At 39.8% G+C, this 72089-nt stretch overlaps 1 protein-coding gene across 1 annotated transcript; it reads left to right on the plus strand.

Moving 5' to 3' along the window:
* The first annotated feature begins 8832 nt into the window (after window positions 1-8832).
* SLC25A46 (solute carrier family 25 member 46) lies at window positions 8833-23371 on the plus strand. Its single transcript, XM_027880850.1, has 8 exons — window positions 8833-9175; window positions 10811-10853; window positions 13192-13249; window positions 13708-13785; window positions 14442-14542; window positions 17654-17710; window positions 18146-18203; window positions 21119-23371. Exons 1-8 carry the CDS (start codon window positions 8926-8928, stop codon window positions 21695-21697), a joined length of 1224 nt encoding a protein of 407 aa, XP_027736651.1. The 5' UTR covers window positions 8833-8925; the 3' UTR covers window positions 21698-23371.
* The last annotated feature ends 48718 nt before the right edge of the window (window positions 23372-72089 follow it).

Consider the following 72089-nt stretch of genomic DNA (forward strand, 5'->3'; position numbering starts at 1 on the left):
AACTTATTATGGATAATTATAAAGGTACACAATGTCAAGGCAACTCATTACAGTGTCAAGATACCATAAATGCACAGACGTCACCATTTTAAAATTAGAAACAAACAGAAGTAGGTAGCAACATAAATAACCACTATACAAGCTCCTAACACCTTGAAGGTTTTAAGCTACTTAGGCTTACAGGAGTTTTAGCTGTCACACACAAATGAACATTATGGTAAAGCTACTACAGACTCACAGAGCCGTCCTATGTTGACCAGAGGCTGCATATGAATAGCACACTCCAAAAGCCTATTCACTGGCCATGGGGTGGCCACCTGTGGGAAAAAATTATTAGCCATTTACATCACAAGTGGCTGTGATGAGTGTGGCAGGAGAAGAAAATGGGTGATACACACTCCCACTCTATGCAAATACCTCTGCAGTTTGGGCACAAGTGTTTTTCATGATATGGGGAGTGTTTGCAAGCATTCAGTGGTCAGGGATGTACTAAGTACTGTCTGGGCTTGTTTCAGGATTCTGCTCGGTATAATAGGATTCTTTTGGAGGTAAGTGTACAAGAACCCTGTTTAGCTTGGTGCATTTATAGAGCATTGAAAATGATCTGAGAAGACTGAGAAGTTGTCAGTTGAAGTATTAATGGAGAATGAGGTTTATTTCTGAAGTATTTCCACATTACCTAGCAAGTACCTTCCCATGGTGGTTGTGTTACGGTTTGACTTGGTGAGATTAGAAACAACTACCAAAGGAATTTATTTTTTTACATTTCTTACTATGATAATAGCATTTTATACCTATTTAACGCATAAAGTAAATAATTCTTCATCCTAAACTGATTAGAAAAATCACATTATTAATGGTAGGAAAAGCAGAAGTATTGATGTTTAAATGCCTCCCAAAGTCAGAGGCATAACAAGAAGCTACGATTTCAGGTGGGCTTAACACAATACCAGAGGTGGAAGCAAGCATATGAATTAGCTTCTGTGGCTGAACTGAAGCCACCAAAAGGAGACAGCTTGAGAAAGCAGGGGGACTAAGCCTGCCCTGCCTCTATGAAGGAACGGAAAGGGAACTAGCCAAAGACTGACTCAGGAGATATTTGGGGAACGAAGGCAGGAATAGTAAGGGGAGAAAACTTGGATACCAAACTCACCTGTGTTGAAGCAGTTAGTCCTTCCCCATGCTTAGCATAGAGTGGCAGGAGGGTCATGGTCTGGACTTCCCCTCATGGTGCTTTTGGGACACAGACAATCACAGAAGTAGCGAGCAGCACTGAAGCTGGTGGCACAGGTGTTGTGTTGCTCTGTGTTACATCACACTATAGTATATTCCACTAAACCTCTATAAGATGAGGAAGCAAGTGCCTACAGGAGACATCTGGCCACAGCGGGTCCTCTTTCCCCTGCACGTGAGCTATTGGGCTTGCTCCAGCAAGGTTCTGGAAGAAGCAAAACTCACTGTGATGTGTTGGTAACCAGCTGCCAGACTTGAGGCCAGGTGGGCAGGAAATGGTGGGTGGGAAAGTGGGCAACAGTTAAATGTGGTAAGAGAACAAACTGGTGTAGGAAGCGTTTAATCATTGGGGAAAGGCTAGAAAGGTTTAGGCGTCAAGGAGATCTGCATGGAATCCATTCCTGTCCATGCATATTCTGCTTCCTGTGGGTTTTCCTTTTGTGAAGCATCAGGTGTGATGTGTTTCCACAGTGCCTGTAGGAGCAGGAGCCACTTCAGGGACCCAGAGACTGATAAAAACCCAAGGAGAAAGATGACCAGGAATTTGTGAGAAGTTCTGCTACATTCCTTCGCTCCTCTGCATGGGAAGCCACTCTTAGAGAGGGATGAAATAGGTTCATCACTCCATACAGACCTGCTTTCAAATCTCATTATTCAGGACTGTTTTGCTGTGGATTGTGGAAATGTGGAAGGCACTCATAGGAAAAATTAATCTGAAACCATGTGTGAATCAAAGATTCATACAGCATCTCATTCATGTTATGACGAGGTAATGACAGAGGTGCTAGACATGTTAAGCAACTAATTTCACTTTGACTTCAGTGTCCTCATTTAGTCCAGAAAAAGCTGGTCCATACCTACCATTTCAGCAAGGTAACCACCATGGAAGAAGACTGATTATTTTGAAATGGCCAGTAGCCCCTCTACCATTCTCTCTGAGACTGCTATCTGCTCATTTCCTTTCATTTCAGTGTGTTTGCATTTTTTTTTTCTATCTTTTTTCCTAGCTGCAACCTTGGCTGTGACTAATTTAGTAGGAAATAAAGCCAGCAAAAATTTATCCTTTGCTTTCTTCTCTTGATTTAGACAAACAATACCAGTCTGTGAGAGCTTCCGTCATCACATTCGGAATTTTAATTTCTCTTTTTCCTTTTTGGTGACATTTTGTGTCAAACCTCTCACAAATTTACCACAATGTCTTGAAGACAAAACTGCAGTAATGACTTTGGAAGGGCATGACACCCATATAATACTGTTAACTATCTATGACGTTACCAGCTGCATTTGCCCATTGTTGTTGATACTTAACCTTTACTGTCCTTGTACAACTTGAAAGTGCTTTTCAAATATACGTTACAGCATGATCAAACAAATTTAGATAAGGCTGACACTGAGAGTTTCTTTGTTTGGTATTGATTTTTCCCTAGCAGAAATGCTATTAAACTTCAGCAAAAGGCATTTTTCTTGAGTACAATTTTAGCACTCCTGTTGATTGAATTGAAAAGTCTATAGTAATCAGCACATGCCTCACTGTAAATAAACATGAAATATTGTACAGCTTCAGAAAGTTACTTGCCTCAAAAACACTGCAAGCTGGAGAAGATAACAGTGTGCATATCTTTGTCACATAAGTTATCCAGATTTCTTCTCTTTTGGCTGTAAATATGGAGAAACCATTCTTGGTATAAATTACCCAGATTGTGCCCTCATTGCTTCTGTCTTTTGGGAGAACAAGCTGTGGTGGAAGTCACTACCTGACTTTGAATGTGGAAACAATAGCAGGACAATAGAGTAACAGGATAGCTACAAAACCTTCCCAAGATGTTTCATTCATTAAGAGACATCTCATCTCATGCAACAACTATCATTGTGATTTAGAACAAGGCAATCCATAACCTCCTCACTTAAACACATTATATTAGCATAAACAAACATTGTTCAAAGCTTTCTGACTCCTCTGGACCACTCTTCAGAAAGGCTGATGTTTCTGCTACTGAGGACTCATATGACTCCTGCTACTTTCCAGTGAGCCTTAGAAAACAGCTGAAGGAAACAGAATTTCAGAGAAGATGGACTTTCCAAGTGAGTGGATGTAAAGACAAGTTTCTGCATGTTCTTTTACCAAAGTCAAATTTTCGCTTTCCACTTGGTCTTCTCTCCAAGGGTTATTTCTTTTGATAGGGATGCTTCAAATAGTCTTGCATGTATGCAGACTATGCACCAGGAAAGTGTGGGATGCAGTAAATTGCAGAGATCTCAGGAAGAGGAGAGTGGATTTCATGTTGGTTGCTTTATCCCTGTAAGGCAGTCTCACACATCCTTAAGATGAGGGGGGAAGACAAATTTCAATGAAACACACAACTACCCACATGAACCTCCCCTTCCCAGTGACACCTTTCTCCCAGCTGACAGGCCAAACTCCTGCACCCAACAAGTTTGGTTTTCATAGAGCATTTCAGGCGTGCTCATGGTAGGGAACATATTAATGCTTCACCTAGAACCTTATTACAAAAATTGCATAATCTCTTCATCTCAGTTAATAGTTTTTTTGTACTTTGTCATCATAAAATCATAAAATATCTCAAGTTGGAAGGGATCCATAAGGATCACTAAATCCAGAGCCTTGCTCCTTCCAAGACTACCTAAAACTAAGTCATATGACTTAGAATATCACCCAGATGCTTCCTGAACTCGGCCAGGCTCAATGTCATGACCACTTCCCTGGTGAGCCTGTTTCAGTGCCCAACCACACTCTCAGTGAAGAACTTTTTCCTAATGTCCAACCTGAACTTCCACAGCTGCTGCCCTCCTTGAGGAAACAATGGGGTCACCCCTCAAGCTGCTCTTTTCCAAACTGAAAAAGCAAAGTGGTCTCAGCTGCTCCTTATAAGTCTGGCCCTTGAGATCTTTTACCTTCATAATCACCCTCCTCTGGACACACTCACATAGTTTGATACTCTTCTTGTCCTGTATCATCCTTTCAGGATTTTTCTAAATAGACTCAGATTGCCTGAATAAAATTGCTCTGACCAGAGCAGAAGGGTTGCACAGGTGGAAAAGGGCTGGGTTAGAAATTGCAGATGGAGAACTGGAAATTTTGTATAAGATAGCTATGAGCCATCAGCATCCCTTCTGCACAAACCAAAGAAACCAATCCTGTTAATACGGTATGACCCAGATTGCTTTAAATTGTTTTTGGGTTTGGTTTTTTTTTGTTTGTGGTTTGTTTGGTTTTTTTTAGCTCAGATGTTGGCTGTGCTGTGAGAGGACACAATGGCAGGTAGGAAAGGTAGGAACCCTCTCCATGGCAAGAGTAGGGAATGGCTACAGGGAGTGGGATAGGGTTGGGGTTTGGAGAAAGTGTGGGGGCGTGGTAGGTATATGTGGTACAGGAACAATGTGGACTCTGCACCAGGGACATGCAGTGTGCAGGAAGAGTTCAAGGCTGCATACAAAATTATACCAGGCCAAGGTAACCCTTTGGGAAGGGCTTATTTTGAAGAGCAGCCAGTATCCCAGCTCTGGAGCAGCTGGCTGGTATGGAATGCTGAAGAGAAGAAGCAGACAAAATTTTGTGCAATGGCCACCAAAGTTCACAGGGCATGGAGTGATCCTGGGTAGCTGTAGCTGGACAAGAGCAGAATCTGATTTGGTAACTCTGGGCTGTAAAGGAAACGCATACGTAGTTTAAGTAGCTCATTCAATTCTATACTTAAGAAAGTAAAAGCACAAGATAAATAGAGACAGCTACTGCAAAAAGCTGTGCGCATTTTGATCCTGAAAGCAGGCCAGAGAGGAATGAAGTGGGGTTTTTTAACCTTACTGGAAATCTCTTATTGTCTCCTTGTGAGACTTGGAGAAGGCTTAACCTTTCTGCCAGCTTTCAAGTTCCTAACAGGTAGGTGATCACATTTGACAACCTGCAAGGATAGCTTGTTAAGGATAGCTATAGGATAGCTAGCAAGGATAGCTATAAAACACTAAGCACTGCATGAAAACTAAAAGAATTAATATAAAAATTCTGAATAAATTACTTGCATAAATAACATGGAACAGAGGATTTCCTAAGGCACTTCATTCATCTTGGCAACACTGTTGGCATGCTTATTGTCCATCTGTCACTTGTTTTCACAGATTGTGAGCTCCCTGGAAGAGGACCTGTGTCTGTCCTTATCACTGCCACAAGAACATGCTAGCAAGTGGAAATAATGTTGTGAAATATCCCTGCCAGTGCTATTGGAAGCGTACCAACTTCCACACCCTAGTATCTCAGTGATACACCTAGGTTCTAAGTGTTCTCCCTGTACCAGAATCTCTCCTGTTCATTACACACAAGGACCAGTGATGATGAAAACCCAGGAACTGTGTCAGAGCAAGGAAACTTCAGCAGTGCCAAGGACTCAGGTGGCACTTCAGACACCTTTGCATAGGCAAACCACCTACAGGAGCATATGTGACAATAGGCCTACAGCAGTACCTCTGTGCTTCTGAACTGATGGGTCCAGCAGGATGCTCTGGGACAACCAAAGCACACAAACTGTAAGGATTTAACACTACATGCCTATGCTTAGCACTTCATGTCCATGTTTGAGCATTTGTACTATGTCTCACAGTGCCCCCTGGAATTGGTGACAGAAAACATGAGCTTTTGGGGGGTTAATGGTAGCAGGGAGTACTTCAGTAGTCATCTTCATTTTCATCTACTTAGCTGCTAGTGTCAAGCTAAAAAGCCTATAAAACAGGAGGGCTGGCTTTGTTTTGAAAGGAGTAGAAATGCCAAGAAACTGAAAATTATACCAGTCATTTCAGATTGAAACTAAACAGATTCATTACCTTGTCACAGGTAAGTTCAACCCACAGATCTCTGCCCTTCGATCTGTCATCAACCACAGACTCCTTCCTGTCACACTGCTATTTTCTTGCATTACTTGCTGTTATCACTATTATTTACTATTCATGAAGAGTTGATGGCATACTGCAAGTAGACAGATGTGCAGGAGACTGTACAAACCAACTAAAATGAGCACATCTTCAGCCTCATTCCCAGCAACTCCCTGGACTGGTGCTCTGGGGGCCAACTGACAGCTGGATTTGTGTTTCAGTTAAGTGGAAATGAAACGAGGTGACGCTGAAGTAACTGCAAACACAGTGATTTGGGTTGGGGTCAGTGGCTCACTTGGCCAGTACAAACCCCAGAAGCTGCGTCTCCTCTTGGCAAGCACAGTGTTAATATACAGGTGTGTGACACCACAGAGTGTTTCATAGGTGTGTCACACGGTGGTGCTGCTCAGATGAAGTGAAACCTGAGCCAACATTGGCAACAACAGATACCTACTGCTGTGCCTATGTATTGATTCATGTGTGTGTGTGTGTAGGCATGTCTGCAAACGCAAGGGGCATTCTGATATGTTGATGACAAAATGTAGGTATGCTACCCTAAGCATCACTTAAGCGATAGCTTAAGTTAAACAATTTAACTAAAGATTCATACAGAATTTACTGTGGCACAACAGTATTTCATTTGCAGGCCTAGATTATGAATCTAAAGTACTAGCAATTTGGGTCAGTAACTTTCTTTGCAATTTTGATAACAAAAATGCTATTCTGCTTGGGTTTTTATTCAGGCGAGAAAAATAAGTTTCCAAGGCTGTTCATTAAAAAGCAGGAGCTTATTAGACAGCACTAGTCCTTGGGAGCAGGCAGTGTTTCTGATAATCCCAAGTGGAGCTTAGCCCTGGAGCTGTTCATCAGACAGGCCTAATAAGCATTTCTCAGATCACAGGGAGGCCCAAGGAGGAGCACAGGAGGATGCACACCCCATGTACATATATGCACATCTCTGTTGTTGTGTTGGTGAATTAAAATGAATTTAAATCCAAATCTTGATCAGAGACATTCTTTGAGTTCTTTAATGCACTTTTCTCACCACAAGCCCCCCAGGATAATACCACTTAGTAGTAGGTAGTCTTACCTCTGTAACCACTTAAACAAAAAAGAATCTTTTCATTGCTTTGGGTCTGATTCCCATTTCCCACACGTTTCTTCAACTCAGCTGAAGAACAGATTCTGAACTTTTTTTATCCATGGCTTTGTATTTATTAACCCTTTAACAAGCAATTACAGAATTTGGTACTCTGTCGTCAAAACCATTAAAACTGCACTAATGCATTGTACAAGATATCATATATCGGCTTTTTCTTTTTTCCTGATTTTGATACAATTTGGTGTCATTCTCATGGTTTGGAGGTATATCTAATTTTCCAGGTATTCTGCCTTGGATTTTCAGAGACCAGAGAAAATAAGCATCTCTTAGTCTCCAAAGGCTGTGCCAAGAACAACCCTGAATGTGCCAAGGAGCAGCTGATCCCACGGAGGAGGGAAACACTCCCAGTTACTCCTCTCCTGAATCCACAGCACCCAACTGCAAGGCTACCTGCTGGGCTTGGGAGCAATGTTGGTGAGTATTTTGTCTTCTCATGCAAGTTCACAGAAAAAAACAGCTCAATGTGTTCATAAGCACTCAGTTACCCAGGAGGAATGAAACCAACAGATGAGTTTTGGTGACTGCCTGAGTGACACATCATGGAAAACAGAAGGCTGAAGTGGAGCTGTTATTGCATGGGCAGCAAAGTATTATCCAGCCACCCCACCTTAGAGTCAACTGTGTGGAGAAACAAACCCTGAAAGACCCACTTCCAAACTTGTCTCTTTTGCCCAGATCGCCTTGATGGGCACTGGTGACCAAGCACCAGCCAGAGACAGCAGAGACATGCCAGATGTCAGCTCTCAGTGTGAAGGAGAGACCCAGGAGTCTGGGGCACCTCCCAGCCTCCTTTGGGTGATTCAAGGAGTTGTGGAGATGGACAGCAGAAGGATGTTACAGATCCAAGTCCAGACTGCCAGCAGACACTGGAAATCCCAAGCTGCCTTTTTTTGACTTCTGCCTCAGGGTTTACCTATGTGCCTGATAAAATCCAGCTGTTTTGGTCTGAACGATGGCATACCCAGAGTCCTGCTTGGTGGATACCTTCTCTTGTATGTTTTCCCACCACAAAGAAGGGTTCTTTGCTTTCCATGCAAACCACTTATCATGAGCAGGTTGCTCTTTCAAACCTTTCTGAAAATGGGTCACAGGGCTTCAGGATAGTCTTTTCCCTTTTCCAGTCCATGCTCACTTCTCCACCTCATTCCTGTGCTTCCACCGTACCGTGTTGTGTGCATCCCCAGGGATGGCAAAGAGGATGTTTTTCCCGGGAAAGAGCTGCCCTATCTTGTGGCACGGCCCCCCCTTCTGCAGCTACATTCTGTTCGTTCTCACAGGTTCTACATGGAAAGCGCTCGGCAGGGGGAAGGCCGGGAACGGCGCTGGCACAGGACTCTCCAATGCTGGCACAGGATTCCCCACATCCTCGGAGGGTCCGCCACACCGCCGGGGGGCGCCTTCGCCCACCCTCCCACCGGGAGGGACGCCCCGCCCAGAGACGGGCACGCGGAGCGTCGCTATTGGCACAGCGCCGCAAGCCCCACCCCCTAGAGGTCACGCGCTCGGCCTCAGCGCGGCCGGAAGTGCCAGTCGGGGCGGTGGGTCCGGGTCCGGTGCCGGCCCCAAGCGCGGCCCCCGCCCGCTCCCTTCCCGGTTTCCTCGTCGTTGCCTCCCGGTCCCTCCTCGGCCCCCTCAGCCAGCCCCCAGCCATGCACCCGCGGCGCCCCGACGGCTTCGATGGCCTGGGCTACCGCGGGGGCGGCCGCGAGGAGCCAGGCCCGGGCGCCAGGCCCTTCGTGGGGTCGGAGCTGGGCCACTGGGTGACCACCCCGCCCGATATCCCCGGCAGCCGCAACCTGCACTGGGGCGAGAAGACGCCGCCGTATGGGGCTGGGACCCCCCTGGGCGGCGCCGGCCCCAACGAGGAGCCCAACCTCGGGGCGGGCGGCCCCGGCGCCGGTAAGGCGGGGCCCGGCCCCCCGTGAGCCGGGCGAGGGTGGGCGGTCGGAAGCTACGTGCTGGCGGTGCACAAGGGAAAAAAAGTCCTTCAGAGGAAGGAGAACTGCACCACGATCTCTTGTTGCGCCCTAGTACCGCGTAGTTCCCGTGCCAATGGTGGTTTTGGGGAGTGGCAGGACGCCCCTCCCCCCCCCCTTCCCCCTTGCAGCTCCCCGTTGAGCCCATGTAAACAAATCCTGCAGGAATACTCCGCCTTCTGTGATGGCAGGAAGTGCCTCCGGGCCTCGAGTCTTTCTCTTAGGCAGTGTTGGTGTTTCAGGCTGTGTTTCTGCAGATTGTTAGGCTGAGAACGAGCTGATGACAAACCACCCTGCACCCTTGATAGCGAAGGAACTGTGGGACTGGCTCTGAGGAAGTAACTGCGTTCAAGTCTCTTCCAGCAGAAGCCCTTAGAACTGAAGTGTCGTTTTAGGTCTTAGTGAAATGGAGATGAATTAAGAAAAACTGTATCAAGGCTACTGAACGTCGTCCCCTTTAATTAAAAGGATACTTGAGTATCAGAGTTTAATGAAATTCTAATTTATCTCAAATTGAGTTACATTAGTAGGCAAGTGGGGTTTTTTTTAACCTGTAGTGCATTTTATTCAGGTCTTACAATGAGTACAACCCTTAGGTGGAGTTTTCATCCGTGCAAGCAGTGCTTAAAGCACTGTTTTAAGTATTCCGATGTACTTGGATGCTACCTTTTTTTTCCTTCTATGTCATGAAGAGTACGTTCATTCTGTGTTTTGGGGAACCCATAAGGAGTGGCTGTAGTCACTAAATTCAGCTGCTGCAGATGGAGAGAGTCTTAACCATTCTACTTGGGAGGGCTGCCACATCTCTGCGGAGTTCCACTGAAGTTACTGGCTTTATCCATGATCTCATGCTGCTTGCACCCTGAAAATTGTAGGGCTGAACATCAATTTTCAGTTGCTTTATGCTCTTTTTAAAATCTCTTGTGGTAATTCCCAATGAGCAAATGTCTGCCTGGTAGCAGACAACAGAGCTGAACTCATTGCTCTTGTTACAGTTTTAACAGTTCTCTGGTAAATAGATTTTTGCAAAGGACAAAATTACTGGTGGAGATAAACAGCTGGCTGGAAAATGTGCTTTGTGTTGATGTTTGTTACTTCATCCATGGCTTTTTTGTGTTACTTTTAGCAAATTGTCTCCTTTTTACTCTTTTGTCGTTAGCATTATTTTCACCACAGATATCTAAATCTATATGTGAGAATTACTGTAAAACTGCCAGGTATGTTAACTTTTTCAGTAGTTGGTTTTAGTTAGATTTTTTTTTTAAATATCTTCTGTTTTACTGCTTACTTTCTCTTTTTTCCCTGTGAGACAAACATAATTTTATGTATAAAAGCATGTACAAACTCAAATGCGGTCCAAAGTGCAAGCATCCCTGGGGAAATAATTTTTTTATATTCTCTGTTGCTGAGCTGTCATAAATATGTTGGTTTAGTGCTTGTAATTTTCTGAATCAAGTACAGAATAAAATTATTTTTTCAGATCCTGTGCTTGGCATTTTCTCCTGTTTTATGATTATTACAGCTGTATAATCTCTTTATTTTAATTTTTTTTTTCCAGAGCAGTTGAACAGATTTGCAGGCTTTGGAATTGGCCTTGCAAGGTAAGAGTTGTATTCACTGACAGTGAAGTAGTAAAACTCTTATTTGTCTTCCAAATCCTACAAACACTTTTGTGTTGTGTTTTTGTGCCAATAGACTTGAAGTTGAAATACCTTTAGAAACCTACTACCCAGAATCCATTTAGTTTTCTGTTCTCTTTAACAGTTCCTAAAAAATACTAAATCATCAATGAATGCGAGAAACAGTTTTTCATAAGTTGTGCCCAGGATACATGTGCCCTGTCTGAGCAATCTGAAAATAAAATCAGAGAACTTTTTTCACATCTGCCACTTTAATTACTGTTTTTAGGTAATGCAAATATTTCCTAAGAAGGTGAAAATGTCTTCAAGTATGTTGTCAAAGTATCACAGGATCATCACGTTCATCTAGCCAAGTGATCTGATAACCATTTTATTCTTTATTATGGTAACAGTGATCACTGGTAGTGTCTTTGAGAAAATGGTGGACTTTAAGGTATTTAACAACATTTTCAGAGGTTAAATTTTCAGGCGTAGGGATGATGATAAGCTGAGGGTTTTTTGTAGGATGCCTGATGAGTCATACTCACCTGATTAAGTTTTCCTTGGTCAAAGTACTAATGCAATTTGTGAAAGGGTAGGAGTTGTTTTCTTTTTTTGTCTTGGAAAATTAGAATTAAAAAAGGTTTAACTGCTTGTTGACCTGAATGTGATACTTCTCAGACAGAATTGTGTCTCTCTTCAGAATATGAAAATACTTCTTCCACTTACTTCTGGACCAGCATGGGAATCTATGTCGATTCAGGTTCATGTAGTGTACTTTTACTTGAAGAAGAGGACCTTTTTTTTTTTTCACTTGACCTCTAGCCTGTCCTGCTCCTGTCCCTTAGTTATGACCCTTGATGCCAATCAGAACCTCTTTAACCAGTTTGACTCACTAAAGGAGATTAAGTGAAGGGGCTGGATTATTTTTTTTATTTCAGTTAGGTTGACATACCTGGGAGTTGACTAGCTGTGAAAACCAGCAGAAACCAGCTGATGGGACCAGAGAGGGAAGGGATAAAGAGGAAGGACTAGGAATGACCATTTTTGGCAAGTAATAAGTTGCTTAAATTGGATCATCTCCTTTCATGAAACTGTTTATCCTTCTTCTCCCATTGCTTTCCTTGCACTACCTCAGCTTACTCGTTCAGGCCTCTTGATGAGCCTTTCATTTTTTAAAACAGAGATGATGGAGTGGAAGAGGAAGAACTAATCCTTCTGAACATGTAAAGAGGAGTTTTATTTCTTTCCAGCCTTACCTAGCAGGAGACCTCAGAATGCTACCAGCACGGGAATGGAGCCATAGGGCAGGAACGCATTGATGTCATTCAGGAGCAGAGATATGTTGTGAACTGTAGGTTTTGATTTAATTAAGCATGACAGTTTTCCACATTTTGAGCACCATGCCCACTAGGACTAAAATGAACGTGCAGTTTTTTATGGGGTTAGTTGAGTTGGCTGCATGGAAGGCTGAGTAGATACCCAGCTGAAGTACAGGGAAGGTTTCACCTCTTTTGGTGTAAGCAAACTATTAAGTAGCTTAATAGTTATGAAAGTGCAGGGTCCGTGTTTTTCTTTGCCAATTAGTACTTGTTTGTTTGGAGTTAAGAAACTTATCCCACATGATCTCGTAGCTGTTACTTGGGATATTTAGAAAAATCCTGGATGTTTTGCTTTCCTAATCTATATCCCAGGTTTGAACAACATACAAGTAAGTACTCTGATCACTCAGGCAATCTGAGACTGAATGAATAGTTTCTCTTCATGGCTGGAACCAGGAATCCTACTTTGAAAGTGAGAGAACTTTTCTATGAAGTTGTAATAGAAGTACAGCTCCTGGGAGCCGTGGAAGAGTTGGTTTTGGGCATTACTGTTTTCAATTTTAAAAAAGGCCACTGTTATTACCTGTCTTCTAACCCTGGTAAGGAGATTCTTGATTAAAATGTGGTAAGTAGAATGAACATAAAACTAGCAGCTAATCCTATTATAATTGTGGCTCTGGCCTGTTTTGTTCTCTGATGCTTTGAGGAGGGAGAGCTTAAGAAATTTGGTTTGGTATCTTGTCTTTAAAAATATATTCATACTACATATATATGGAGCTTTTTGATAGTGAACGCGAATGTCAGATCTTTTTGTGACTTGTTCCTTTTGTAGTATTGGCAGGATATCAGGCAGCCATCAAAAATTCCCATTAGTTCAATAGATAATACACAGATTTTCCAAGTACTGATCCGGTGTTGTTAGAGAAAAATAACAAGCGTTTTCTTTCTAAGAAATTTGTAGTGGCTTCTCATGCATTAAATACAATTTTCTTTGAAAGCCTATTTACAGAAAATGTGTTGGCACATCCCTGCATTGTTCTACGTCGTCAGTGTCAGGTATGTCTTTTATGTTACCTCTTCCAGTCAGAGCTCCTTTGTACTGTGGTATAGCCCTTATACTGCATACTTTCATACAGTTATGAAAGTAGAGAAATAAGCATCACAATTGTTGGGGAGTCACTGCTTCATTAACATGTTTTTACTTATAGAATACATGTTTTCCATTCTGAGATTTAGCTCATCTTGAAAATCCTTAGTCATTTTTTGGGCAATGGAAAGTGAATTACACTAAGTGTTTTGGAGTCTGTAGAGCAACTTCCAGATCCCCCAATTACAAGCAGAATACTTTCTTTAATAGTTTCTGCCTGTTACCCTAAATTTCAGTGAGAATTTATTCATATTTTTAGCTGACCTTTATAGAGGTAAAGTTCTTACACTGGAAATGCTTTTATTCTTCAGAATTGTACCATCTACATGTGTGTTACTAAAATTGCTACTGTTTATATTTTTAACAGGTTAATTATCATGCTCGGAATTACCATCTCACTCCATTTACTATTGTCAATATTATGTACTGCATCAATAAGACACAGGTCGGTATTTGTTGACAGGCTGTATCTGAGCAGTATACATTGAAATCTATAACTTTTTAGGTATTTGTTGTTTAAAACCGTGGCCATTATAAGGGTTTGTTATTTGGAGAAGTGTTTCAAGAAGATCATTGTAAGTCATGTTTTTAAGAAGTACAGTACTTAGTGGGGAAGATTTGTAGATGTTAGAAAACCAAAGGTCCCTGAAATTTAATTTTTTTTCATTAGTATTCTAAAAGATCATTAATCTTTATGTGGTGATAATAATAATATCTAAGCAACTACTTTCAATGATAATATGGAATTAATTTCCAATTCTGCATGGGAATGACAATCCTGAAACTTAGATCAGAAGGCAGTAAGAAAAGTTTTTCTGGATTTCTTATGGATTTTTAAGATCTCAAGGTCATTGTTGTCCATAGGAAATGGTATTTATAGTACCAAGTATTAACAGTGAGAGAGACACCTCCAGAATTGCTGAGAACTTGTTGAAATTACTGGCAAATGAACGTTTCTCTAGAGTTGAAAAGTATTTTATCACCTGAATTTGGTGATAAAGTTGAGCGGTATAATTGTAGCCTTGCATGGTATGAATTTGCTGAAATTTTATAATAATTAGTAAGATTTTTGAGCTTTATGTTACATATTTCAAAACACAGGGTCCAAGAGCTCTCTGGAAAGGAATGGGCAGCACTTTCATTGTTCAGGGTATAACCCTGGGAACAGAAGGCATCATCAGTGAATTTACACCTTTGCCAAGGTATTTCATGGGATTTTTACTGCTTCACAAATTTATTATCAGTTATTGACCTGTATTTAAATTTTTAGAAATATAAGACTGTCTGAAACATGTTACTTCATGAGAACAATTCGGCATTGAATAGGTATTTCCAAGCACAGTGTGATTGTCTTGGCAAAGGCAACTTTGTAATCCATAAATAGTGGGAGGCTCTTTCTGGAGTCTTTGCATGTTTGGTGTGTCTGCTTACTGGTCTGAGTGTAGAAACACTGTAGCAAATAAGTCTTTGATGTTATTTGACTGTAGTAAAAGAATTAGTAAGTTCCTTGTTGTATTTTGGTTTGTATTTTGTGGTACTAGCGAGTACCATACCTAAGGTAAAAATTCCTGGTCTCATTAATCTAAATACAGACAACTTGCACAGCTAAAAAGCCAGCACTGGCACTTTGCTGGACATTTGCACTGTTTTTGGTAGGTGAGAGAACAGAATTGCCTGTATTAGTAAATGAGAAGACATGGTAATAAGAGCCCATGTGACTGGCAACTTTGTGTTCTGTCCTCCTTTACCAACAAATACATGTTCAGCGTTCTCATAATGAAGGAGCTACAACTAAAAATGACTGACCTAATTTATAGAGATATTCACCATTCTACATCCCTGTGTCCATCTGCTGCTCTAGGAGTTTAGTAATATCTTTTATTTTGATTTGTGACTCTGTCTAATTTATGCTTTACTATAACTCCAGAATTGTGGCAAAGTATTGTGATTCCTTCTGCTTTGAAATACAAAGCTGATAAAGAATTTTTGTTTGAAGACTTTTTATTTTGTTTTGTAATTCTTCAGAGCTAACAGTAAGGGCTGACAACTATAATAATATCTACTTGTCAGTTTTGTTGCAGATATGTTAAGAGTAAGCACTTTGTGTGTTCGTTATATAAAGTAATGTAAGTAAAACAGTGTAATGCAAGGAGACTGAGTTCATCAAAAGTTAGAAAAAGGTACTTTACTTAAGTTGCAGGGCACAAATGGAAGCCAGTAGAATGGTGAAGACCTGTCCTGGAAAATGTATTGGGAGGCAGGCAAGTAGTTGGGTTTATGGTTTAATTTTGAATGGAGCAGTGAGCTCCATTCATGTTAGGTTTCAGAAGAGACATGTGCCAATTGTGAATGTGTGGACAGAGACCAAGCATTTAAGGGACATGGAAACTGACCCAGTTTTAAAGACAAGAACTGTAGGTAGGCTGAATCGAAGTACTCTTAGGATGAATACATCCATATTAATAAAAGCAAGTCTTTGCAGGCTCAAAAGCATTAATAAAAGCATTTCCTTCTTAAATTGGGGGGAGTGTGTATTTAAGGTTTTTGGTCAGCTCTGTCTTGTATGTAACTGAAATTCCCAGGCATACACTTCCCTCCAAATGTGGCTTGTTCAGGTTTTTAAATACAGCTGTAGGGTATGCTTAAGTTCATGAGATGCGATAGATTGTTTATATTTTCATAGTTATGATTTTTGCTAAATGAAAGTTGCAATATTCTTGTGGGCCAGTTGTTCAGCAGTTTGAAAAGTAAGCCGATGGTGCTGTCAAAAAAAGCAAATCTTCCTTCTGGAACCAGCTACTCCCATCTTTGTGCCAACACAGGATGTGAACAGCAGGAAATGAACTGCACTGGGGAAGTGATCTGGCTAAAATGGTTGTCTCATTCATGCACCACCCCACACTAATTTTCTACTGAATGCTCTCTCTTCCTTTTTAGTGGTGGCATGTTTGGGCTGTCACGTGGAGGTGAAGGTTATTGCTTACAGCAGCGGTGCCAGCAAATCTGATTTAAAATGTTATTTAACCACATTTTCAGGCTCCAAAGGACACAGGGAAGTGAAATGTCACTTCCAATTTTATATCATGGTGTCATAAAAGAATACCCCTGTTTTATGAGAGGGGTCCAGACATGGATGTGAACATTTGAATGTGGTTCTGTACTAGACAAACTCATTCTGTAATTGTTCTTCCACTGCAGGGACAGTTGTACTGAGCGGGTTGACAGGTTAAGCTTTCACTCCTTAGTTTGGGTGGTTTAATTTTCCTCGTCATTTAAGTATTATGGGTCAGTGGATATGATCCAAGTGTCTGAAATATGTAATGACAAAGATAATCTTCTGTTACTATTTAGTGACTGACCTCTGTGTTTAGGAAAGTGATAGCTACTGTAGCACAGAATTCTTGAGAAAGAATAAGGAGTTACCTTTCTTGGATTAGAGTTGTTGTGACTACAGGCAGTGGCTGAGTGCAACTCCTGGACAAGAATGGAAGATGAATACTTTATACCTTGTTATTAAAAATGCAAAGTCTAGTGTGCCCAGCACTTCACACAGAAGTATCTTTATCTCATAGCTGGAGTATTTACCATATGCATGATAAGTACATGTAATATTTGAGTGTTTTCTTGAACTAAGTGGGTTTACATTTTCTGTCAAGTGGAATATAAACATTTGCTGTTTGTATTTTGAAGTATGTAAAGATACTACTTTTAAGGAAATGGTTTTCATGTCACCTTTGTGTTGAGTTTTATTTTATCAGGATGTGCTATAAATTGGTCATAAGTAGAAAAGCTTGAGTGACATCAGCACAGAATTATTATGCAGCTTCTAGCTTGATCTCTTGTACTTGATTTGTTCTTGTCTATGTCAGAATGTGATTTAAATTTTCAGGAAAGAAACAACAGGGTAAACATAACCTCAAAGAACAGAAAGACAAAACATAATAAAAATTGTATGTTGATAAAGGAAAAGTATTGAGATTTTAAAATCCAGTATTCCTTGAAAATTGCTTTAGGAGTTAGTGTATAAGAATGCCAAATAAATGCAAAAGACTAAAGTTGCTGTGAGAGCTAGATACACCTTAATAATTAATAGCTGAAACCTTTTTTGATCAAATATCTGACAGGCCTGAATAACTTCTGGAAGTAAAGCGTGATTTATTAAATGTTTTGCTCTGTCTTCCTGATACGAGAAATCCTGCAACATAAACTAATAGTAGAACGCCATTATGAAAACTGGATATTGACATCCATGGCAGAAATGCTTGAGAATTACATGTTCTTATTCATATTGTGGTAAATACTTTTCTTTTTAGGGAGCTTTCACATAAATGGAACTTCAAGCAGATAGGTGGACACCTTTTACTCAAAGGGTAAGTATAGCAGATGTTACTACCTTATGTTTAATTATCTAAACATTAATAAAACCACTAAACATATATTAGTTTAGTCTGCAGCTATGGTTACTTGACAGGGTGATAATGTAATTTTCAAATTGCTTTTTTGAACAATCTGGGTTGCATACACCACTTTCACAGATCCCTGTGTCTGTCTGGAACTCAACTTATTTAAAAGATTAGATTCATCTAGACCTGAATCAGTCTGGTCACGTGGAAACAGAATTTAGCAGAACTTCTGACTGAAGTTTATCTCAACTTACTGATATGTGTTTTAGTAATTGAGTCATGCTTTATTAACTTTCTGTTAGGAATCATTGGGTTGCTAATTTTATCAACTTTCATGTACCTGTTTGGCTGAATTTAGAGTAATTGTCGTGACCTTAATTGTTATCTTGTTAATTTCTACAGTTTAACACATGTGATAGCAATGCCTTTTTATTCTGCGAGCCTGATTGAAACTGTTCAGGTAATTTACGTATATTTACAATAATTAACAAGATACTGTTTTTATAGATTAGATTATGCAGAGAAGTAAATCTTTGCCTTTGAATTCAAGTTTGTTGCAGTAATTGCATTTGTTTTGCTTGAGGCTATTATGACTTAGTAACTGAGATGAAATAGGTTTACTGTGAAGGGCATGTTAGGGTACTGTCTTAACTCTCAACATAGAAGTAGAAAGGACGTTTAATATCGATAGTTGGAATATATGAAATAAGAACATGTTACACCTGTATGTTCTAGGAGTTTTTCTCTCAAATTTAAAAGACTTCATAAGCAAGTTGTTACAGTGACCTCCTATCCCCCTCCACCACTCTATAACAACTATAAAGTTTTTCTAGTAATTCAGTGGGATTTTTTGATGAAATACTGAACACTACTCTTTCAGGACCACTTTTATTTAATCTACTTTTAAGTGTTCATCTAGTTCTTCCTTAGCCATGAAAATTAGTATCTGGATCTATCACTTAGGATACGACTTACCTTGTTCTGTAGCTGTATACAGAGTAACCTATAGCAGTGTATTGCAGACTGCCTTTTAGGGAGGTGTTGCAGCTCTTTCTGAAGAAGAGGCAGGGTTTAGCTGTGCACAAGTGGTCCAGGGTAATTCTACCAGAGATCTATGTATAATGAGTTGCTTTTAATTAACATGAAGATGTCTTTGTGCAGCCAGTGAAACTCTCTGTAAAGTGAGCTCTTGTGCAGAGGGTGCAGGACAGTCACTCTTGTATTATTGAGTCATCAAAATAATTTTCATTCATGACATGAACAAGTTGTAAGTACTCTCAAGACTGATTTGCTGGGGTATGTCTCCAAAATGGTGCTTTTTCTGTGGAGAAGGCTGACTTATACAGTTTCTTAGTTTCAGCATGTGCTTTACAGGCATGGACCCTTAAGGGGCAGGATTCTGCTCTGTGCAGAGGATCCAAGCTTAAATGAGCCAGAAGGTACTAGGAAAGCTGTTCTGTGTGACTTGGCTACGTTATGGATTAACAGGACAGGTGAGATTAAATATCTATGCAGGGAGAGGCATGGACAGACACCCAGCAACAAACTTGCTTTCTCTAAAGTTACTCTGTATTTAGGAAACCCTGCGTCCTCTTGAATTATTTTAAAAATACAGCCTGAGGGGATCTCTGAGCTTGTGGAAGACTTAGGATACTTAGCCGGTCTCATAACGGAAACCTGGTTGGACCTCAGACTCCCTTAATTACTGGAGAATGGCTCTACCCTGAACATGCCATAATTCTGGAACTAGAAACAGTGGTAGAACACTATCAGTGTTCCTTGAGTTCATAGCAGGCCACAAAATGGAATGTTACATATCTTACTGCTTGTATTTTTGTCTGAAAGGATGTTACTTTGCCTGTGTTGTTGGACATGGGTAAATATTTACCAATAAATGATAAAAGAGAACATGATTTAGAGCCTGTTTTCTGTTTGCGAAGTAAGTATAAAGTTTCTTTGCTAGAAAGCAGCTTAATAGGAAATCAATCAAAAAGCCAAAACAGTGTCTCTTCCAGCCTTTTAGACAGGTGATCATCTCTGTAAAGGATTGGTTATGAAAATTCCACTGACATCTGAGGTAATTACAGCATTTGTGGAGATTTTATTTAAGCTGTAGTAATTAGTGAAGGGGAGGAACTCGGCTGGCCAGTTTTACCTTATATCCCTGTACTGCAACAGGATAATGACTAGTAAAAAAAAAACAGAAAAGATTGTGGGATTTGCTACTAACAGGTTTATATTGATTTTGATTGTCTTAATTCTGATAAGCCATACTGTTTAACAGTATTTGACACTTCTCCAAGTAAATACATTTTATCACAATAGCTGTAAATGGTAGGTATTCAGGGCTGCTACATGACTACTTTTGTCATTAACACCTCTAACCTCACGGTGGCGTTATTTGACTAAAGCAAGAACGTTTTGAAGTGCAATGTCAGGAAGGAAAGGAGTAAGGAGAGGCTGTGATGCTTAATTTGTATTTAGAATCTGAAACAATGGTATGTTCTCAGGTTTATGAATTAGTTTCTCTCTTGTGCATTAGTGACGTGAAGGCTTTGCAGGCTGCTTAGTCCTTCCTCAGAATGCTGAGGAATATTCTGGTGGTCTGTCCTAGCATGAGGTCAGGACACAGCCCACATGGACTCAAGAGACTTGGGCACTCAGGAGAGCACCCAAATCTTGAATTTCGGATGTAAACAATGTGATAAAATACTGGAGTTTGCATAAGCATTACCAGGGGAAACAATGTTTATAGCTTAATCCTACACTCATAGGTGGAATGTAACAGAGTAAATAATTATTAAGTTTTTATTTTAGCTGCATGAACAAAATATTTATCTCTTTACTAACAGACAGCATGGTTAAAGAATACTGTTTTCAATGCATATAATGCAATGAAAACATGCAAAGCTGACGCTTTTAAGTTCATATTAAAAAAGACCTTTCAACTCTAGTTATAGTAGTCTTTACTATGTACATTCAAGTTTAAAGATTGTAGTCATAGTCCTTAAAGTAAAGAAATTTTGAATTAGATAAATACTTTCTTGCATTTTGTTCCAGAAGTAGACATTCTAAGTTCACCTTTTTGCAGACTGATGCTTTCAACAGTTGGCTGAAGGTTGAGTTTCTTTGATAGAAACACACCTGCAGTATATATTAGAAAAGGCTCTTCAAGATGGTTTCATTTTAAAAGGATGAATTAATTGAATGCTCTCAAGAGTGTTATAGCAAAGGACTTTTATTTATACAGCTATGTGGACATGTAGGATGCAAATGTTTAAGTCTTTTTTTAAAAAAGTTCTTCAGTGATGAATTTTCAGAGTGCATGTTCTGAAGTGGTCAGCACGAGTTGTAACTACTTCTTTGTGCTTGTAGAGTGAAATAATTCGAGATAATCCTGGCATCCTGGACTGCGTGAAGGAAGGAATTGGCAGAGTTGTAGGCCTGGGAGTGCCCCATAGCAAGCGCCTCCTCCCTCTGATGGTCCTGACTTTCCCGACTGCTGTGCATGGAGTTCTTCACTACGTCATCAGTTCTGTTGTCCAGAAGCTTGTTTTATTTGTTCTGAAAAAGGGTAATTCCCACAACCTTCCAACTGAGAGCTCCACTTCTGTGCAAAGCATGCTGGATGCGTATTTCCCAGAACTGATTGCTAGCTTTGCTGCTAGCCTTTGTGCTGATGTCATGCTTTACCCACTGGAAACAGTTTTACACCGCCTTCATATTCAAGGGACACGCACAATAATTGACAATACAGACCTTGGCTATGAAGTGCTTCCAATCAATACTCAGTATGAGGGAATGAAAGACTGCATAAATACTATAAAACGGGAAGAAGGAATGCAAGGTTTTTATAAAGGGTTTGGAGCAGTTATAGTACAGTATACCTTGCATGTGGCAGTTTTACAGCTTACCAAAATTATTTACTCAACACTGCTTCAAAATGTTTCTTAATCTGCCCAGGTCTGAATCTAGCACAGTGGTCATGATTTACTTGCTAGCCTAATTGTTTAAAATGGCTTAGAAAATGAACTTTGAAGAATCCACTCAGTGGATTCTCCTTACACTGTAAAACAACTTGTTTTAAAAATGGGGATATAGTTTCCGAAGTGTAATTAAAAAAGTACTGTTTAAAAGTGATAGACACAAATTGAATACATCATATGCAGTCATAAAAGGGGATCAGATTTCAAATGTGATTGCAGTGAAGATTTATCTTTTCTCTCACCAGTTCACTGACTGATATGGATATGAGTTGTTAATATCTGCTTTATAAGCATCACATCTGATATTTAATATGGACTGTTAGCCAGTTCAAAGGAATTTATTTTCTTAAGTTGTAAGAACTTTCAAGTGGGAAACTAATGGCTTTAGTGGTCTTTTAAAAATGTTTCCAACTTCACTGTTAATGGAACTGTGAGTAAAGTAGAAACTGTAAAAGTAACTTAAGTAGACTTAAATGTCATAATTTACAGGTACATAGACTACTTTTTTTGCTGCAGTGTGGCAGAAGATGACTAAGGGAATCTTTTGCTTTTTACAAAAACAATGAAAAATGGATTGTGGGCAAAGTTGCACCGAATGCAGATTTGACTGTCTTGCAGTTTGTTTGCAGGGCTTACAATAACTAAGGTGTGTGAATAAAGCAAATTAGAAATTGCTGTGTGCATGTGTAAGTGCCATTTTCAATTGACTTTCCACTGATAACTTCAGGGTTTAATTTATTTCACTGCTACTTCGTATGAAAGTAAAATAATCTTACAAATGTGTAGAATAGTAGTGGTGTTCAAAGTGTACAAAAAACAATTAGTGTACTTAAAAAACAACTGGCTTTTCCTAGAGTTTCTCTTTTGTTAGATCAGAGTTCTGTGTAAAATCATCTGCTTACTATTTAGCACTGATGTCCTTCATTTAAAGTCTCTGCTATATTAAATATTTTGCAGAGAAGAGTTAAGTCTGTTTATGTGCAAGTGAACCACTGAAATGTTTAATTTTTGCCCTTTTCCCCTTCAGACTCAGCCTGAAAATGATTTCTGATCATTCTAAATAACTTAGTCCTTGGTTCCGTCACTAAGTATCGGGGGGGGAGGGAGAGAGATGGGTTTTCAGCAAATAAAACAAGCATGTGGAAAGTCACTTTTAAATTATATGAGAGGCCGTTGCTTTTTTCACATTCATGTGGCAAGTCTGTTTTTGTGAATGCTGTAAATTGATCTGCATTTTAATCATAAATCATCGTGTAGTTATCACTTATGGAAAGTAGTCATGGCAAAATAACGCAAAGTTGCTGTTCATAAGTTCTGATTTTAAGGCAGGTCTACTTTATTATTAATCTAACTTTCATGTATTTTAAATTCATAAGTGTTGAAATGGAAAGTATAGTGAACTCGGGAACTGGTTTATTTTGAAATATTGTTAATTGCAAATTTAGTTTATAGTGTATGAAATAAAATGAGAATTCACTGTATTATAAAGTAATTCACCAAAGAGGCATGTAAAGGATTCCTGATTTTTGTGTTATGTTTTACTGTATAGATTTCAAAGTGGCTTTTTCAAGTTCCTTAACTTTCATAAGTGCAAGAATATGTTGAATTAAACTACATGCAAGAGCTTGGGTAAAATATTCAATTCCTGGGTTGGTTTCTTTTAAAGTTTCTATGAGTATCAAGAAAGCCATGTCAGAGAATCATCCAGACTGGAAGGGACCTCAGCAAGTCATCTAGTCCAAATTCCTGCTCTAAGCAAGGACAACATAGACTTCAGCCCAGATAGTGCAGGCCTTTGTCCAGTGAAGTTTTAAAATCCAGCTTTTAATACATAAAACTGGCCTTTTCCGACATGTTCAATTCAACTGAAGCTAATTATTAGATCACAGATGCCTTGAGGCAATAACTAAGTGTATGCTGGAGACCAACACTTGGCAGATGTATCTGTGAAATTGGGCAATAATACTTTTAAAGAAATAAAATGTTAGGGTATTTTTCTATATGAAATGGAGGAGATGCCTTTGTATATTCTGCAAGATGGAAGATGAATTCTCAGAATAGCACTGGATACTGTGCTGTAACGTGTCAAATGCTCACTTTCACTGTTGGGAGTTTTAGGTTCTACTCTATAGAATCAGATGTGTAACTTTAAGCAGGGTGGGGACGAATGCTGCCGATGTAGAGTAGCTGTTCCATGATGGAAAAAAACATTTGCTTTGGGCTATTCTTTTTTGGACCTCTTCCCATCAGTTAGAATGAACATTTAGATTCTTCGTATATACTTTTTTTATCTTCCAAAAGAAGTAATACTCTTTGTCCAGAGTTGCTGGGTTTTTTCCCTTGCAAAAATGTCAGTCGGTGTGGGCTGAAAAGAACATTTTTAACCTTTTTATTCATAAGGGTACTGTTAATGTGTTTCTGTTTTTCATGTGGGTCATAAGTCTAAAGTACTCAGGTTTTAGCTCACAAGTGATCAATAGGTGGCTTTAGCAAGATGTACCACTGAAAATTACAAAATGCAGAATTGCTGTAGAAAGTAGGTTGCTCTGGAATATGAAAAATTCCTTTTTACTCTTTTCTTCCAGATACAAACAACTACTTTCTTGCACCTTGTTTTTCCTACTACTTTTTTTTTTTTTCATCTTTAAAGAAGAAAGCTGATTTCAGGAAGGTAAATGTTACCGAAGAAAGATGAACTCCTTAATGTTTCCTTCCAATGAAGAATTATTTTGCTTCTTATCCATGTTTCTGAAAAGGAAGACCTTCACGTCCATAACTGGCAACGGACCAGGCAGGAAACTCTGACCTATAAGGCCTGCTGGAAACAGGCCTGGGTTGTTTCATGCGCTGTATTAGAGATCACGCTTGGCTTTTAATTGTGTTAGAACAGAGCTTTTATATCTAGTGTTGGTTGCAGTGCTCTTTTTCTTCAGCAGCGTTCCAGCTATGTTCATTCTGTTTAGCAGATGCACTTTGGGGCACACGTGAGTGGATCTAGCTCTGGGTCCTATCTGTCGTAATATGACAGACGTGCAATGGGTTTGACAGATTTATGCAGAACTTGTAAGACTCAAAATTACATGCTTTTATTAGCTCCTCTGAACTTAGCTGCAAGTTCAAGTATATGTGACATATTCCGCTGCTATGGTCATTCAGTGGATATACACTTGCAGCTACAAACAAAGCGCAGAATCATAGAATATCCTGACTTTGAAGGTACCCAGCCCAAGAATTATCGAAGTCCCAACTCCTGACAATGCATAGGACAGCCCCAAAAATCACACCATGTGCCCAAGGGTATTGTCCAAACGCTTCTTAAACTCTGTCAGGCTTGATGCTGTGACCACTTTCCTGGGCACCCTGTTCCAGTGCCCAGCGCAATCTTCCTCTGACTGCTGCCCTTCAGCTTTCCCTTGAGAGGAAGTTGTGGACTGCACTGAGGTCTCCCCCCAGTCTCCCTCAGGCTGAATGGGCCAGTTGCCTTCAGCTGCTCCTCACAGCTTCCCCTCCAGGCCCCTCACCTTATTTGTTGTCCTCCTTTTGACACTCTCCAATAGCTTAATGTCTTTTCATGTTGTGGAGTCCAAAACTGAACAAAGGACTCAAGGTGAGGCCAGCCCAGTGCAGAGCACAGCGGGACAATCTCCTTTTTCGCCTGGCTGGCGATGCTTTGCCTGATGCTCCCCAGGACTCAGTTGGCCCTCCTGGCTGCCAGGGCATTGCTGACTCATATTCAACTTGCCACTGACCAGGAACCCCAGCTCCATTTCCATGGGGCTGCTCTCCAGCATCTCCTTTCCCAGCCTGTCAGTACATCCAGGGTTGCCCCATCCCAGGTGCAAAATCTGGTACTTTCCCTTGTTGAATTTCGTATGGTTGGTGATTGCCCATCTCCCTAATTTGTCAAAGTCTCTCTTCAGGGCATTCCTGCCCTAGAGGGAGTCAACAGCTCCTCCCAATTTATTGTCTAAAGCAAACTTACCTGATATCCCTTTGAGTATCAAGTCATTTATGAAGATGTGGAAGAGCACTGGCCCTGGAATGGAGCCCTCTGGAGCCCCGCTAGTAACAGGTCACCAGTCTGATGTCACCCCATTCACTATAACCCTTTTTGCTTTGTGCCTCACCTGTCAGCCAGTGCATTGCTCACCCATTGCATGATGTGTTTTATCCAGCTGTGGGCTGAACATTTTGTCCAGGAGGATCATGTGAGAGACAGTATCAAAAGCTTTACTGAAATCTAAAAGAATTGTATCAGCTGTTTTCCCTTGATCAGCTAGGCGGGTGACCTTGTCATAAAAGGAAAGAGGGTTTGACAAACAGGACTTTCCCCTCATGAAGCCGTGCTGGCTGTAACCTATGACTGCGTTGTCCTTCGGGTGTCCAGAAGATCCCTAAAACATCTGGATGATAACTTCATGTTGTAGGTACCTAAGGAGCCGACTAAGAAAGATGCTCTCCTTGATTTGTTTCTCTGTAACAGAGCAAGTCTTGTGGGCTAATTGGTGATCAGAGGCTTTCTTGGCCATAGCAGTTGGCTCCATGAAGCAATTGAGTTTAAAAACTCTGGTGACAAGAGGAAAAGTACCAGGAAAACTTCAACCCTGGACATGAGGCAAGCAAACTTCAGGAACTATATGGTCAGGTTCCTGGGAAGACATTTCATGAAGTGGAGTCCATCAGTGCTGGTCACCTTTTGCACCACCTCTGAAGGGCACAGATACAGGCAGTTTCAATATGTTGGAGGTAAGAAGGTGAGGCAGAAGGCCAGCCTGGCTGAGAAAGGATCTTATTAGGCTAAAGCAAAAAAAGGTGTATGCCCAGTGGAAGCAAGGTCAGGTGACATGGGAGGAGTACAGACAGGTTGCTTGTCATTGTAGGGGAAAAATTTGTGTGACCAAAGCTCAGTTGTAGTTGAAGTTGCCAGAGGTCAGAGGGACAATAGAAAGAGTTTATTTAAATCATTAACAGTAAAAGGCAGTGCAAAGACAACACCAGCCTGTTACAGGCTGAAGATGGTCCCTTCGCAGACAGGGACATAAACAAGGCAGAGTTGTTTAAATCTTTCCTTGCCTCTATTTTCAACACTGATGACAGGCTAAGGGGGTCTCAGTGCTCTGAGCTGGAGGACTATGGCAGTGAGAGCAAAAAACCCCCAGTCAACCCAGAATTTGTGCAGGATATGCTGCTCCAGCTGGATCCCTACAAGTCTATGGGGACCTGATGGGATTCATCCAAGAATACTCAAAAGAACTGGCTGATTTCATCATGAGGCCTCTTTTAATCTTTGAACAGTCTTGGGAATCTGGAGAGGTCCCAGTGAACTGGAACCTGGCTAACATTGTCCCAGTTTTCAAGAAGGGCAAGAAGGATGACCTTGGAAGCTACAGGCCTGTCAGTCTCACTTTGGTGCCTGGGGAAGATTATGGAGAAGAATGGAGAAGATTATTCTGGAGTTACTGAAAACCGCCTGACGAATATAACAAATGCATATGATACAAATGAGGCCTGTCTCTCCATTAATATACAAGTTCTTGCTGAGCTCTAAGATTTTTCTTGGTATAATTCAGGGTTAGCAGTGGTCACTGTCTATTTACCTTTTCAGTGATGTCTAAGGAGAAGCAGTCATAGACTAAATTTTTGGGCCACATGGTTGTTGCTGAGATTTGAGAGTGGCATATAATGGCAGCATTCCTTCACTTGTATGGGAAGAGAGGTGGTAGGAAAATGTGAATAAAGCACTGGTCTAGTTTTCTTTCAGAATATGTAATACAAATCTCCAGCAAGGACAGAAGAAGGTAAGATCTTTATTTAAACAAGAGCTGGGGCACCCATGTTTCAAAAAGCAAATCTGATTTTAAGGAACTGGATAAACCTGTGTCTTCTGATTTTTTTCTGATAGAATAAAGATAATTTGTTTTTTACGTTCAGCATTCCAGCCTCTATGCTTACAGTCTGGTAAATTGCGAACAGAATTTAGGCAGGAAAAGAAAGAATATTAAAAATGGAATATAGAGAATGTCCAAAAATAAGGATAAACCAAAGGCAATGTTTAATGTTCTCAGTTGCAACAAATTAATAAAATATAGAAAAGTCCAAATGTATTTATGTAGTATTTATGTCCAAATGTATTTAAGTATGTATTTATGTAGATTTATGGAAGGTTTCATCTGGAAGTCTATTTCTGCCTTTATCTTTCAAATGCTGTTTTAAAACATAAGTTAAAATCATAAAATGTTTCAACCTCAGTATACCTTTTTTCTCCTGATATTTGGAAACTGACCCAACTTAAAAGCCAGGTATTCTTTCAGTTTTTCAATAGGGGAAAAAAAAACCCTCCTACATCTTCCATTCAAATCAAGGCACCCTTTCAATGGATGCATCATACAGCAGTTACAGATTTTTTTTTTGTTTGCTTGCTATTATTTAAACTGCTTATGAGTTGGCAGCAGTACACATTGCCTGTGGCAGCTGGATAATACAGATGAAATACTTCTCTTGTTTTCCAAGTGTAGAGACAGAATATGACTCACCTGCCAAACTAATAAAATCAGAAGGGGTTTAGCTGTTACCTGAAATTCTGAGTTTTACTCTTATTTCACAGCCTTAGGCTTGGCACTAAGACAGGTCCAGAACAAAGAGATTTGTTGGATGGGACTTGACTCTCTTCTGCATAGATGCTTCCTGTCTTTGCCCAAATTGAACTTTCAGAGGCAGTAGGCTTATAAATTGGTGCTCTTTTTTTTTGGTTCTAGGATATCTTTAGAAATGAAAAACAGTACATTTGCTTTTTACTGCAACAGTGAGTGTAACTTGCTGAAGTTTTTGATCTCCGAAATGCGATCCTGAATTAATCTATGTAAGATTGGGCCTTCAAGCACATTTTGTAGGAAGAAGCACCAACATGCACATTTGTCTTATTTCTCAGCTCCTTGCTAATATCAGCTCTATTCAGTACCATTCAAAATGGTGTGACACCCTTGATGTCCATACAGACAAGTGGTGTGGTTATGGTCTCTGCAGGTACAGGTATCACTCTAGATCTGTTGAAAAATATAAGCATACAAACATAGGTAGGATTTTTGGAAACTTTTACCCACAGTCTAACTTTGTGATACAGCCCAAACCCCGCCCCCCCCTCAAAAAAAAAAGATGGTAATGGAAAAGACAATTCTTGAAACCAAGTATGTACTTAACATCATGAGCACCTTGACAAGGAGGTACATGCCACTTCATCAGCTATTTGAGAAGAGTGTTTTCTTTGAAGGATAATTTTTTTATTTCTATTACAAGAAAAAAAGAAAAAAAAACAAAAACAACAAAAAACCACAACCCACCACCTGCCAAAAAGTTTGCTGTAATGCAGATAACTGTTGCGTAACCATTCTGACATGCTTTGAAATGTACTAAATTACATTCACTTTGGCTAAGACATTTAGTTTTTAATAAATAGCAGCTATTTATCACCTTTATAAAACCTGTTTTTATCATGGAAATTAATGTGCCATGTCCTCTTAGACTATGCATTTTTATTGATTTGCCAACACAATATATCCTATAGATACTCACTTGTGTGTTTTTTCCTCTAATACATTTGTGTCTGAAAAATGCTCTCTAATAATGGAGTTTCCTCAGTGTGATGCCCTTCAATCTTCATAAAGAAAGCTGATGAGAAATGGTTCCAATTATTCTACTAAAAGCAAAATAAGCGTGCATTTAAATACAGTTTCAACATACAAGAGAAGACTGAGAGAATTGAGATTGTTCAACCTTTTTGGATGACCTAATTGCACTTTTCAGTAACTGAAGGGAGGCTACAAGAAAGATGGAAAGAGATTATTTACAAGAGCATGTAGTGACAGGACAAGGATGAATGGCTTCAAACTGAAAGAGGGTAGATTTAGATCAGATGATAGGAAGAAGCTCTTTAATGTGAGTTAAGGCACTGGAACAAATTGTCCAGAGAAGTTGTGGGTACATCAAATGTTTAAGGCCAGTTTGGATGGGGCTATGAGCAACCTGGTCTAGTGAAGGATGTCCCTGCCCGTGGCAGGGGGTTTGGAGCTTGATGATCTTTAAGGTCCTTTTGAACCCAAACCATTCTATGGTTCTATGATTTTTCTCAATGGAAATGCCATTTTAGGTCATAAAGGAAAATACTACTGACATGTAGCTAGTTAAAAGATTTTAACTTCCTAAAACAATCTGTGTGAGCTTGCTACATTAGTAAATACAATATGAGGAAAACCTTAGAGTATGCAATATGAAAAGTTGGAATCATACTTAGCTCTGTAAGTGACTGCTTGACACACTAATGTTTCTGCTTCCACAGTGGGACAGCCGTCAGCATTACAGTACTCATATCTGGAGGGAAAAGGGAATTATAAATATGATGGTTCTGTTCTGGTGCATGCTTCCTCTGTTCTCTGTAGCTACAAGTTTTCAGCCATGAGTCAGGTTTTTTTCTCCCTCTGTGGAATAAAATGTCAACAGATACTCCCCACATCTTCAAACTCTACAAATTTTGTGGAGTTATCAGGCCAGGATTATTCCCAGTGTAATAATCATCATAAGAATGACACTGGGAATGTGGGGTGGATTTCCTGTTAATGTTGCAGAGCTGTGTGATGTGAAGGATGAGGTGGGATATGCTAACAGTGCCAAATGAAGCAGAACTGCCAAAGAAATGAGAATATAAATCTCTTTTAGAGTTTGTACAAACTCTACATTTTCTCCTTTGAGCCTCCTGCACACTGTCCATATAAAGGTATTTTGGGCCTGTGTTCTCCATATGACACAGACACAGTCCTTAGTGATGTAATACCTCTTTTTCATGAGAGTCATCTTTGTTTCCTTTTCCTGTGGAAGTGTCCAGGTGTATCGTCTCATGGCTTTGTGTGTACCATGGCTTGGTATAGTATTTGTCAATAGCTTCAATTTTTAGGGAGAAAAATTGAAGCTTGCTTTTTGAGCCTTGTAATTAAGATGCCAGGAAAACTTCTGTATAGTAAGATTTATTAAACTACTCCTGACTTTTCTTCTTTTAGAGGAAGTGTTTTCTGCTTGTCAGGAGATACTTTCCACGTAATAGATTTTCTCCTCTTTTTTTTTCTACGGTTCCTCTTTTATGCTTTACCTGGCTTTATACATAATTTCAGTGCCTCTTTACATAATAGCTTCTCTACCCTCTCTTTAATTATTCCACCTTCGTCTCATTTTTCTCTTAGTTTTCTATATCTGCCTCTTCTGTATTTGTCCTGTATGTCTTTCCAGGGAAATCCCCAGCCCCTGTTCTCTTCCATGTTTCTGAGCTGAAGGTCACTCTTACTACTCATCACTATGCCTAATGCTGCTCATTTCATGCCATGAAGTGCTTGCCAAAATTATCACCAGGAGACAAAAAAAGAACTTTATATTGAGAATATAAATTCTGTTCTGCATTGATGAATTCACAGCATGATGAATCTTCCCTTAACAATTCAGATAGATGAGATTGAAAGTCAGTCTGAAACATTCTTCTGTTGGCTTTTCCTGTTCTATCTTCATATACATATGTACAAACCCAGACATATATATGCAAATTTTCTAAAAGATGCCTAACTCTCTGTGTTTAGAGTGTTTGCCTGCAATTATTTTTACTTTAATAGCTGAAAAAAATTGAAGGGAAATATCATTCCAGGTACTAGCATATAACCATCACAGGAAAAAAATATTGCATGGGATTATAAAAAATCTGACTGTGGTGTAGAAATATTTGCTGTGTCCTCGGTGAGCAAGATAAAAGTTTTTCAGGAGCTATTGCATTTAGATTTTACTCCTATGAGCAACAAAAGGATGAACAGTTACATTCTGTATGGCTGCACCCATGAAAATCAAGGATGTGGTTGAGAGGAGCTAGAATATTAAGTATTTTTTCAGTCTCCAGTTCATTTTTGAGATCTGTGTAACTTTCTTGCAGAGGCATCTTTCTTAATGACTGTATTCAGTACAGTCTATTTTGGCTTACTGTTATTTGTGGTGTGGCCGCAAGTGGCTTATGTTCCGGAGTTTGCTGTCTTTGGTGTCTATTTCTCTTTCCCACTGGAATTTTGACTTAGCACCTTTCTACTCTTCAAGCACCAGAAGCAAAATCTTAGCATTAATGTAGTACTTTCATTGTTTAATCAAAGCCAGCAACTAAGGCCCACAAAGCTGTTCCCTCACTTCTCCTGCAGGAGGATGAGACAGAAAACTGGAAGACAAATGAGAAAACTCGTGGGCTGAGATAAAGACAGTTTAATAGGAAAAGCAAAAGTAGTATTGTTTCTCAATCTTTTGAACCTCTCTGTTTTACAACAAAGTAGTTAAAATGTTACATCAAGATCTGGCAAAACTTGTTTAGACTTCAAGTTTAGTAGAAATTTCTGGAAAACTGATGAATATGCATAGCACTCTATGGTGGGTTAACCTTGGCTGGCTTTGTGATGCTTATCTAGCCAGTCTGTCATTCTTCCTTCTGCACAGAATGGGGGAAGGAAAATATGACAAAAAGCTCATGAGTCAAGATAAAGACAGGAAGATTGCTCACCGGTTGTTGTCTAGGGCAAAACAGACTCAGCTTGGGGAAATTAATTTAATACATTGCTAATTGAACTGAGCAGGATGAGAAGAAAGAAAAACAAAGCAAAATACATCTTCTCCCCAGCCTTCCCTTCTTCCCTGGCTCAGTTTCACTCCCAGTTTCTCTACCTACTCCCCTTCAAGCAATGCTGTAGGACAAAGAACAGGGGCTGTAGTCAGTTCATCACACACTGTCTCTGTTGCTCCTTCCTCCTCCCACTCTTCCCCTGCTCCAGCATAGGGTTTCTCCCGTTGGAGATAGCCCCTCATGAACTTCTCCAGCATGAGTTTTTCTCGTGAGCTGCAGTTCTTCATGAGCTGCTCCAGAGTGAGAACTTCCCATGGAGTAAAGTCCTTCACAGATTCCCAACAGAGCCACAGGTCCTGCCAGCAAACCTGCCTTTGCTTGGGCTCCTCCCCATGGCCCACAGCTTCTGCTAGGAGCCTGCTCCTGTGTGGACTTGACAGAGTCGCAGCTTCCTTCATGGTGTCTCTATCCCCTTCAGTGTGTGATCCTCCACAGGCTGCCTTGTGGATATTTGCTCCATTGTGGTCCTTCGTGGGCTCCAGAGGGACAACCTGTGTCACCAGACAGTGATCCAGGCAGCCAGTGTTCCTTTATTCATCCTTATCTGTGGTCTGGATTACACCCAAAGTTTCTTTGCAGATGTGAACAAGTTTTGAGGATCAATTTTAGAGTCCACTGATGTGTCCATGTGCAGTCCTGCACTGGCTCCTGCAAAAGCTGCCACTGAAATGTGTGCCAAATTCTGTTGGAGGTTTTTCTGGCTAATCCTTCTGCATCTCCCTTCACTGATACACTGGGAAGGGTGTAGTTAAGTATTTACACCCTTCAAAATGGCCACTCTTGAACTGGGTACTCAGCTGCTTTATAGAGACAATACCTGTATCTCCCTGTCTGCTCAAACTGCATGTCATTTCCCTTCTTTTTGGTTCCTTATGTACAATTTGACTTGCCCTGCATGTCAAGACTGGTTTCAGTCTTCACAAAGGAAGGGGCAGAATTAAGAGCGGCAAGTTACATAGTAAAGTGAACAGCAAGGATGAATTTGGAAGCAATTGTGTTGTGGTCATCATTTAGATGGTCTCAGTGCTCTCAGTTTCTTGCAGAGAGTTTGAGACAACTGCTTTGCAATGCTAGTCTGTCACCCACAGCTGAATAGCTTCATTTTCTTCTTACTAATATGCAACTTTTTTCAGAACTTGACTGTGACTACAGTTCCTTACAGCCACACATGTCCTCATCATGAGCCCCTGCATCAGGAGGCGTCCAGCACCCAGCCATCACTTTACCATGATCCCAAGGTAATCAATGTATGCTCATTTCCACTCAAAACAGATACGTTTTCCATCTTAAAACAATTTCTGACCTATCACCACACCTTCAAATATATATTCAGTGGGCCTTTGTCTTTTCCCCACTGGCCATAACAACAAACAAAATACTAGCTACTCAGGTGCCAGCTCATAATTTTGTAATGAGTGGGGCAGGATGGAATCTTCTTTTTTTTTTTTTTTCTTTTCTTTTTGATATCTAACACCTTGACCGAATCTGTGGGCAGCACACGACATTTTTGTAGCACAAATAGGTAACATGCTGGCGGTATGTACAGGAGTTATACTAAAGCAGGGACGGACAGTTAAGTATTTATAGCCATGGCCTGATGGAAAATGAATGACAACTACTACAACCATCACCGCCTTGGGGGAGAACTGTTTTGTTGCTCTGGAAATATGGTTGGAGTCAATAACTAGCTGGAGAGCAGAGCTGCCAGCACTCGAGTGGGAGGGAGATGGGAGGAAGACACAAGAGACAGGAAAGAAAAATCTGTATAGGTCCTTCTTTGCCATCATAAGGAGCAGCAACTGATCAAAGGTTGGCAATTCACAAAGGGCGACTGACTGATGCCAAGAGGGATACCCTCCCTCCCTCCCTCCCTCCCTCCCTTCCTCCCTTCCTTCCTTCCTTCCTTCCTTCCTTCCTTCCTTCCTTCCTTCCTTCCTTCCTTCCTTCCTTCCTTCCTTCCTTCCTTCCTTCCTTCCAGAGATTGTGATAGATTAGGTTTTGTCATTTGAAGTGATTCATACAATTTGCAAAAGCCAAGACTATTAGCTCTACTTTTTCTATATTTTTTTATATTAATTTGTCCAGAACAGATATTGTCTTGACTGATCTGTAGGCTCCTGGATTTCCATTCATAGACTGTTGAAAAAAGTATTAGTGTCACATTTGTCATTTTCTAATCTTCAGATACCACAGAATTATTTGAGTGGTGATGTACTGAAGCCACTTAATTCAATTATTTCATTGACTGAATTTCTTTAAGTCTTTTGGGATGTGTGACAGTTGTTGTTATTTATTTCGGTTTTTTGTTCTGAAAGGTCTTTTGTTGCTGCCTCACTTTGAGACGATACTTCTGATATATCCACCCATAGAGAAGAGTTTCTGAAAATGCTGCAAGCCCTCCCACTGTGAGCACATACACAGATGATTTACCTGTCTTCTGATAAGGCCTTGTTTTCTTCTATCCCTTGTTCAAGGTATATTGAGGTAATGGCTGATTATTCATTTCCTATGCCCCTTGTGAGATATTCCTCTCTCTCCCTAGCCCTCTGTGCTTGTTTTTCACATTTCTTCTGTCTTTTTTGCAAGGACAGTTGGCAGGGAGCAGTAAACAAAATCTACTTGCATTATTCCCAGACAAATTTGCATTTTCTGTGCCATGTACACATTATGGTATGTTCTTATCGTAACAATGTGTGATAGTTTTGTAATTGCTTCACCATCCTGAGGCAATCAGTGAACACAGTGAGGAAGAGGATGAGATTGAAAGACAGAATATTTATGAAAGAATGTGAAAGAAAGAATTGAGAAAGAGAGAATAGCCATGACAGAACATCTATGAAAGAATGTCAAGGCGTGCCTCTGTAGACATGAATATATAACTATTCTTTGGAGTTTTTTAACACCATATGACAAACAGAATCACAAAGGTAATGAATAAGAAGGATATGTTCACATCTCTGAGTTTTACACAGGATTTCTGACCCATACACTGGTAGAGTGTACTGCTTGCAAAAGCCGTTCATAGAAACACATAGAAATTACTTGCAAGCAGAGTTTTGAAAGAAAACCCACCAATAACTACAGAAATTCTTCAGGTTTGATTATTTTTTAGCAGTATCTTAAAAAACCCTTTGTAATTGATAAAAAAACTTTTACAAGATGATTTTCTTTATATAAATTGGAAAAGCAAATAACTCAGTAGTGTGCTATAATGTAGTAAAATTAGTTTACTGTTCTGAAGTAGATAAAAAATTAATATTTATTATATTTGAGATGATTAATTAATATGAACCGTTAATAGTGTTTTGATTAACATTAAGCTAATGTGATTTTGTGAGTTTTTCTAATTTAAAAAATTCCAATTAATTTCTAGTGGAAAAATTCAAATGTAGATGTTACAGAAATCGTCACTAAGATATTTAATTTCTAAGAGAGTTGACTTATACCCCACCACACTCTTCCCTCACTGTTGTAAAAGTCTTACTGAGTTACCAGCATATTGACTGATGCAGGTGATATTAAACAAGTTAGAAGCCGGCATCACCTGAGAATCACCATAAAAATGTGAAATTTAATTTAAGGTCCAGAGGCATGATATAGCAAGACTGCTTCTGCTGGTCATGTTGAGAAGACAAACAGGACAGGACAGGACAGGACAGGACAGGACAGGATAGGATAGGATAGGATAGGCCTATATGGTGGATAAGAAACTGTCTGGGTGGATGCAGCCAGAGAGCTCTGGTCAGTGGCTCTACGTCCAGATGGGGCTGGTGATGAATGGTGTCCCCTCAGGTCTCTGTCTTGGGACCGGTGCTCTTTCATATCTTCATCAGTGACACAGACAGTGAGATCCCCTGTGCCCTCTGCAATTTTGCAGATGACACAAAGCTGGGGGGAGTAGCTGACACAACAGAAGGACAGGACGCCATCCAGGAGGACCTGGACAAACTTGAGAAATGGGCCAATGGGAACCTCATGAAGTTCATCAAGTCCAAGAGTGGGATGCTGCAGCTGGGTCAGCATAATCCTAGACATGAGCACATACTGGTAGAAGAACACACTGGGAGCAGCCTATGGAGACGAACTTGGATGTCTTTATGGATGAAAAGTTGGACATGAGCTGGCAACATGAGCTTTGAGCCCCAAAAGCCAACTGTGTCCTGGGCTACATCCAAAGCAGCATGAGCAGTACATCAAGGGAGGTGATTCTTCCCCTCTGCTCTGCTCTCATGAGACTCTAACCCAGCTCCAAGGTCCTCAGCACAAGACAGGCATGGATTCATTAGCACTGGTCCAGAGGCAGGCTGTGAAGTTGGTTAGAGGGATGGAGAACCTCTCCTACGAGGCTGAGAGAAATGGAGTCTTTCAACATGGAGAAGAGAAGGCTCCAGGGAGATGTCATTGTGGCCTTCCAGTACCTGAAGGGGGCTTTTGAAAGGGAGGGAGAGTGACTTTTTATATAGGCAGATAGCGATAGGAGAGGGGTCAATGATTTTAAACTGACAGAGGTCAGGTTTAGATTAGATATTAGGAAGAAATTCTTTACTCACTTTCTTCCAGTAGTGGAAGAAACCCTGGAACAGGTTGCCCAGAACCACTGGGGATGCCCCATCCCTGGAATTGTTTAAGGCCAAGTTGGATGAGACTTCCAAGTTGGATGTCCCTTCCAACCCAAGCCATTCTATAATTCTGTGAGTGAAATAGAATAGAATATATTTCTGTTAGGATGGACCTACAACAATCATCAAGTCCAACTGCCTGACCGCTGAAAGCTATAGTATACTCTTAATTACATTGTCCAAATGCCTTTTAAACGTTGATAGGTTTGGCCATCAACCACTTCTCTAATAAGCCTTTTGTAAAGAATTTCTTCCTTATGTCAAATCCTGACCTCCCCTGAGGCAGCTTTGAGCCATTCCCATGTGTCCTCTTACTGGATCGGGAGCCCCTGGTGGTCTAGCGGGTAAAGGCGCTGCACTGTCACTGCAGAGACCCAGGTTCGATTGCTGGTTAGGACACTCCCTGGGCAGATGGAGCTCGTTAGCCCTTTAAGGCAATCCATCTACGTCCTGAGGACCTCGCTGCCACCGTCCAAGCTCCCTTGACCCCGGCAGATGAACTTTAGGATTAAAGGGTGGGCTCAGTTCCGCGCACACTGTGTCTCACCTAAAAAATCCAATGCGCAGGCTGGAAGGTGGAAAGACCTTCCCCGGTTCTTCATTCGTGAAGACTGGCCATTACCCATTACCCTTACTGGATCCCAGGGAGAAGCTGAATAGAGCAATGAGGTCACCCCTCAGCCTCCTTTTCTGCAAACTGGACAAAACCCCAAATCCTCAGCTACCCCTCACAGGACATGCCTTCCAGCCTGTCCACCAGCTTTGTTGCCCTCCTCTGGGTGCATTCAAGAACCTGCCTATATTGTGAAGTAAAGCTAGGTTCATGTATCTGTTCCTCTTACAGGCTTTCACACAGGTTGTATTCACCATCCTCTTGTGGGCTCTTTTCATACAATGTGAGTCAAAACTTAAACAAATTGTAATCTTTTCTTATTGATGTCAGATTAATTTTTGGATCAGGCTGTAGAGAGAGTACATGTTAGGTTAAGACCATATAGAATACGTTTACCTTTTTCTTTCAGTGCTCTACAGCCTTTGCCCAAAAATTTATGTGAGGCAGGATAGAGCTATTTTTCTTTCTCTCTTCCCCTCCTTCCCTCTTCCCATACTATATTTACGTTAAGCAATTGTGTAGCTCTTAAGTGTGTTTGCTTTCATGATTGATGAATCCAAGACCTCAGTATTTAATGTTCTATTTCAGTACACTGCACAACAAGTTTATTTTTAAAATTATGTAATCTAGTAGATTAATCTTATATAAGATTTATCTGAGATGCCTGCACCTACTGGATCAGCAATCTGTTATAAAAACCTTGCCCCTTGCTTTGAAATGTAAGAGAGTTACAATTTGGGAAGTGTTGTCAGGGATATTTTGATACCTTCTTCATAATTAAAGCTTTGCAAAGTCCTTATGTGCTCTTCAGAAGTGACTTTTTGTTAGGATTACATGTTTGTGCTCATGGTGTCTAATCAAGCCTGGTGTGTTTTCTGTGTAAGATGTGAAATCAATGTTAAAAAATCAGAAAAGGGATGTAACCTGTAGCTGAAATTCTTCTATTTCTCAACTGGTTCTCATCAAAGATCAGTACTCCTTGGGTTTAATTTCTCTGAATAAGAGGGGTTTTTTTTGTTTAATCTGCTGGATCTTCGAAAATCCAAAATGAGAGGTAGTGCAGATAAAAATAATGGTACAACTGAAGAATGTTGGTGCAAAGAAAACTACATATACAGTGAAAGAGAGAGAGAGAGGTTCCTACTGCTCAAAACTCTCACTATTCTTCCTTTTTGAACACAGAGAAAATTCTTGAATATTACACCACTAAGTACAACCAGTAGGTAGCAGGTAAGACGAAGGAGCTGCTTACAAGGGGCTTTAAGGCATGAGTTTGAAGTAGAAAATATCAGGTGTATTATGAGACTTAAAAGCAAGAAAAGTGGCTTAGCTGCTGAGGGACAATTGCACATTTAAATGGGAAGGCCAACCAGTATATCTGAGTGTGGGAAACGAACCATAGATACTCATATATAAGCGCTGTGGTGTGATTTGGGGAGATGAGTTTTGTTCAACAGTCGTGGTACAGTTAAAACAGTATAGCCCTTATCCTGTATTATAGGATGTAATTATTATATTGCTACAACAGTGCAAGCATCATTTGAACCTCACCCTGTGAAGAACAGACTGTGCTGATGAAGTTGCAGTTTATTTGAGAGTTGCATCCGTATAATTGCAGAAACCCCCTGCCTGCCACTGCAATGTTTTTAAGACAACTTCTATACTCCGTGATTCTTCTGTCAAACCAGTGCTGAACATCAGTATGACACTGAATTACAAAAGCAGTCCACATAGAGATTTGCTTCTGAGACATCTGATTAGTCTTATATCTCCTTTCTGGTTGGCTCCTGAAATTTTTTATCAAGAATTTGGAACAAATTTAAGTGTAATTGCAAGGCACATATGTGACGCATTTAAAAAGCTTGATATGAGTATAATCAGGATAAATAAGGGTCAGTTGGTAAGGCATACATTTAAAATTCTACTCCTTTGGCTGAGAGACTTGCCATCTGCTAATAATAATAATCATCTGCTTTTACCTATAAGAACCCCTCAGAGTTATTGGTGAGGAGCTGACCACAAACACACTTCCCGATCTCATGGTGTGTCACACTGGCAATGTGAAGTTTTGTGTTGGAATTTATAACACAGCTCTTTGTTTATTTTGGGAAAGTTAATTTTCTCTATTTGCTCACATTACTCTCTGTGATTTAGAAGAACAGAATGGAATTCACAAAAAAATCTCTCCTTAAACTGTGTAGTTTTGAGAAATTATTTTTTATATAAAGCATTTTCCTGAACACCTTTTCAGGGCATATATGGTCTCCTTATGGAAAAACTCTCAATGTAAAAATGATTTAAGAGCTAAGAAAGTTTTGTGTCTTAATTATTCCCTGAAGACTTGTTTCTTCTTCAGAAGACATAGTGGGTCTTAAAGAGATCATTTTTAATTAAGGCCCATTAGGGCTAAAATGTGAATAAAGCTACAGAAGAAAAATAAGAAGAACATTTGAGATGGTGAGATCTATGGAGAATTTTATTTCCTAGTTTTTATTTTTAGTAATACAAAAACAGGTATAGATTTATCTTTGTTCCGTTAAAGTTTCTGACAGAAGAATTTTAATTAATTTAATTTAATTTAAATAAATACTGCAGAGGAGAACTCTTTTCAAGGGTAAGAGTGCTGGAAGCAAACTTGCAAAGTGTCTGCTGGAGTTCTCCAAAGGCAAGGTTGAACCGAAGAATTTTCCAAAGAAACAAAGACATAGACTGCCCTGAAACAGAAAAAATATTATCACAGTCACGCATTTGTCCAGCTTGTGATATCCTTGAGAAAAAAATTTTTCAGGCAATTCATTTAATTGTTCAGAAAACAACCTGGAATTCCTCTTTATTCTGGTGATTACTCAGATTCTTAATTATGAAAAAATGCTGGTGCTAATTTGATATGAAATTAATTTAAATTAAATTAATCAAAATTACATTCTATGTACAGATGAAGTTGTTATAAGCTGGGTCTCATTATACATCTCATGCTAAAGAGAAATGCTCTACACATGTTTAGATCCCTACATTCTCACCAGATGGAAACAGATGTTCAAGACAGAAGTGCTTTTTCTTATATACAAGGAATCTGACTCTTTTGATAAAATCTGGCTTGCTAATGAATTAGCAGAGCTGCTTCTTAGATCCTTTCAAAAGGGATCTGCTGCAAAAAACAAATAAAAATTGTAATTTGGATATATTTCTTTATATTGAAACATCTCTTTTTGACTTATTGTTTTAATTTTTCCTAATGTTATTATAGTATCAGCTTTGAAAATTTTATAATGAAAAACCTACTTGCCACAAAAGTATCTATTAAATAAACCAATAAATAAATACATACATACATAAATAAACAAACAAATACAATGTGGTGGACTGACCCTGGCTGGATGCCAGGTGCCCACCTAGCCATTCTATCATCCTCTTCCTCAGTAGGATAGCTGGTAGAAGATGTAATGAAAGGTTCATGGCGCAAGATAAGGGTAGGGAGAGACTACCCAGTAGGTACCGTCATGGGCAAAACAGACTTGACTTGGGGAAATTAACTGGAGCGACCTCAGGTTGGCTACATTGGACATGGGTGAAGCTTATGGCAGCTTCTCAGAGAAACCACCCCTGGAGCCCCACCCCACATTACCGAAACCTTGCCACACAAGCCCAATACAACATGTATACAGACAAAAAATATAAAATTAATTAATAGTTTAAAAATAATATTTTTTTTAATAAATCTATATATTTAGAGGCCTACAGAGCTTATTATCTGGCAAGTTTATACTTCAAGGAAAAGAACAAAGGACAAAACTTCAAGTTCGAGCATTCGACAGGTGGGAATTTCAGCATACACTTTCTTTGTTTAAATGTTAGAGTTTTGTCATCCAACATTACCCACAAGTCTAAAATTTTTGAAATTTGTAAGAGGCTTTCCCTGCCTATTACATGCCAAACAGGAAGACAAAATGCCACAGGAATATACCTCTGAGAGCTCACTCCTAAGGACTACCTATAAAAATATGTTACAGGAAGACCAGCCTTATACTCAGCATTTAACCTGTGATCTTCTGAAATCGTTCCAAATGCACACACATAAAAGTGGGGCCTAGAAGAAAGGTACATAAGTGGCACTAAGCATTTTATGGCTGCTCCTGCAGGAACTGAGACATCTGCTGTACTCAGGACCTGATTGGGCAGATTAAACAGAAGCAATACCTTGCTACAGCTAGAAGAGGTCTCAGACCTGTGACCAACAAGACAAAACCAGTAGTGCTGCAACCAGATAAATGAGTCGTCAGTGCATGATCAAGCTGTATCTTTTGAAGAACTGTCAAACAAACATTCTGAGTAAATACATTAGGACTTGAAGTTATTTGGCGCTAGCACAAACCAGTAGGTGGGATCCAGCAAATGGGAATAAAACAAGAATTAGTGTAGGTGGATAGCTGTATGTTGAATGTTGACATCAGCAAACACACAAAAAAAATTGCCAAAGAAAAAGAAGAAAAAAATAATCTTAAACAATGCTTTTTACCATATGGTAAGGTTATGAATATTAACACTGTGGTGAGTTGACCTTGACTGACCACCAGGTGCTCACCAAACTGTTTTCTTGTTCCTGCTTCTCAACAGGATTGGGGAAAAAAAAGCATGACAGAAATACCATTAGTCAAGATAAGGACTAGGAAATCTCTTACTAGTTACTGTCAAGGGCAAAACAGACTTAAATATATTTATTGCTAATTAAATAGAGCAGGATAATGAGAAATTGAAGGTTGCCATCAGTTCATTACATGTTGTTGCTGCTGCTCCTTCCTCTCCATGCTCTTCCCTTGTTCTGGCATGAGATCCCACCCCATGGAAAATAGTCCTTCTCAACCTTCTCCAATGTAGATCCTCTCCATGGAGTGCGGTTCCTCAGGAACTGGCTGCTCCAGCATAAGTCCCCCATGGGATCCCAGGTACTGCCAGTAAAATTTACCCTGTGGAGGCTCCTCTCCAAGGGCTGCAGCTCCTGCCAAGAGCCTGATCCAACATGTTCCCCATGGGGTCACAGCTTCCTTCAAGGTGTGAGCTGCAGTGTGAATAGGTCTCCACCATGGACCTCCATGGGCTGCAGGGACACAGCTGCCTCATCATGGTCTTCTCCAGGGGCTGCATGGGAATCTCTGCTCCAGCACTTAGAGCACTTCCTCCCCCTCCTTTTCCACTGACCTTGGGATCTGCAGGGCTGGTATTCTCACATATTCTAGCTCATGGCTGCTATTGTGCAGCTTTTGCTTGACCTTTATTTAATGCATTATCCCGAAGGTGCCACCACTGTTGCTGATGGGCTCAGTGTTGGTCAGCTGTGGGTCTGTTTTGGACCCAGCTGGCATTGGCTCTGTTGGTATGAGGGAAGCTTGTCACAGAAACCACTCTAACAGCCTCCCCACCTATTACCAAACCTTTCCATGCAAACACAGTACAAGCTTGCAGGTTCCTTGTCTGAATGTATCTTGAAGGTTTCCCTTCAGAATCAGGACTGAGAGATCACTGATGTCATGCCTTGGTACTGAGAAAGTGCTTTTCCAAGGCAAGTGGCCATTTCCTTTGGTTCATTCATGATATGTGGTAATTTCAGTATGCTGTGATTGGATGATTTTTTTTTTCACTTACAGTTTTCACAGCAGATTATTGTGAATGTAGGTATGTGAACAAAAATGTATGTTTCAGAACCTGACCCATTCATATCCAATATTAATGGATATCTAATATTTTAAAACACATCAGTGTCCTTTTCTTATCTACTGAAAACTGTTTAGTGTTAACTGGTGTCTTACAGTGTTGGATGTGTGCTCAGTTGGGCAGCTGCTCTTCCAACAATCTGTCTGCCTGGACCTCTCCCACAAAGGTCATCACCCAGCCATGTTGCCATAGCACCAGCACGTTGACCTTTCTTTTTTCACTCATGTGTATACTACAGATCTCCCATCTAGTTCTATGGACAAAGATTTTTGCCCTACAAAATGATTCACTAAAAATAAATATAAATGTGTCATAGGTCTGTTCTGAGGAAATCACCTCATTATGCAGTTCTCATAACAAAATCATAAAATCCTTTTACCCGCTCAGTAGTTCATTGCCTTTTTTTGATTATTAAGACAACAAGCCAAATTGGGGAGTATAAACAAAGTGTCTGTAGTAAAAAAAGTGAGAATCCACATTCAAAACTAGGGCCAAAGAAAATATGCTGTATGTGTGTATAAATATTTGCCAAAGGACTTTCAGTTTTGAAATCTCAGATCTAATCTGAGATAAGACACTGAGAGAAAAAGCCATGTGGCTGTAATTTCATGTATCTTTGTAAATTGAAAAAATAAACAAGTCTGGACTTAGTCAGATTTACTGCTAGCACCAGCTGCTGTGACCTTCTACTAAAACAGGAATGACACACTACATTTTTCAAATTCTGGTGAGGATTGCAATTGAGTCAATACATAGCTGGGTTCATAGTAGTATTGAATTACCAGATAATTAAATTTCATAGAGAAACTATGCAAGCAAAAAACCAGTCAATGCTGACATATTTTAATCCAAGCAATTCAGAAATTTAGCCTGTGTTGAGTTTTAAACATCCCTTAAAGGTCAGATTATGAGAAACTCAGCAGAGCTGGCGGAAGATCTTAGAGTGTAGTTCAGACTGCTTGAGCTCTGGAAGCAGTAGTTTCCACTCTTTAGACTTCTGGAAAATCTTGGGATTTCTACATGCGCACGCTTTGTATCCAGCTGTAAGGTTTTCCATGTGGAAAAGGAGATGTTGCTCAACAATCTTATCAGAGGACTGCTTTGATATTGCATGTGGAGGAGTTTATTACCTCTTTCACATGCCTATTTTATCCCATATATTTGCACCCATCTACGTGTCACTAATTGACAGGGAAGAGGAATGTACAGGTGGCTCCCAACAAAGTGGCAACCAGGTGACATCATTTCTGATTGCTGGAAGGGTTGCCCTTGATGAAGATGGAGAGAGGAGAGAGGTTGGTATAAGTTACCAGACAAGATGGACTTCTTTTGCAGTGGGACAAACACCGAAAGATGGAATGCCAGTTTTTCCTAGTTCCGTGGGAGCCCAAGAGGACAACACATTTTTCCTTGAAACTTCTAAGTGATGATTTTAGCTTTCCACTGTGGAATACCCAAGTATGATGCACCACATGCCTTGGGTTTTACACATCTTCTTACCTTTGGGTTGCAGCTTATCAGCCCTTACCCACAGTCAGTTTGGGAAGTTCTTCCAGGTAAGCAACCTTTACCAGACATAGCCAGAAAGCTGCAAGCAACTAAACCCAGGCACTTGAGAAAGCAGAAGAAAGCTGGAGGTTTTAGAAATCACCTCAGTAACTTTCTCTGGGGGATGGCTGCAAAGTTCACATGACACTAAGATAATTTAAAAGACAGAAATCTAAGTAGTTGTGGGCAATACAATTAAAAACAATTCCTCAGCTCTAGGACTTGGCTGAACCATAGACAGGGTGCCCCCAGCCTCAGAACTGCATGAGAGACAAAAGTAGACAAATAAATTAATGTTTATTCTGCTGAGGCTGTGAATAAATGTCCCTTTCACAGTACTTTTCAAAATCTGTCTTACAAATACTTACAGTTAATACCTGGAACTAGTAATTTTTTACAAAAGAACACCAGATACGTCAAATACTGAGGTGGTAACAGTAAAGAGGAAGGGCACTTTACTAATAGAGCTGGACAAAGTCTGGAGAGAAAAAGAACTTATCAATGCTTAAGAAATGTTGACTTTTTTTCTAGGCTGCTACAAACCCCATGTTTGAAAGCAGACTTCCAAAGTGATTTTGGCTTGGAAAACTTATGTGAGAGGTTGTGCTAAAGAACTTGTTTTCCTGGGGTTTTTCTGCCATACTCCATCTCCAAACTACGTTTGAGAAGAAACATTTGTGTTGTATGACGTTTTGTGTAATTTCTGTAGTTGTATTTTCAATGGATTTCATGAAGAAAATTTGAAAGGAAAAAAATTTTTCTGCAGTAAGAAATAAATCTCATTAAGTATACAGCTGATAGTCCTGTTCCAAAAGATAACTGGTGTATTGTTTATCCCGTTGGTAAGGAGAGTAACATTTGGTTTAGATTAGAAAAAGAGAAAGTTTAGAAAACATTTCTCATGCATCTGATAATCATTATTAGTGATGCTGTGATGAGAAGTCCTTGGCTGGAGTTTCTAGGTAGATCTATAAGCATTTCTCTCTTTAAAGGAGCAAGTGCTCTAATGCCTCTAAGTTTCATTTTGCTAGAAATCAAACAAGAGAAAGGCATCTCTAATTGGAGGTGCCTCAGAGTGTCATGAACCAAAAGAGGAGGTTTCACAGGTGAATCTTCACACCTGCAAGTCACCTTAACAGGCTCTGCTGGTCCTGCTCCCTTGATTACTCCTCACAGGACTCAGATTCTTACCTGCCACAGTGGTCCACCAAAACCTATCTCTTCAAACCTACCTCTGCAGAGTCAGGGCAGACTCCTTTTTTTTTTTTTTTTTTTTTTTTTTTTTTTTTTTTTTTTTTTTTTTTTTTTTTTTTTTTTTTTTTTTTTTTTTTTTTTTTTTTTTTTTTTTTAAATACCAATCATGGTATAAGTTTAGGGGTTTTTTTTAGTCGTGAGGGAAAGTAAGGCCATTTTCTGACAAGTTTGTGCTTCTGAAGAGTGACTCATTGATGAGACAGAAGTTGCATGACTTCAGGGTCAGTCATTGCTACAGTAACGAGGAAAGTGGATTTAAGCAGCAGTCAATGAGAACTGAATGCTCTGGCCCCTGTGATTTGTCATCTATTCTATACAATATGTCGGGTTTCTTGTAGGGAGGTTGATTTAGTGTTTGCTCTGCTAGTAACTGTAGGACCAAATCCTACATGGATACAGATGGAAGATTGCTTTTTTTGTGGATGTGAATGAGGGTTAGGTACTTTTCTGTTGTCTGAGACCAAGATGTTCCCGATCCAACATAGAGATCAGATTTTAGATGCATTTATAGCAAAATTTGAAGAGCCTGTGAAGCTTGCTTGCTTCCAAGTTAGCTGGCAGCTAAATGTTGTTTTTCTGAACAGTAACACATAACTTAGATGTCCAAAGTCCATTTTGGATCTGGAGTTAAGCTGTTTGAGCTAAATGTTTGCAATAAACCAGTTGGGAGCAAAGTTTTCCCTTCAAACACATACCCCAGTGTGGATACCCATCTGCTTCAGTTTCTTACAATTTGAATATTATTTCTTCCTCAGAAAGCTGAAGGGTTTTGAAAATAACTGGTCCTTAAAAATAAGTGTTTGGTTAAGTTCCAAAAGGTAACCAACCAAAAACTGGTACAGACAACTTGAAAAGTAGTTGGAGACATGCAGTGTCATGAAAAGAAACTGGACTTTGCAGGGTAAGAAACAGTTCAGTAGACCAGTACAGAACTGTCTGGGGAGCTTGCTCTGATCCTGGATCCTGTGTGCAAACTAATATGTTACTAGGTGAGAAGGTTGGATATACATTTTGGAACAGGTTATTATGCTTCATTGATTTAATCTTGGTTTGTTTTTCATTAGAGTGTAGATAGTTAAACTAGATTAAATTAATTTGATCAAAATCATTGAGGATCCAATGCTTTCCAGAGGCCAGATATCACCTAAACCATCCAAGAGTCTGATGGGCCTGACTCATTATTACAGCCACACATTATTACAGTGAGTTTTTACAGAGCATGGGAAAACTGTCCAAGGCCTTTTGCTGGTTCTGCTGCCTCTTAATCAAATTATCAATTAAGGAAAGGAAAAAAAAAAAAAAAAAGAGAGAGAAAGAAAAAGAAAAGCAGTAGGTACCAGACATGAAGCCAATGCCTGGGGGACAGATAATGTGGAGAATATCAGCAGTCAAAATACCTGGAAGGCAAGAGAGAGGTGAAGTATTATTGCACATAGAGCACGTAGTAGCACAGCTTTCACAAAAATCAAAGGAAATTGGTCGCCTGATTTTTCTCCTTAGCAAATCAGGCTGCAAATATGATTCCAGAGTCACTTCAATATACTTGGTTAATCACTCTCTTCATTGTACTGCAGGAATTGAAGGTATGACTGTTTGGATAATTACTCATAATCTTTTATTTACCTTCAAAACAGGGCAGGAAGATACCTTTTTGCATTGTCCATGATGCATGTAGGTCCACTTTGACACGGCTCCAAAATTCAATAAAAGCTGTGGTGACAAGTAAGTATTGAATGAGAAATTCTTTTTAGGAATCCCGTATCCTGAAATTATAAGTGTACCTGTTTATAGATTAAAAGGAAGATCAAAATATTCTTCCAAGAGAGATAATTTTCTAGCTGAAACTTACATAAAATTTTAATGTTTGGGGATTTGGTTTGCATTTGGTTGTGGGGTTTTTTTGCTGGTGTTTTGTTTGTTTGGGGGTTTGTTTGGTTTATTTGTTTATTTGTTTGTTTGTTTGTTAGTTATGAAGGGCTTTGAGGTGTTTAGTTAATTTTTTGTTTAGTCCATTTTGTTTGTTCAAATCTAAATAACAGAAAACTCTCTCCCACTGAAATTGGAACTTTTTTGATGTAATTTATGTCAAAAGCATATACTGACACTGTCCTGTCACTTGGTTACACTCTTGTCATTCTGGCTTCCATCACTAGTACCAAAAAAATTGGTGAAGTGTAAGGAACAGCATAGTCTGTGAAACATGAGGAGAGAGTGAAAAAGTAAACGTATTTGATTATAGGGTACCATCTTTTCCAGTTATTCTCATACAGAAAAGTCACCCAGGAGCTTCTAATAATGCATAGCATTATTAGAAGAATTTTTTTTTTATGCAAAGCTGACTTGCTAGAATTAAGAAATATATGCTATTATAGAGTTTCTATTTCTGTGATTTGTAACTGGGTAAAAAAGGTATCTTTCATCCAGAAGAGGTAGAATGAACCCTATTCTGCTTGCATAAATACACTTACCAGGAATATTTAATACCTAAACTTTACTTTACAGGCATTAACATTTACAATCCAGATTATTTTTAAAAAGTTATTTATGGGATGGCTTGGACCTAGTGACTTGTTTTCTTATTTCTAATCTCTGTAGACTTGAGATTCATAAGAAGTTAAAGGAGGCTTACCTTTGTTTTACTGTAGATGTTATAAAAAATGCAAGTTTAAAGAAAACTATATAAAAAGATATATTGGTTTTCTTCCAAACTTAAGATGTTGGGTAAAGTTAGTTAGTCAGTGCTAAGACCAGCCATCATATCTCTGAGTTTTCTACAAAGAAGTATAATTTCATGGAGCATGAAGTTTATTGTGTAAAGGTGCCATGTATGAAAACTGTAATATATAATGTTTTACATTTTTATACACCTAAATTTAAAAGGAACCTATGAAAACACTCTAGTCCTTCCTCCTTACTAGGCGGCTGAACACTGACAGCTCCTCTATAATCATCAGTAAAAACAACTTGTACCTAAGAGAAAAGGAGAGGGGGAAAAAAAAGGAAGTCGTGTAAAAGGAATCAAAAGTCCATGTTGTGTTCCAAAAGTATAAGTATCTCTTTAAGCTAAACAAATGATCTGAGCATTTCATAATAATACATCTAGGCAAGACTTTTTTTTTCCACGTTCAGGTTAAAACAATATCAGGATAGATTATTTCATGTATTGAATGGGTTACTTCAACAAGAATGCTCAAAAATGCCTAAGATCCCAGAAGAAACCTTTTTTTACTGTGGAAATGATTAAACAATGGAAAAAGTTATTCAGAGAGATTGTGGCACCTCCATTCCCAGTGATTAGAAACTCAAATGAACAGAGTCCAGGGCAAAACGCTGTAGCTACACCCATTTTGAGCAGAGAAGTCGGACTAGATGATCTCCAGAACTTCCGGCCAGCCTCAGAACTGTATGATTCTGAAGTAATTAGGAAAAAATTGTTTTGTCTAGTGGTTGTAACACCAAAAGTGATATTGACCTGGACAGGAAAATGAGAAATTTTGTTAAGACTTGACTAGTTGCATCTTCTCACATACCTTAATAGGGATGAAAAACAGATAGAATGCATTTCTGGTATAGCTGTCCTCTTTCGTTATTTTAATACTCACATTAATGTCTCAGTGCCTCAGACAGTTCAATCAGTCTGCAGTGTTTCTCTGAACTTAATCACTCATATAATGTGTCTTATCCCTACTTGCCATCTTTTTTTAAAGCCTTTCATTCATGATCTGACAGAAGGGTTTAATCTATATATTACCCAAATGTGCAGACATCACCATCCAGGACCTATGGTTGCAATTTTAACAGGAACAGTTACTAACAAAAAATAATTAAAGCTCTGGAAAGGTTTTTCTTGAAGGAGTGATGGAAGAAACTTTGACTCTTCAGTCCTGAAAATGATAATTTAAGAGGACAAACAGACATTTGTAGAATCATGCTTTGAAGGGAGAAAGTGAATAAAGATGACCTTGCTGACTGGTCTGATCCACAGAAGGAACTAGGAGTTATCAAAAGAAGTGGTTAAGAGTCAGGGTTAAAGCATATTAAATGGAGGTGGTTTCTCATGCAGTGGAGATTGCTCCCTGTGATATCATTCTTAGTCAAAGGATACAGTGAATAATAAAAATTCCTGGTAATTTAAGGGTAGATTTAACAAGTACATTAACGAAAAATCCTTTGGGAATTGCTCAATCATAGGAAACCTTTCTGATTCAGAAAATAGTGGCCGTGAATTTCTTACATGCTTGAAAAGTTTTTGAGCTTTCATTTACAGACAGGAGAGACTATGTCTCAAGATAATTGAATCTTTGGTTTGACCAAATCTGGCCTGTTTTATATGCCTGTGTATTTTACACTACTACCAGATTAGATAATTTTCTATATATCACATATGTATATTTATCACATATGAAATTTCAAGTGAGATGAACTGTTGCAGAACCACTAAAAACTTAATAACTGAAGTTAAAAAAAAAATCATATTAGACTTTCCAAGTAGCAGTGATTTAAATCCCAAATTTATTTCTATTGAAAATGGAGAAAAAAAAATCCTTCAGATAGCAATAATCTGAGAACAGATAAATAAATATTTCCAGTGCCTCTATGATAACATCTTAGTTTTTCAATATCCATGGTCAGGCTTAGCTAATTATAAGTTCTTTGTGTGTGTCACTGAATACTCAGCTGTGTTGAAAAGCGTGTGTTTGCTCATTGTCTTTGGAATGTAGGACTTCCCCATTACATTTCTTATGAGATGATTAGCTTCAGAACTTAATGAACACCTGCCTTAATGTGTGAAAGTTTCCTGTGCATAAATTGACTCTTTCACGAGTTAAGCTTTAAGCAATATATGAAATATATTTGTTTCAGCACTTGAGGTACTTACCACCTAGAATAAATACTGCTATACTCAAATTACAGTCTGTATATTTCTCCCATTCATTTCTGCCCTCTTTTCACAGGAAACACTCTTTAAATCTTTATCACATTATAGAATTAGCCAAAGCCAAGTGAAGACACACTTCAGCTACTATAAGTGTGTTTGTTGTCATTTCCCCTTCATAAAAGGAGCCAGCCTCTGTTCCAAGTTTAGGTCTCATGCAATTATAGCAACAAGGCCTCCCATTTTGCATAAGAACTGCAGATGAAGGGCCAATATAAATATTACCAGAATCATTACTTTTGCAAGTTAATTAGCCATGGAGTTAGATGATGTTGAAGAGCAATAGTGGTTTTTTGCAACCTTCTGCCTTTCTTCTGTTTTCATCTGGGCCTTTAGATAATAGACCTGTAGATCAAACTTTCGATGACTGGAGTTTTTTTTCTGAATTAGAAAATTTCATGTGTCCAGCAACCTTCATATAAAAAGACTAGGCTGAGCTTCAGTGTGTCTTTTATTGGTTTGCACTAGAAAATGCTTCCTAGAAAATGCTTTGGTTTGCAAAACCCACTGTAGAAGTCTTACAGGTTGAATTTCACAAAGGCAGCTCTCTTGCTGACTGAGTAGATAACAAATCATCACACTAGTTAATGTATAACCAAACAGCCCAAGTCTTCTTCCTTCAAAATGTCATTTAAAATTTCATGGTGCTCCTTAAAGCCGAGGAACATTTGTTCTGAGAACCTTTCATTGTTTTCATTTGTAAGCTACTGTCTTAATTGTTGATCTCACATGAAGGTAACTTGATCTTCACTCTTATATCCCCTGATGCTTGGAACACAGCTTTGACTTGTACATTGCTCAGGAGACTGTTACAGCCATTTAAAAAATATTATGGCTAAAATTTAACATCTATATGAAATTATTTATTGTGGTTATCAACAATTTGGATGTTTCACTGATGAAATTTCACTGGCAAAATCACCGATCTAAATCCTATCTAAATTCTGCCTGAGAATTCCAATGGCATTTTTAGTGTCTCCCCTTTTTAAATTAGTGCTTTGAAGAGTTAAGATAAGCAAGATGAATATCATTTGTTCCTTGAGGCATTTTTTCTCTTTCTCTTTCTCATTTCAAACATTTCCCTGTTGTGTATTTTTAATTTATTTCATAGGTCAAGCAGAAAATTAAGGCAGTCAGGACTTTAAGTGGAGTCTAATAAATAAAAATTTCCTTAGTCTGCATCTTTTATGCCCTTGCTTTTCAAATAGAGTGGTAACAATATATACTTTTTACAGAAAAAGAAAACATAGGGTGTTTTTATCTTCCTTTCTTTGAGTGAAGAAGAGAGAAAAGAAATAAGGGCTGCCACATATTATGCTTTGAGACAGGCTTTTCACCTTAGAACTTAACAACTGCGATTAAAGGCATCAGGTAGATAGATATGTACAACATCTGGGGATGTTGCCTAATGAAGGCTTCTATGCAGAGGTAAGTGTAGATTAGAACTGATGCATGGATATTAAACAAATCATATATATGAGCTTCCAAGCAACTGTGCCCCATCCATGTGGTCAAATCTGTCTATGGAATTAAAATAAACTGTTCTATCAGTGGTGCTTAGGTAAAATGTGTTCTTATACATGTCTTAAACATGTCTTATACACAGAGGGGTCTGTGTATTGTATTTCTAATTCTTCTAGAAAGAACTTACAAAATACTGTAAGCATTGTTTGTTAATTTTCATTCTGGTACATGCTGCTTCTTTGTGTAGGTAAAGATATAATGATTAGTTTTAAAAGCATTTTACTATTTGCTTCTGAATCTTGCTAATCTACTAGAAAGTGATTTTAAGTTGGGAGTGAAGAAATGCTTTGGGTGTGCATTAACATGATCATCAATTAACAGCATCGCTGCACCCTGTGTGCCCTTCTCAGGATTGCAATAAAATGTCTTTCTTTCCAAAGTACCAGAAGGAAAAGCAGTGACCTTCATAGACATGATTGCTATGTGCTCTGTCTTCCTGTGCTCCAGTAAAACTGAACAGAAATGACAAGAGATATTACCATGGCTTTTTGCTGTCCTATTGTTTCTACATGCGCAGGACTGGACATCCCATGGTGCTGAGCACAGCAGTATGGGACCCAGACCAGCAGTCAGTACAAAAGAGAGTCACATTTCAAGACCTCTGAGACAGAAGAAGGGGTACACCTCTCCTCAAGTGGATGCTCACTACCTGCAACCCAGGTCTGAGCTGAGCAGGAGACACTTCAAAAACACAGCAAGTGCACCACTTGACCTCACTCCCCCTCTCCTTTTTCATGCTGTTTAAAATAGCAGTTCAGGTTTTGGAGCAGTAGGTGGGACAGTCATAAATGTGGGTTTTCCAGTGGAAAGTAAAAGTCTTCCTTCCAAAGAGAAATATTCATTCAACCATTTGAGAACTTGAGAGAGATTTCTTCCTGTGTGTTCTGCTGAAGCCATCTAACTGTGCAAAGAAGGAAATTTTCATCTGTTTCCAGAGAACGACAGCATTGAAGGACCATGGCTCTAGTTTACATCAGTCCCATTTGGGAGAGAATGAGTGACATGCACTTGTTACCCAAGTTACCAAGAAGACATTTTATATGAAGGTAGCTAGAAGACAACATTTCTCATGATCATACTTTCAGCTTTTAGAAGTTCCCATTCCAATTATAACCTGCAAGGAGCTGAGACTCCTACTGTGTGTTAATTGTCATATATGTACCTTAATAAGTCTACACGTCTCAAGGAAATTGGCTAAGAGACATCTTGTCTCTGGATCAAGATGGGAGTTAGACACAAGTTTAGCCTGCAGCTGCCAAGTTTAGCTAAGCTAGGACAGCAGGGAGATCTGCACAGAGGCACCACTCCCTGCTCTGGTGGAGGGTCTTTACTAAAAGTGAGGGTCTAACAGAGGTGAAGTACCTCAACGGTGTCAGGTGTCTTCCATTTAAAAATCTTGACTTTAGGCATTTAAATTCTTACTGTGTACCATTTTACAAATCAGCTGTGCTAGAACACAGCTTATGTTCTAGTGTCAGTCCAGTCTTACCTTCCAATGAAGAAAAATTGAGTTCTATCTTTAGCCATGCTTTGAGAAAGTACAACCTTCCAGAAACATAAGCATTTCTTAAAATATCTGTGCTAGAATTATCAACATATGAGTGCTGTTTAAAGTTTGCAAACCTTACAAGTTAATCCTAAATATTAGGATTGCATCCTACACACAGTTTCTATTTGGTTCTTACTGTAAGACAATTTTTTTTTTTTTTTGCAGGTTTAGTTTTTATAACTGTTAATGGGCATTCAAGGAGATTTAAACATGAAAACCTGAGCAAGGGCAGCCTCTCGGAAACTTCTGAAACTGATATGAAGACCAGACAAAATCTGAATTAAAACAGGGCATGTTTGATATGGGCATACTATGATTACTTTTCTACTGAAATGAACACGTGAGACAAAACTAATACTTTTATTAAACATTTTGATATTTGCTGGGCAAATCAAACATGAAAAGTAGAGGTATCTAAGGACAGTGTTTATTATCTTGATGTTATCTGTTATCTGATAAAACAAGTTTACTTACAGAGTTGTAATTTCCGTTTACAAATAACACTGTAGCTAATACCTGCTTTTTTTTTTTTTTTTTTAATTCCCATAATATTTGCTCCATTTTTTTGTCGTGGTTTTGCTCTGGGTCAGTTTTGTCTTCCACCCCCCACATAATTACTACTAGTTGAGAGAAGGTATTTGCAGACAAAAGAGAGACAGGACTTGGGGAAAACAGTACAAATATTTATTATTAGTAAAATAAAAACTACTAATAAGTTAAAAATTAAAGAACTATATCTACAGTAATTTCTACTCAAATTAAAGTGTTATATATTTACACAAAAATGCTTCTTTCCTTTTATACTAGTCCAAGGAGAAGAAGTAGTCTCATTTTGTATCTTTGGAGTTTCAGTTTTCTCCTTCTAGTAGCAGATCCTCAGCAGCAGCACATTTTCATTGCAGTTGGAACTTCTTCTCTCTCCCTCTCGTTCTGTATTGGCTTCCAGGGCTGGGCTTACCCCCCTCCTGGGCTAAGACTGAAGGATGGAGATTACTCAGGTCCCAAAGGGTTTTTCTTCCATAGGCTTGCAAGGGGACACTTGCTTACTATGGATCTTCTTCCACAGGGTTACAGGGGCTAATGGTTTAAGAGTCCACCCCTGTTTCCCTATGGGGGTCCCTCCCCATGGGAGAACAGTCCTTGATAGACTTCTCGGCATGGGTTTAGCACGGATTCCACACACACACAGGTTCCAGCATCTCACATGGGCCATCTCGCTCCAGCATGAGATTTCTCAGAGTTACAAAATCTTCAACAGCAGTATAGATCCACACACGCACGGATCTCGGTATCTCACCTGAGTCATCACTGCTTCAGCACAGGTTTCCCTCAGGGTCACAAATCTCCACCAGGACTCTGCCTCACTCCAGTCCTTCTCATGAAGTTTCGGTTCTTTTTAGTACATCCACAGATTCTTTTATCAGCTGCATGGGGAGTCTCCTTACTCCAACACACTTTAACAAGTAGCAGGGATTACTTTTCAGTCTTTTCCCTGCTAAGGAGAGAGAGCGAAAAGGCAGGGGGGAAACAAGCCTCCCCCCTTTCGCACTTTACTTTTCTTTACTGCAGCTTCGGCTGCCAGCTCCGACCTTGGAAGCTCCGTTATCTTTTGGCTGGAATTCTTCCACAGCAGTTTCTGTCCAAGCAGTCCGTCTTTTAAACTTTTTTTTTCTCTTCACTCTCCCACAAGAGAGAAGGGAGGACTTCAGTGCTGCACCTGCTCCCCCCCCCGGCCCAAGCCGGGGGAGGAGGGAGTCTGGCCCTGTTCGGGCCTGGTATTCCTCTCCTCTACATGGCTGCTACTCTAATTCCAACTGCGCCAACAACCTTCTCTTCCGTTTTCTTGAAGATGTAATTAGCAAAGGCGTTTCTGGACTTTTGATTGGTCTTTTTGTCCGGAAATTACCTGGACAAAACCATCATCAGCCCCAGGGATGGGCTGAGGGGGCAAAACCACGACAATTAAATAAACAAATCCTGGAATTGTTAGACCCCACTTTCACTATTGGAGCAATGCTCATGATACAGATAACAGCTTGCAAGCACAGACTCAGAGAAAGATTAAGGTAAAAGGGACCTCTGGAGGCCACTTAGTCCAACTAGCTTGCAAGTTAGACCAGCCTGCTCAAGATTTAGCGAGCTGAGTTTTGAAAACTCCAAGGGATGGAGATTTTGCAGTATCTGGGCCATATGCCTCAGTGTTCAGTCAGCCTCATGCTGAAAAACCTACATTATTCATGAAGTAAAGCAAAAAAACCCCACGTTTCTTAGAGTAAATGGAATTAATATAAAACCATACTATCCATTTTTCATTACCTAATTAAAACAAACTAAAAAACTTCAACCCACACAATCCCTGTCCCCTCTCCAAAAAAACCACACCCAGAACAAAAGTCATAAAATAAACAGTTCTATCTAGACTAATACACAGGAATTGCAAGAACTTGACTTTCAAAAATACTTGAGAGAAAGAAAAGACAAGGGAAGGAAGGAAGTCTGAAACGTACACTCACTGTGAACCCTTGTGCACCAAAAGATGTCCAGGGGTGAGTCAGCTCCTGCAGGGTGGTAAATGCAGAAACTAAAGAACTGTAAAGAAGAAAATAAGAGCAGAGGAGGAGACATATCCATTTTCACATTCCTAAGCAGCAACAGGACATGCCTTTCACTGAAAAGAACAAGTACAAAAGCTCTGAGGGTTAATAAATAAATAGCAATAAAAACCTATGAGACATTAAATAAAAGAAAGGGATAAAGTTTGTAAATAGTTCTGAAGAGGTAGGTATGCCCAAGGCTTGATTTGCATCAAATACAAAACCTCTGGCAGGTAGTTACCTGAACCTTATGCCATCTGCTAGAAGAAAGAATTGGGACTAGACCTAAAACTGAGCAAAACCAGTGAAATGACAAGTGATTCAGTACACTTACATGGTCATCTACTGATACCACAAAAGATCTTCTGAGATACATGGTGTTAAGAATAAAAGTCAGTATGTTGCAATATGGTTGCAGGTTTCAAATGAAATTTCTCAGATACAGAGGATGGTTTTGGCTGGAAGTTACTTCTTGACATCCTATAGTTCAATCCAGCTGCTCAAGGAGGGTCACCTAGAGCAGGTTGCTGGTGACTATGTAGGTTTCTGAACATCTCTGTGAATGGAGACTCCACAATCTTTCTAGGAAAGTCTCACAGTAAAAAAAGTGTATGTTCAGATGGAATATCATAATTTAAGTTTTGCCCAGTGCATCTTGTCCCGTCAGTCGGCACTACTGAGAAGAGTTTGAGACCCTGTACACATGTAAAATGTGTGAACAATAGTTAAGCTGGGAAGAATTCAAAATTAAGCAATCCAAGAAAGGAAAATACCTATGTAATTCTGAAGGGATAGAACTGTCAGTAAAAACTGCATCAAAGATTTTTACTCTGCAAGAATATATCATCAATATCTAGATTACTGAGCAAAATATTCCCATAAGAGTCACTATCACAGAAAAGAGAAAAGTTTCCTGAAAAATAGAGATACCATGTACGAGCCAAATATGAGTTAGGATGTTCCAAATCTACTATGCAGAAATGACATATATAGAAAATTGCAAGGACCCTTTTTGCTGCAGACTATGCAAATCCTACTTTGTTTTGAGTCTTGTTCTTATTTCCAGGCAATGTGTCCACAGAAAACCAATGACACACAAAGATACCTTACTAAGTGCTGTGCATTATCAAAGAAAGAAAATTAACTTTCCCATAGTGACATGCAAGTTTCCTTGGAAGATGATATCCTTTCTCCCCTCCAGAAGTTTTTCTGGTGTTCTCTTGTCTTCACCTTTTGAACTGCATCTCATTTGTAAGTACAAGTTCATTTCCCACTTGTGCACTGACAACTGATCTGCTTTCCACTCCCAATGTCTTTGGGTCCCAAGTAAATTCTTGTCCTGTTTATTTGATATGATCTGATATTATCTAATATATGCAATAATATTTGATAATACTCTAATAATAATTCTTCTAAAACATCAAAAGGAGAGACACTCAAGATCGATTGTTTTGAACAAGAAGTTTGTCACATTTTGAAATGCCTACTAGCTGTAGGCATTTGTCAAGGATATATTGTTTAAATATATAACTTTTTTTAAGCATTAAATTTAGCATCCAGAGATGTGCAACACCACTACACAAAAAGCATCACCCCTAACGTGAGGGGGAAAATGAAAACAGAGTTGTTCTAGTACTAGATTTCAGGCTCTGCTCTGGAGAGGTGTGAGGACCCTGCTCACTCACATCAGTCCTGCAACACACCCTTCAGCTTTACCAGGTTTCCTGCTTGGCTACTGTGCCACTGAGGTATAGCAGTCCCCTGCAACACGGACATGGCAGCAGCCTTTAGACCTCTACGTCTGGGAGTTTGTTGGTGGGAGTTTAGTGCATATTGATGACATTTGCTGGCATTTTCACTGATGACATTTGCTGGCATTTTCACTTCAGAGAGGCACAGATGTGTTTGTTTCTTGTGTTTGTTGAATTTTTCTTTGATGATGTGACTTTGTGATCTAACTACCCCTCTCACTGACTCATGATCCAGGAGAAAGCAACATGCATCACACAGCTATGTCATCACAGTTAATGTTTACAGCATAATACTGACTCATCAGTTGGATAAATGCCAGAAGTTTTCTCAATCTTTTAAAATATTTTTATACTGATGCATATTTTGAGCAAAGTATATGTCTGTGGTTTTTTCTGAATGAAGCTCAGATTTGGCCTTCCTGTTGTATTGCTTTGACCTGGAATTTTACCTGCATAGAGTTTTTCTCTTTGGTTCAGGGCAAATACTTAATTTTTCATGTTTGTACCCTATATTACTAATCACCAAAACCCACAAGACCTAGAAGAACGATTTAATCCTTCCTGAATCCTGGGTCCATCCTACTCACTCAGAATGTGTATGCATTGCTAGTGATAATTTAATGTTAAATAATGCAGTTGCAAGACCGAAGTGATGGTCATCAGCCAGGAGCTCCTGCCGGAAAGCAGAGCTCAGAAGTAGAATCAAGACTTAAATTTGTTGGCATTTTTGCAAACAAGCTTCAAACTCCAACTGAAGATTTATGCCCCTGCTATTGCTTCTAAACTTATGTTCAACATTTTCTCAATTTTCTTCTTAGAAAAGTGGTTCCAACTATAACCATTACTCCAAATCAGCCTACAAATACCATTATGTCCTCAGTAGAGAATAATCTAAACTTCTGTAAGCAATGAAGGTTTTCCCTGGCCAGCAACCACACTCACATAAAGTTACAGTAGTAAATTAACACTATGCTTATTCCTTCTGTCACAGATGATGGATTATTATCATGTTACATAGTTTGTGTTCGATTTTTACTGCAGTGCCATGAATGGCTCTCCATCATGTAGATGCAGTCCAGAAAGCCAAGTATATCCTGGGCTGAATGAAAAGCAATGTGGGCAGCAAGTCAAGCGAGCGGTTTCTGCCCCTCCACTCCACTGTACCTGCAGTGCTGCATCCAGCTCTGGGGTACAGGCACAGCAAGGACATGGACCTGTTGGAATCAGGCCAGAGGAGGCCACCAAGGGGATTAGGGGAATGGAGCACAACTACAACAAAAGGGTGAGAAAACTGGGATTACTCACTCGTGGAGAAGAGAAGGCTTTGGAGTGACCTAATTGTGGCCTTCCGGTACCTGAAGGGAGCCCACAGAAAAGACAGAGAGGGACTTTTTACGTGAGAATGTAGTGACAAGACAAGGCAGAATAACTTCAAACTGAATGAAGACAGGTTTAGACTAGATATTAGGCAGAAACTCTTTACTGGGATGCAGGTGGTGAGGCCTTGGAGCAGGTTGCCCACAGAAGCTGTGGCTGCCCCTCCCTGGAAGTATTCAAGGCCAGATTGGGTGGAGCTCTGAGCAACCTGGTCTAGTGAAAGGTGTTCCTGTCTGTGCTAGGAGGATTGGAACTGGATGATCTCTAAAGTCCCTTCCAAAACAGTCCATCACGTGATTTTAAAAGAAGCCAATGATTAGGCAGACAAAGTACTTGAGAATTAAGTGATAAAATGAATGAACTCAGCACTGGTGAGGCCACAGTTCGGTTCCAGGCCCCTCAGTTCAGGAAAGACATTGAGGTGCTGGAACAGGTCCAGAGAAGAGCAACCGGGCTGGTGAAGGGACTGGAGCACAAGTCCTATGAGGAGAGGTTGAGGGAACTAGGGTTGTTTGTCCTGGAGAAGAGGAGGCCCAGAGGTGACCTCATCACTCTCTGAAAGGAGGTTGTAGCCAGGTGGGGGTTGTCTCTTCTCCCAGGCAATTAGCAATAGGGCAAGAGGGCACAGGCTTAAGCTCTGCCAGGGGAGGTTTAGGTTGGATATTAGAAAGAAGTTCTTTACAGAGAGAGTGATCAGGCATTGGAATGGCCTGCCCAGAGAAGTGGTGGATTCACCATTCCTGGAGGACTTTAAGACGAGGCTGGATGTGGCACTGAGTGCCATGATCTAGTAATCCCAGTAAGGTTGGATCAAGGGTTGGACTTGATGATCTTGAAGGTCTCTTCCAACCCAGTTAATTCTGTGATTCTATGATTCTATGATCAGTTTGCGTAACTGAAAATAAACCATCCAAGGCTTGTAGGGGACATTCTCATTAATTCCTATATGACTACACTATGGCTACATGGTCCAAAAATGCCAAAGCAGTGTCAGTATGGCATTCTGCCTATCCTAGCAAGTATCCTAAAAAGTGACATGATGGTGCTATTCCTAGAATGGCTTTGCACAGGGTTCACTTTCCGCCTTTCACCTCTGACCACTTGGAGAGTTCTGCATCAAATACCGGTGTAGCAGAAGTATAATCGTAGCTGCTCGGCTATAAACAGTCATGTCCATTGTGGTGTGGGTCTTTTCATGAAATGAGAAGTTCAAAAGTGCTTATTTCCATCCCACTTGATTTAAATGCCATCTGCTGCCAAATGCTGAAATACTTGAAATTTAAAAAAAAAAAAGTTAGGGCATCAAGTAGTTCTTCAGTAGTTTTGGACTTTCAAGTAGAGTGCACCTCAAGAATATTTAGTGCTTTTAGAATGCTTTCTCATGGTTTAACCAGCATAGAAATTTGTTTGTGTACTGTTCTCTATTTTACATGTTTTTTTCACCTTTTTTAATGTTTGGGGTTTTTTCATCAGCAGCCTCTTGGGTCTTTTTTAACATATTGCAGTTATTCTGATTGTCCTAGTCCAGTAGGTAGTGCTACAGTCCTAATGTTAGTCGTTTCCTGTTCAGGCATGGTATTTCAATTAATTGAGATTTGTTATTTCCAATCTGAAACACCTCTTTCTGGTATGTTTCTTAACATGATGGAGAGTAGCTGCTCTGAGAGTATGAACAGTCTTTCAGGTCTGGGCAGCCTGGAACCTACTTTAATGGTTTCCTGATGACTCCACTCCTTACTCAGAGTTTCTGAGATCCCATTTTTGTCCAGATCCTCTCCTAAAGCTGCACACTGATTCACTGAAAAGAGATTGTAGATAAGGAAGAAAGTCTGACCAAGATATATGTGATGGTTCCGATTTGGCTCCCTGCCAAATGCCCAACCCCCCAGTAGCAGCCCCTCTCTTCCCCCCTTTCTACTTCCCCCAGGGCAAAGGAAAAAAACTATGTAAATTGAAGAACCTGAAAACCAAGCTAGTTATATAAAAAATATATTTTATGGATATTACAGTTAAGATGCTATGTACACAGCAAACGGGAATCCAAACACCCCCCAAAGGGATAGGGAAAGGGGAAAAAGGGACAAAAGGAAACAAAAAGGGACACCGAATAGATATGCGCAATCAAACCTGAGAACTAGTAAAATAACTAGTAAAACAAATCTCACCACGTCCCTTAGAAAGCAGGATTGGCAGACACTGCCAGCACTCTCCAAGCTTCCACGTGGCAGGTCAGTGGATGCTGCAGGCCTCAGCCTTAAATAAGCGAGACCAATGCAGGGACCCACTGTTCCTGAACTCCGGCGGAAGAGAAGAAGAGCAAAGGCCTCTCCTCCCTTCTTATTTATACCACGATTTACGTAAAAATCGTATGGAATACTGGGAACACTGCCCCTTCCCTGGTTACAAACTGGTAACCAGGGAAGGTCTAGATTAAAACCACCAAAATATAATAGCTGGCATTAAGAATTATTTGTTTCTCATGAAGTTTCATATTTTTAAGAAAATACTCTAAAATGGGATAGTTCAGTTGTTCCTGTGCCACCCTATGTAGAATGGAAATACCACGATGAATTACGACAAAGGGACTGAAATTTTAGACACTGCAAATTGTTACCTCTCGAATCAACTTGCCAGAGAACTCTCAAGAAGAAAAACAATGTTGGGTTAGCTATAGAAAATCCAAGCAACCTGGCTCAATCTGTGAGCCTTAGACTCCTGTAGAACTTACCACAAGATGCTCAAGTGCACTATTCTTATAGAAGGGTAACAAAACCCCTACTGAATTAATATTTTATTTAAATAGGCTGGATGTGGGTGCACTGTTCAACATAAAAAATAATTAAACTTGCTAGAGGGAAATTGGAAATAATAAAAAAAATATAAAACATTTGCAAGCGGCATGGGTTTCTGTTAATTACTAAACCAGGTAAATATGTATGGCAAACAATACATGCACACACACAAAAAGCAACTGTGTTCAACAGCTGAAGGATACTTAACAGTTTTAAGACAAGGAATTTTTTAACTCAGGGGTCAAACCCAAAGGAAAGACAGAGAAATCAGTGAATTTTTTAGGAATTAGACATGAAATCACTCTAAGACAGACAAAGAACAGAACTACTACCAAAGACATAAAGCTGTGGAGTTAACAGACAAAGGAAAAAAAATGAATTCTCTAGTAAGAAATATATACTCAAAATATCCATAGCATTGAGGTATTGTACTGTATTGTATCATTTTTGGTAGATGAAAAGTCTAAAGACTTGACTGAAAATAAAATTTCTCAAAAAAGTGCTTTGAATGAGACACTGAACAGCAAAATACTTTCAGGTCCAGCTGTTTTTCACCCAAGAGTTTGAAAAGACCAAGATGTGAAATAGCTGAGAGAGCAGCAGCAATGTGGAACTTCTGGTCAAATAAGCCCTGGTACAGAAGGATTGGCGAGTGGTAAGTGTGGCCCTTCATTCTCAATGGGCTTCCAGGAGAGGATCAGAAATCTAAGAACCAGTAAGCCTAACAGTAGTGTCAGGCAAATGTGTAACTACAGCAATGAAAAAGGAAGTTTGCAGAGAGCAGGGATGGACATAATGCTCAGGAAGAAACGGCATGGCTTTTGTAAGGGAGAAAGAGAATCACCAGCATTACTAGTTACCCTGAAGTAATTGTATATGTAAGGTGATTCAGCTCATACGTCACAGATAGAATTACAAAATGCCTTTGACATGGAATCCTGTGAAAGTCTCTGAAAGAAATTACATTATTACAGGAGAGTAAGGTTGTTAACAACCAGCTAAATACTGAGAGATAAATCCCAGGAATAAACTGTGAGGTTTCACAATGAAAGGACATTTTCAGTAAGATCTCCCAAGGATTGGTATTGTCCTTCTCATATATGACCTAGAAGAAAGAACTGAACAGTGAAATGACAACTTTTGCAAATGGTATAATATTGAAATTTTTCAGAGCAACCTCTGGCAGGCAGTTTTATTCTTGGCCAAAGTTGCACAGTACAGAGTGATAGAGTGCTAAAATGGCATTCAATAACGATAAATTAAATGTAATGTATATGTGAAGAAACTGCCTTTCCAGTGTTTTCTAGGTTAGGTATAACTGTTCAGGTCACAGATGTTAAAGCCATTAGTTCAACATGCAGAAGCATTCAAAAAGGTAAATTAAATACTGGAAGCCATTAAGAAGGCAAGATTTATGAATAATGTGTTTTAATAGGTCATGTGGTTTTAAGTTAAAGCTTTTACTTGGTGTTTTGGCTGCAATAATATTTCTACAGTTACACAAATTGGAAAGGAGTAGAAAACTAACAAAAATGATTCTGCAGTTGTGTAGATTTGTATACTGCATTATGAATACCAAGTCCAGTTCTGGTTCCCTTATCTGAAAAAAAACAGACAGATGAAAAAAGAAAAGAGGATGGAGTCTCTGTAAAAGAAGACTTAACAGCTCTTCCACCAGCAAGATAAAGCTGTGGACTGCGACTTATAAAATTCCCAAGGGACGAGAAAAGGGGTGACTAGGGCATGTTTACTTATGACAAAAGGCACATGACGCTCTCAGACATCCGATTTAAAACAGAAAATGGAAGTGTCTTTCTAGTCTGGCATAAATCATCTTACAAAGCATGAAAATGTAGGAATAGAATCAGGCAGAGCTTAGATAAGATCCACTGAGGGCTATTGAACGTCACCAACTGAGAGCTGCCCCTGGCTGAGAAAGTCCTTGAACTACTGATGTCAGAACCTAGGTTAGTAAGCCAAGACACCATCCATTTTCTACCGGACTTGTTTCTAGTACTCTTTTCCAAAGTATTAATCACTTAAGACTGGGAAATAGAATTGCAGCATTATGGACCTTGATCTTGATCTTCTGTTCTCCCAGGTCTGTCTCAGTCCCATGCTGGGCCAAAGCAGAGATTAGGTTTGGTCTTGTCCCCTTCGCTACCCCTCATCAAATGTGGGAGGCTGCCAGTGAGTCTTTTGGCAGTTTAGCTTGTGAGAGATGTAGTGGGATTATTTCTGGGGGTCTCATTGCTGTCCTTCCACCTCCTCAATTTCTCCAGAGCTGTTCTCATTACAGGAATTTTCCCTCGCCAGCTTCTCCAGCAGGTACATGTCTTTGCTAGGTCAGGACCAGGCCATCTACACTCTCCAAATGTCCAGGAGAATTCCAGGACTTTTCACCAGGAAGCACAAAGCCTGGCTGACACTTTGCATAAAAGTGTACAACCCAAAGAACACCTTCCTGAAATGGGGGTTTTCCCTCCTACACCAAATGAACTCTCAAAGGGATGAGAGGACACACAAAAGGGTTGATCCAAGAAAGAAGCAAAGCACCTCTTGGGAATAAGCTCAGAATTCAAATATGGCCATATAAATTCAGTTCATTCCCTAAACATGCTATATAACATGATTTAAAAGTGTATAATCATAACATAGGAATGTCAACATCACAGAACATCATTTTCACCATAACTTCTCTTAAACATTCACTTCACACACTACTTACTGTTTGGGTCTTGTATTTTTAAGTATTATGTTTCTTCTCAGACTATTTGAGGACATATACGAACTTGTCTTTCTTGTCAATTTTTCTTGAACTTCCAGTTTAATGATACAACTATTTTAATTTTGAAGACCAAAATGTCCAATCAAGCACCCATTTTGGAAATCATGGAATCACAGAACTGTTTAGGTTGGAAAAGACCTCTAAGATCATCAAGTCCAACCATTAACCTAATGGTGCCAAGTCCACCTTTAAACCATGTACCTAGTACCACATTTACAAGGTTTTTGAACCCTTCTGAGGACAGTGATTCCAGCACTTCCTGGGCAGCCTGTTCCCAAACTAAATGTCCCCTTGTGCAACCTGAGGCCATTTCCTCTTGTCTTGTCACCTTGTTATCTGGGAGAAGAAACTGACACTTGTCTTACTACAACCTCCTTTTAGGTAGTTATAGAGAGCAATAAGGTCACTTCCAAGACTCCGTTTCTCCAGTCTGAACACCCCCAGCTCCCTCAGCTGCTCCTCATAGAACTTGTGCTCCAGACCCTTCCTCAGCTCCATTGTTCTTCTCTAGACATGCTCCAAAGAAAAACAGAAAGAGGAAAAAAAATATTGATATGGGGATAATGTGAATAATTTCTAAAACACAGAGAAAAAAATGTTCATGAAATTTGTGAAATCCCCAAAATTTATTTCTTTTTTTCTAAAGAATTGTAGCAGCTGTTCTCTAACATCCTTGGTATTGAAGGGAAGTAGTAAATAAAATACTCACTTTTAAAGAACCCTCCAAATTAAACGTCTAGCCATAGTTTAACTTTCTGGTTTTAGAACTGAAGCAAAAAATGCTATTAAAACTGAGCATGACTCACCAATGTAAGATAAGGAAAAAGGAAAAGCAAACATCATAATACAGTTTAACCTCAAATGTCATTTTCAACAAGACTCATAATCTCTCAGCTGCAGAGCTGAGTCTAGTTTCTGCTGAAAAAAAATGTTGACCAGGAATAATCAGAAGTCTAACTGACCTTTAAAAGTAGTTTGAACAAATTTTGGTTGTTCAATTCAAGTACAAGTACCCTGAGTGAAAATAACATCCCTCAAGAGTACAAAAAACATCTGCAAAGAGCAAAGTGTTTAGTTCTTTTTCTCCCAGGTAAGCTCTGTTATGGGTGGTATAGCACAGACATGAGTAAACGTTGTTACTAAATAGTAGCACTAGAGAAACTTGTCCAGAGCAGTCATGTTTTTTTCATAGCTTGATGTGATCAAGCATATGGTGACAGGCCTTCTGTTACCGTAATACAGAGTAGATACAGATGATTGTGCCTTGAGGAATGATGTAAATTATCATGTCTTGACAGCTTTCTAGCTCTGTGTATTTTTATGTATAAAGAAACATTGCCATTGTCTATATTCACTCCTGAAGTACTAGGTAAATGTTTCCTTCCCTCATTCACTAACTGCTAATAGATATGTAGAAAGAGCTCCATTTCCCTGTCATAATCCCTGCCAGTTGTAATTAATTAGGAACCTTACACATTACGATTTTTTTTTTTTTTAGTAATCTTATTACTTTATACTTGTGCTTAGTCATGGTAAGTACTGGCTTCAGGGAGACCAGGGCAGAGTTCTTGCTATAAGTAGTACCATCAAAAAGAGGGAAGATAACCACACTACTGTCTTTACTCACCATTGACTCTTCCACTCTAAACAGCTTCTATCCCAGCTCCCTTATTAAAATCTTCCTTGACAAAAATTAACTGTCTTTTTTCTGGGTAAATATTTTATTCTCTATCAGGATTCATGAATTAAGTAAAAGGTTTCCTCAGAGTAGGACAGCATCCTCTCGGGATTTTCCTGAAAATCACTCTTCTAATAGGATAAATATTTACAGAGGAAGAATATCCTAAGCCAACTATCTAATTTCTTTTTGGGTTTGATTATGTTTTTTGGATGCTGAAGATCATGTTGGTTTAATCAGAGACTTGCAGATAGCTCCTGCTAGTGCTGTGTTAAACATGGCTTTGGCTCTAGGCCTGTCCATAGATTTCCTCTGTTATCCATAAATGTGGTTACTCCCCACCAGAAAACAGGATTTTCCACAGGTGAGGTGGTGTTGCCTTGGGGAGGTATGTAAAATGATATTCATTGGGAAATCTGTGCTATTTGCTTTGTGATCTGCTCTTTGTTGCTCATCTCTCCTTAACATATCATTAATAGTGACTTCAAAGGCTCATGGGGTACACTACGTTCTCTCCTCTTTATACTCATCCAGCATTACATCAAAGAACTGGGAGATTAGGGTAGAATAAACAAATCTGAAAATGTGGGGCTCGAGCTTTTATGTCATTTCTGTTCGTGGGCTAAAACATTTATGCAGAAGTTTACCTGTAGTTAAAGAATGGAGAACTTTATCTCCACAAGCAATAGTCTTAAGCATTGCTACTTGTAATCTCAGTTATTTTAGAAGCCGTCTAGTTTCCACTCCTAAAAAATACTGGAATTTAAATGCCATGCTTTGTTGTTTGGTTGGGGTTTTATTTTCAATTTCTCCGCAATAGGCTTTGGAATATCTATAATCAGAGTATCAGTATCTGGACTCATTAAGGGCTAGTTTTGTTCCTGTTCGTAACAAATGACAGCTTGGGAATTGTATGCTTTCTTTTGTAATGCCTTATCTAGAAATTTTTTAATACTCTCTTTCCAAATATCTGATTTATCTGTTGTGTGGTGTTACCAAGTGGAGTTGAATACAGTTGTTTGAATGATTTAGCGGCTGGGTTGTAAAATACCATGTGATTTCTATATGTGTGGTGTCATCAATATTTACTTTTCCCTTCTGTGCAACTCCAAAGTAAAAATGTCTGAAGAATCTTATCTGGCATTACATGTAAAAATGTAATTAGGTTGCCTCCACTGAAGTAGATTAGTTCTCTGTTAGATTTGATCCTTACAATTAAGAAGATACAGGACTACCACAGAAATTGTTAACCCAACACATAGGATGCAGAATTGAAACATTAGATGTAGGAGGTTCAACCTTCTCATTCAAATTACTTTGAAAAACAGCTTGGAGAAACATTTCATCATGGACTTATCAAGTTCACAGATGAGCTTTCTTGCCTAGATCCAAGAGTTGTGATACTCATGATCTCATTTCCCATAAAAGCAGCCATATCTGGAAACTGATGAAAGGCAGTGTCCAGACTTTATAACTTCTTATTTATTTGTAGTGTTTGGCATGATACACTTGAATGTCTGTCCCAGTGTAGAAATGGGAGAAGGTTTACCACATGGCTTTCTGCCCCAAATAGCTGCATTCAAGCCAGTGGTTTCTCAAGCACACCCTTTTTTCTTCAAACTTAAAGGCTGAAGGAAGATTGGGAAATTTTACTTTCAGATAACTGCACTTCATTCTAAAATTCAAGCAGGAAAGAGTGTCCTGGAAAATATTTTTTCATCCTATCTTGTCTGAAACATTCTGTAGTCAATTACACACTGAGATAGAGTATTTACCTACTTTCTCATATAGTGTAATTACTGTTTCAGCATATAAACATAACCAGCACACACTTATCAAACTTGAAAAAGCATTTACCAAAACCACAGAAATACTCTGTCAGAAAGGTATAATCTATAAAAGAGTTCTTTCTAGAGATGAATAGAGGTTTTCAGCCTTTGGAAACAGATTAGTACTTCTGATACCAGGGATTTTACTTAGTAAAATTATCATGATTTTTACCCTCTAATTTCCTGCCTTACTTGTGAATTCTTGACCCAATTTATTTTAAAATGTTTGGAGTCTCAAAAAAACAAGGTTAGAAAGTTCAACTTCATGTGATCAGATGTCCCATTTCAGTAGCACTTATATGCTGTCCCCTCCAACCACCAAGAGAACAATTTGACTGCCTGATATTAAGTACTTCCTGAAGGCAGCCCATGAAATCAATCAAACTCACAGTCTTGTACCTCACGTTCCCTTAGATATTTAATGCTGAGTTGAAGTTGTGTTCAGCAGCACAATGCTGTGGAAGCTGTGATTAGAACCTGCCATGAGTCCAAAACTAGAAAGGGGAGACGAAGTTCTCCACTGTTCTTGGGGTGGCCTGACTACAAGGATTACTCAAAATGTGATCAAGCCCAACTTGCTGATCAGGCCAGCATCCAGAGCAAACACCTAGGATTGCACCTAGGATGATCCATAATCTTGCCAGGCACTGAGGTCAGGCTGACAGGCCTGTAGTTTCCTGGGTCCTCCTTGCAGCCCTTTTGGTGGATTGGTGTGACATTCACCAACTTCCAGTCATCTAGGACGTCCCCAGTGAGCCAGGACTGTTGGTAAATGATGGAGAGCGGCTTGGCGAGCTCTTCCATCAGGTCCCTCATCACACTTGGGTGGATCCCATCCAGTTCAATAGACTTGTGAGGATCCAAGCAGCTCAGTAGGTTGCTAACTGTTCCCTCCTGGATTACAAAGAGGCTATTTGGCTTCCTGTCTCTGTCTACCACCTCCAGAGGTCGGTTGTCCTGAGGACAACCTGTCTTACTGAGGCAAAGAAGGTGTTAAGCACCTCAGCCTTTTCCTCATCTTTGGTGACTATGTTCCCTCCCATGTCCAGCAAAGAATGGGGGTTTTGCTTGGCCTTCCTTCTACTATTGATGTTTTTGGAGAAGCACTTCTTGTTATCTCTAACAGAAGCGGCAAGATTGATTTCAAATTGTGCCTTTATCTTTCTAATTTTCCTTCTACATGACCTATCTAAATTCCTAAACTCTTCCTGAATAGCCAGCCCTTTTTTCCATAGTTAGTAAGCTCTCTTTTCTCCCCCAGTTTCCTTCAAAATCTCCCTATTCAGTCAGGCTGGCTATCTTCCCCATCAGCTCACCTTTCAGCACACTGGGACAGCCTGCTCCTGTGCTTTCAAGACTTGCTTCTTGAACCATATCCACCGCTCCTGGACACCTTTGTTTTCAAGGGCTGTTTCCCAAGGTACCCTCTGAAGCAGTTTTCTGGATAGGCCAAAATCTGCTCTGTGGAAGTCCCAGGGTAGAAGTTTTATTGATGGTTCTCTTTGCATCCCTGAGTATTGAAACTCTATTATTTCACAGTCACTGTTCCCCAGATGGCCTCTGACCGCTACATCTCCCACCAGCCCCTCTCTGTTTGCGAACAGCAAGTCTAGCAGGACCCCACCCCTGGTCGGTTTATTTACCAGCTGGAGCAGGAAATTATCCTCCATACACTCTAGGAGTCTCCTAGACTGCCTTTTCTCTTCGGTGTTGAGTTCCCAGCAGACATCCAGCAGGTTAAAGTCACCCACAAGAACAAGGGCTGGAGATTTTGAGACATGTACCAGCTGCTTGTAGAATAATTCACCCCTTTCATCATCCTGGTTGGGTGGTTTGTAACAGACTCACACCAGGATATCAGCCTTGTTGGCCTTCCCCCTAATTCTGATCCACAAGCACTCAACCTTATTGTTACTGACTTCAAGTTCTACAGAGTCAAGGGAGTCTCTAACACATAGAGCCGCCCCTCCACCTCTCCTACCCTGCCTGTTCTTTCTGAAGAGCTTGTAGCCATCCATGGCAGCACTCCAGTCATGCCAGTCATCCCACCACGTTTCCATGATGGTGACTACATCACAACTTTCCTGCTGCACGATGGTTTCCAGCTCCTCCTGTTTGTTACCCAGACTGCATTCATTGGTGTACGTGCACTTCAGCTGGGCTGCTGATTTCACTTCTAACTCTAGCTTACCACCCTCAGGCTCATCTCTGCAGAGCCTGGTTTCAACCCCTTCCCCCTTCAAACTTATTTTAAAGCCCTCCTGATCAGCCCTGACAACTTATGGGCTAGAGTCCTTTTATCCTTGCTAGACAGATGAAGCCCATCTGACTCCAGCAGGCTGACTTTGCCCCATGGTCGAAAAAAACAAAATACTGCCAGCGGCACCAATCCTTTAGCTACATATTGATAAGATGGGTTTTCCTACTCCTCTCCTCATTCATCCCTGCTACAGCTGGAACTGAAGTGAACACCATCCCTGTGCTCCTGTCCCATTAACTAATCCACCCAGCACCTTGAAGTTCTTTTTAATTAGCCTGGTACCTCTTTCATTAATGTCATCACTGACAGCCTGGACCACCTGCAGTGGATAACAATCAGAGGGTCAGATTAGCTCAAAAAGTCTCTTCTAATATCTCTCACCTGGGCCCCAGGAAGGCAGCAGACATCCCTGTGGGATGGGTCCAGTTGGCATACAGGGCCTTCAGTTCCCCTCAGAAGGGAGTCACTGACTACAGCTACCCTTCTTTTTTTCTTTGTAGCTGTGGTTGTAATCCATCTGGTAGACAGGGTGCAACCAGGAGACCCTCCAGAAAGATCCTCTGCTTGACTGCCCTCTGCCTGACTCTCTGTGTCCAGGACCTGACATCTGTTCTTTAAGGGCACCATAGGAGGTGATGGGGGTGGGGAAGGGATTCTTTTACCTCTCTGGCTGAGGACCTGTTTCCATTTCCCACCATCTACTTGGTTTGCTCCATCTGCTTGGCAGCTGGAGGGTCACGGCTTCACCATCTCCTGCTTGACTTCTTTTGGGGTAAAAAGGGTATGACTCCACCAGTCTATTTCCCTTTCACTCTCCCTAGTACTTCTTAGCCTCTCCACCTCTTCCTTAAG

Source organism: Empidonax traillii, unplaced genomic scaffold, assembly GCF_003031625.1.
Source record: "Empidonax traillii isolate 1590-97213 ecotype Southwest subspecies unplaced genomic scaffold, ASM303162v1 scaffold75:size1520028, whole genome shotgun sequence".
Taxonomy (NCBI): domain Eukaryota; kingdom Metazoa; phylum Chordata; class Aves; order Passeriformes; family Tyrannidae; genus Empidonax; species Empidonax traillii.

What these genes read in the sequence shown, in the direction of transcription:
- SLC25A46 (XM_027880850.1), top strand. Translation starts at nt 8,926, where the DNA reads ATGCACCCGCGGCGCCCCGACGGCTTCGATGGCCTGGGCTACCGCGGG. An exon ending in GGCGGGCGGCCCCGGCGCCG is followed by an intron (nt 9,176 to 10,810) that starts GTAAGGCGGGGC and finishes TTTTTTTTCCAG; the next exon opens with AGCAGTTGAACAGATTTGCA. An exon ending in GGACACCTTTTACTCAAAGG is followed by an intron (nt 17,711 to 18,145) that starts GTAAGTATAGCA and finishes TAATTTCTACAG; the next exon opens with TTTAACACATGTGATAGCAA.